The following is a 72,089-nucleotide window of genomic DNA, read 5'->3' on the forward strand; positions in this document are numbered from 1 at the left end:
AGGCTCCTCCGTCCATGGGATTTTCCAGGCAAGAGCACTGCAGTGGGGTGCCATTGCCTTCTCCAAAAGCAACTATACTCCAATAAAAATTTAAAAAAGCAAAAAAAAAAAAGACTACAAACAAAGTCTCACGGTGCTTTTTAAAAATAATTATGAATATAGATATTGTCCTTTTATTATTATTCTGCAGAATTATAGGATCAAGAAAATGGATATTTGTGTTGCTGTCACTGAAAACCAAGTTTTCAAACTGGAAGAAAGATAAATATAAGAACAATGTAGATAAAAATCTTCATGGTCTTGCAATTGAATAGAAAATATCAGTATAAGACAGTGTGGTCTCTAAATACCATTTCCTACTACAAGGAACAAACCTTTTATTATATAAAGCAGCAGCTCACTCCAGCTCTCTAGTGAGAAGTATGTAAGATGACCATGGATCAGAGCGAAGAAGCCGCCAAGGGAAACTGGTTCAAATGCAGTCAACTTGCATATGATGCCACTAGTCAAATACTGAACAACTTATGCACCAAACAGTTAATACAATCAATTCATTGAAACACACAGGTATTTCAATTCTTGATTCACAATAATTCTAAAGCACAAATAAACCTAGTTTGCTTTCTTAAAATTTATTTATTTGGACAATAATCACAATATTGTGATTGCTTTCTGCCATACATTGACATGAACCAGCCGTGGGTATGCATGTGTTCCCCTTCCCACAACCCTCCCCACCCTATCCCTCTGGGCTGTCCCAGAGTACCTGCTTCATGCATCAAACTTGTACTAGTCATCTATTTTACATATGGTAATACACATGGTTCAATGCTAGTCTCTCAAATCATCCCACCCTCACCTTCTCCCACAGAATCCAAAAGTCTGTTCTTCATACCTGTGTCTCTTTTGCTGCCCTGTAGGTAGGATCATTGTTACCGCCTTTCTAAATTAAATATATATGTGTTAACATACAATATTTGTGTTTCTCCTTCTGACTTACTTCACTCTGTATTTTTGGAGGATAACAGAGAATCAACACTATTTTGAAAACTGATCAAAGAGAAAAAGTCAAGTATTTACCTTTTTTTCCTTACAAAATCAAAAGGCATATATATACACACACATACATATACATCCCATATAGATAAATATGGAATAAGCCAACAAAACCTATTAACTATTCATTCCAAGAGTTTTTAAGTTCCACGACTATACAGTCGATCAACTCTAAAGCTACATAGTAAGAACTAGACTATGCTGCCTTCTCATATACCTCCATTAAAATACAAGTAAGGAGCTCTGTATCAAGTTTATGGACTCTCTTAGTGAGGGCAGATGTATCTAGAACCTCTTAAAGATGTTTTACAAACATGCTCTCCAAAACATGAACTTTTAAAAAATATCACTCGATAATTTATGCATAAATTAAAATGTAAATTCCTGTAGAAATATAGCATGAAAGTAAACAAAAATAAAAACAATATTATATCTATCTTGATGACTGAGTAGTGTTTACTAATAAAGCAGTAACAATTAGACTAGAATTGTAGTGGTACTTCAAAATGAAAGCTACCTGTGAGATTGAGTTTTTTACTAGATACCATATTATTAGCAGATAGAGAAATCAGTTATAATACATAATCTCTGGAAGATTTTAATAGTGTAATAATCTATTCAGGTTGCCATGACAAAATACTGTGTGGTTTAAACACAGAAATTCAATTTTCACAGCTCTGGAAGCTGGGAAATCTAAGACCAAAGTGCCAGCTGATTCAGTTCCCACTGAGAGCTCTCTTCCTGGCTTGCAGATGGCTGCCCCCTCAGTGTGTCCCCTTATGGTGAACAGAGAGAGTTCTGGCATCTCTTCTTCTTATATGGACACCAGATCTATAGGATTAGGCCCCCACCCTTATCACCTCATTTAACCTTTATCACTTCCTCACAGTCCCTATCTCCAAGCTCAGTTACATTGGTGATTAGGGTTTCAACATATGAATTTTGAGGGGACACAAATTCACTCTATAGCAAATAATGTAAGACAAAAGATATGTACATGAAAAATATAAAAACAGAGTACAAAAAGCAAGTCCACAGAAAAAGATCAAGATACCAATTATAGAGACTACAGTGACTATCACTGAGCATCAGATTGTTAGCATCCTGGCAGTTAAGGGAAAAGGGGGAATATGATTTTCGCATTAGTTGTCCTTATCAGAATAGAGAAAAACCCTATTTCCTCAAGGCTTTTCTACACTTGAATTCAATGATACCTCTAAAGTGGTACTTTACAAAAAAATAACAATAATACAGTGAAGACCATGCTTCAAAAATGTTAGCATTGCTATAACTACAGTTGACTCTAGAAAGGCATGGGTTGGGACTGTGTGAAAGTGAAAGTCACTCAGTCGTGTCCAACTCTTTGCCACCCCATGGACTATACAGTCCATGGAATTCTCCAAGCCAGAATACTGGAGGGGGTAGCCGTTCTCTGGTCCAGGAGATCTTCCCAACCCAGGAATCAAACCCAGGTCTCCCGCATTGCAAGTGGATGCTTTACCAGCTGAGCCACCAGGAAAGCCCCTGGGATTGTGTAGGCATATTTATTAATATCCATTGAACATGGATTTGTTCAACAGCAAATACTACAGGACTATATCATGTGTGGTTCTTCAAATCCATGGATGAGGAATGCTGAATACAGAGGAACTACAAATGCAGAGTGTGAACTGTAAGTTAGACATGGATTTTTGGCTGCAGGGATGGTCGTTGCTCCCAATTCCTATTCTGTATAACGGTCAATAATATGTCTTAATTTTAATTTAAATAATGCTCAAATACATGGCACACAAGCCAAAAAGAAACAAACAAACAAAAAATGCAGACAAAGTGTCTTCCTCCATCCTATGAAGAGAAGAAATATAGAAGACAAACTTTTCAGTCAGTCAGTTCAGTCCCTCAGTTGTGTCCAACTCTTTGACCCCATGGACTGCAGCACACCTGGCTTCCCTGTCTATCACCAACTCCCAGAGCTTGCTCAAACTCATGTCCATCAAGTTGGTGATACCATCTAACCATCCCATCCTCTGTTGCTCCCTTCTCCTTCCACCTTCAATCTTTCCCAGCATCAGGATCTTTTCAAATGAGTCAATATTTCACATCAGGTGGCCAAAGTATTGTCACTTTAGCTTCAGCATCAATCCTTCCAATGAACACCCAGCACTGATCTCCTTTAGAATGGACTGGTTGGATCTCCTTGCAGTCCAAGGGACCCTCAAGAGTCTTCTCCAACACCACAGTTCAAAAGCATCAATTCTTTGGCGCTCAGCTGTCTTTATAGTCCAACTCTTAGATCCATATGTAACTGCTGGAAAAACCATAGCTTTGACTAGATGGACCTTTGTTGACAAAGTAATGTATCTGCTGTCTAGGTTGGTCATAGCTTTTCTTCCAAGGAGCAAGCATCTTTTAATTTCGTGGCTGCAGACACCATCTGCAGTGATTTTGGAGCCCAAGAAAATAAAGTCTGTCACTAGTTGCCACATTTCTCGACTTGCTTTTCCTACTGTTGTTCAGTCACTAAATCATGTCTGACTCATTGTGACCCTATAAACTGCAGCACACCAGGCTCCTCTGTCCCCCAGTTCTCTCAGAGTTTGCTCAAATTCATGTCCATTGAGATGCTACCTCACCATCTCATCTTTGGTCACCCTCTTCTCCTCCTGCCTTCAAGCTTTCCCAGCATCAGAGTCTTTTCCAATGAGTTTGCTCTTTGCATCAGGCAGCCAAACTATTGAGGTTTAGCATCAGTCAGTGTTGGTTTCCTTTAGGATTGACTGGTTTGATCATCTTGCTCTACAAGGGACTTTTAAAAATCTTATTCAGCACCACAGCTTGAAAGCATCAATTCTTTGGTGCTCAGCTTTCTTTATGGTCCAACTCTCACATCCATACATGACTACTGGAAAAACCATAGCTTTGACTACAGGACCTTTGTCAGCAAAGTGATGTCTCTGCTTTTTAATATGCTGTCTAGGTTTGCCATAGCTTTTCTCCCAAGGAACAAATGTCTTTTAATTTCATGGCTTTAGTCACTGTCCACAGTGATTTCCCAACATAGTTTTCTGTGTTTTTTTTTTTTTTTTTTTTGCCCAATAACTTGATTTTAACCTGTATCTGTGCAAATGGCTTATGAATATCTTCAACTCTTGCTACAAGTTGCCTAAAAATCTCTTTGGAAGTGGGCAAGGTTATACAGGCAAATAAACAAAGACATTCCCACCATCTTATTGGAAAGACAGAAACTGACCCTTGTTTTTTAGTGACCAAGGCAAAAACTTTATTCCAGTATCCAGGCCGAGGAGGAAAAAAAAAATCCGAAAATTAATAACATGAAAATGAAATCCAAAAAGAAATGCCTGGAGCCTTAGAAACTGCAGAGAACAAAGGGACAGCAAGAGCCATGAATAGTAATGAGATTCCAACTACACTGATATCAGGAGCTATTCTTTCGTGTCTATTTAACCAAGGCCTTATGTCACCTCCTCTGCCCCATGAAAGAAACCCAATCTGTTAATTCTTCTGCAGAACTGAAACATTCAGTGACAGTGGAAGCTGTGTTACCAGCAACCTAAATTTGATTTTTGTGTGTGTCACTCTGGTAGATGTATGCCCATTTTGTACCAGGGCAGCCATAAATGCTAAGTTGAAAAATACTCCTTTGAAATGTGTAAAAATATCTTGCTAAATCACTTCATATATATATATTTGGCTTGTTCATGGGCAATGGTGTCTATTTTACAATAATAATCACTATGGTAATTATTAATTACTTTACCTTCAACAATTAGCCCAGCATTTAGAAAGAGCTCAAAAAGGGGTAATTATTTTTATGTATTTCACTTAGTACTAGAAATAAGCCTAGGGGATAAATATTATTTCCATTTTACAGATAAGTAGTACACTGATAAGTACAGATAAGTAGCTTATGGGAGTTATATGCAATTTGATAAGGTTCTGTCAGCTAGTAATTGCAGAGCTGGGGCTGAAAGAATTGAACTTACTCTGTGTGACCAGAGAGGCTGAGCTTTTAACCACGAGGTTCTCTGAGCTCTCTGAAACTCACAGGTTTTAGAAAGAGATAAATATAAACTGATTATTCCAGTATCTCAAACATCAACTGAGACTACCATGGGGAAACCCCAGTGCTTACAGAGAAAAGAACTACATTATCATTATTAATAACAACTATCATTATTAATGATAATGCTCAGGAATTTTATTAAGTTAACATTTATAACTGTGATATATATACATTATTGCCACTTATACACATTTTGAAATTAAGGACAGAGAAGAGATAATAGGTGGTACAAGTTTGCAGTGCTAGCAAGTAGCAGGGCCAGAATATTAACACACACTTAATCAAAATATCCCACATGGAAAACAGTGTCTTTGGATTAATCTCTCTCTTCTCTTAGAACTGAGCATGTGCTTTTGGTTAGTTGCTTAGAACCAATGAAATCCTGTTTCTTTGTCACATGATTTTTATAACAGTAACTGCCCTGCACTTCTCACAGAGTTCCTTTAATGATGAAATCTATCACAATTCCATTTTTTAAAATAAATTTATTTCTTTATTTTGGCCGTGCTGGGTCTTTACTGCTGTGTGGGCTTTTCTCCAGTTGTGGTGAGCAGGGCCTACTCTCATGTGGTGTCCATGTTTCTCATGTCAGTGGCTTCTCTTGTTGCAGAGCACAGGCTCTAGGGAATGGACTTTGGTAGTTATGGCTCCCAGGATCTAGAGCACGGGCTCAACAGTTGTGGTTCACGGACTTAGTTGAATGGTGGCATGTGGATCTTCCCAGTCCAGAGACTGAACCCATCCGTATCTTCTGCACTGGCAGGCAGATTCTTTATCACTGAGCCACCAGGGAAATCAACAATTTCCTTTTTTAAGGAAAAAAAAATAGAATAGAAATATACCTGAGGACTGCACAGCCAGGTAATGTGCACTGCAGGCCTGAGTCTGGAGAGTGGCAACTTTCATAAGGCTCCTTTCCCCACACTCCTGCTCTGATTTATCAGCCTCAGAGATCTATAATGGTATCAGAATTCAACTAGTCACAGGGAACTGAATGGGGCAACTATACTGTCTTGTCATGTTGGAGATGACATGACAGATAAGAAAAAACAAGTAAACTTCACTTGAGGAAAAGTTGCTAATCATGGTACAGACTTTGTCCATGTACTGTTGTTCACAGTACCTGAACATCCTTCCATTAGAATACAACCAACCATGTGGTTTTCAACAACTGTGAATCGAGTCCCTACGATGTTAGATCATGGCAAGCAAAAAAGAAACATTTCCTGTCTTTTTAGGGCTTAAAATCTTAGAGACACTTATACTTGTGACTTAATCACACCACAAAGTATGACATTATTACCAGAAAAGAGCTACATGGGATTGTATGTAATCATAAAGGAGAGATTTTCCATAAGTAAAGGTCAAGGTAGGCTTTCCTAAGCAAGTTGAGACAAGACACTTACCTAGGAGCAAATTCTATGAGACAGGTAGATTCTAAGCAGAGGGAAGCACGTGTGTGAAGAGGAGTAAATGCTTCCAGACATCTTAGTCTGAGGAAGCAAGACATTCCTGGGGGCTCCAAGAAGGTCTAGGTGACTGAACAGAGAATGGGGTGAGAGGACTGAAGAGGAGGCTACCAAGCTGCACAGGGGTCATGATTGTATCACAGGCTGGATTAAAGATTTCCATTGTGATCCTAGGACAATGCAGGCCATGAGTTTGTTTTAACCAGGCAACTGATGTATCAGCTTTGAATCTTGGAAATATCATCCTGGTTGCAAAGTGGAAAGAAGCCTGAAAGAGTGACAGCAGTGAGAACAGGCTTGGGTGTGACATCTTTTAAAAAATGGGCCAGGTTTTATGCCTGCACCCTTAGCGGCCTGCATCATGCCTGAAACACTAAAAGAATGCTAACAACTAATAACTGAAGCAATACGCCAACTCAGTGGACATAAGTTTGAGCAAACTCTGGGAGATAGTGAATGGTAGGGAAGTCTGGCATGCTACAGTCCATGAGGTCACAAAAGAGAGTTGGACACAACCGAATAACTGAACAACAGTAAATGATGGATGCAGTCATGGAGGCATGCATTTCATACAGCAGGGGGAGGTGGTGTGGGAGACATCAGCTGGGACGTAGGGCACGATAGTTAAGGACTGAGTTTCTGAGTTACACAGGTGGACCTGAATGTTCATACTGGCACTGACACCTATAATTATGTTATGACTTTGTTTAATTAACATTTGTTATGTGAAGCACAGGAAGCTGGATGATGAGCATCGGTTCAAAAACACACCATGAGGAAATTGAAATAGAGAAGTGTATAGCTCACAGAAGGGCTTCCCAAGTGCTGCAGTGGTAAAGAATTTGCCTGCAATGTAGGAAACACAAGAGATGTGGGTTCGATCCTTGGGTCAGGAAGATTCCCCTGAAGTAGGGCATGGCAACCCACTCTAGTATTCTTCCAGAAAATTCCATGGACAGAGGAGCCTGGCAGGTACAGTCCATGGGATCACAAAGAGTCAGGCATGACTGAGCCACTGAGTACATCCTGGAAGAGGTACACACACAGCAAACCTCAAGGGGCCACACAGGGAGGTCAAGGCAGAATGCAGACAGACAGTCGGGATGTGGGGCATATGCCTTTATTAGGATCCATGGGTGGAGTGATTTGGGATTCCCAGGCTAGGGCCAGTTTGGTGATTTCAAACTAGAAGAGTGGGGTTTGGCATGGGGATCTTATCTAGGGGGTCCATAAGGCATACAGGTACTGGCAGTCAGAGAAGACTGTTGATCACAAAGGCTGCTGGGGAAGTCATATCAGAAACTTGTATTTACTTCTGCCCCTGGCTGATACCTAGGGCACATGCTTACTTGAGGGGGCTAATGTCAGTGTAAGGTCCCTGCAGACCAGTTGGCCAAACGAAGTGCATACCAAGGTAGTAATACCATGGAGTAACTTCACTGAACTCTCCACGCTGCTAACTTTAGATAAATTCTTGATTTTTATAAGTAGCTTATATTTATAGATGAGAAGGTCAAGTATATAATTTATGGGTTGTTATAGAGATTAAGTGATACAACAATCTCAGCAGAGTGCTTTGCAGAGTGCGTGCATGCTCGGTCACTAAGCCATGTCTGACTCTTTGTGACACCACGGACAGTAGCCCTCTCTGTCCATGGAATTTCCCAGGCAAGAATACTGGAGTGGGTTGCCATTCCCATCTCCAGGGGAATTTCCTGATTTGGGAATCAAACCCACATATCCTGCAGTGGCAGGTGGATTCTTTACCACTGAACCAACTGGCTAGCAGAGTATCTGAGAGGTATATAACACTCAATGAATGCCAACTTTTTAGTTTCATTTCAATAATCATTACTTTTACTGTTACTTATAAAAGGGAAATAATTGATGTTGATAAATGAGGACAAATTCAACATGTGGACTGTAGGAATCCTGCGTCTACAAAAAAGAACAAATAGTAACATACACAGATGACTATTTCTTAATATCAAAGAATCAATATGCTATTATCTGGTGTATGCAAAAAGCCAAAAATCTATGAAAAGTTGACTTGTATTTGCCAATCAACTAGGAAGGTCCATATAAACTCCACAAGATTAAAAAAATAATAAGAGGACACAAAAACGTAAGTAACTGGTTGAAAATCACATCTGAATCAAGGTTTGACACCTGCTACCATGATTCAGCTACTAAAACCAGCTGCTTCTTTTTTGCCCATCTGTCTCTGACTTGTACTCCAAGAGTTTAGTGGTGATGAACGTCTAACATTTTCAGAGTTCTTCCTTCTCTCCATTCTGATTCTGCCCTTTGCCCCTTAAGCCAGCAGGACTCCAGGCAAAAATCTTCGCAGAGCAGTTTGCAATTTGACCTTCAGTGCTGTAATTCAACTTTGTCTTTCCTGGAAATCACCAGTTTACAAGGAGATAGTGCAATGATTCCAACCATCCATCCATCCACTATGGAAGTGCAATTCCCCATCCCCATGGAGCTTCCACTAGTGCCCCTGGGCTGGCACGAGCAAGCACTATGTGCAAAGGCTCTAGGTGGCCCCATAATAAGCAGGAGACAAGGAAGTGCCAGCTTTGCCTTGGGTTTGCAGCTCAAGGTCATTGCCCAACATTCCCAGTTGGAGTGCAGGGTAGGAGTGGAAGAGAACTTAACCCGCAACACCACTTGCCTAGCACCATAATTAAAATTAAAAAAAAAGAAAGAAAAAGCAAAAAAAATAAAATAAATAAAAATAAAAAGAAACAAGAGTGGTTTACCATAAGAGACAATGCTTAGTGCTAAGTTGTACTTGATGAAAATTGGTTGGAATTCTGTAACTGCACCAAAGAAACGAAATAAAGAGTAAAAAGAAAGAATCGTGTCCTTTCTCAAGGACCTAAATATTTATTGCAATCAACTCAAAATTGGAATTTGTTTCTTAATTCTACCCACATTTGCTGTAGTTAAGATTGCTGCTTTTTATTTGTAAGTGTGACTTCACTTGTCGTTTTGTCTTTTTCCCCCCCATAAAGACATCATAAAAGCTTAAGGGGCTAATATTTTTTGGTGTGTATGTGTTAAATATTAATGGCAGTTTGTTCTGAGATTCTGCTTTCCCCACAGAGTCTTTAAAAGCTGAATTATACCAAAAGTTATGACATTACACAAGAGGAGCAGCAATCTTCCTCATAATGAAGTCATTTGTTCATCAGCCTTAAAATATTCAGTGACTTGGTCTGCCTCCTTTTCTCCCTCCGCCCTCTCTCTCTGAGGCAAGAAAGCATCAGAAATGCAAAGGACACACCTGGCCATTAGTTAGCACCCATTTCACTGCAGTTTCCCGCCCACCCCCCACCCTGAAGCTTGGCTGTTCAGCATAATTATATTAAGAAAAAAAACTGTAGCCCTTTTTTTCTGAGAATTAAGTACACATTTCAATGCTCAGTAACCACTGGTGAGAAGAGGTGTTGAATACCAGAACAAGTGGATCAAGTGCTGAGCTGGGCAGGGCTTTGGATGGGCATGCTGAGGGCAGGATGTGAGAAGGGAGTGTCGGGGGTACCCACTCATGAACCCCTGGGGTGTTTAGGACAGCTTGTTCTCTGTCCTGTAGAAGTCAATAGCTGCAAGTATCACAATAAACTCATGCAGTATTGCAGGCATCTACTCAAAGTGTCTACTGTGTTTCCAGGACTGTGCAGTGTGCTGGAGCAATAGGTAATGAATAAAATGTCTATTCTCCTCAAGACTCTATTCCCCAGGGTGAAGATGGCCATATGCAAGCGCCAAGAAGACAAAAGGAACTAAACTAACTTATTCATGAAGAGAAAAGAGTTTGTCTTATATAACTTAGGACTCCAAAGCCCATCTTTGAAAGACAACCAGTCTTGCAATTACTTTGGCCAAAATCCTGGGTGGGGCTTAAGGGATGAAGTTAAACCAGGGGGCTCTTATTAGTCAGGCTTAGGACATCTGCCCAGCCTCAAAGCAAATACCTATAGCCCTGGATTGACAGTCCTACCAGGGAAACATGACATGAAGAGATAAGCAGTCATTTTTCAAAGGAAGGCTATGGATCTATGAACAAAAGAAAGAAAAATATTGGATATTTTCATTCCAAACCAGAATGCCCCCTTTTAAGAAAACCTAATCCATTCAAATCTGCACAGAAACTAAGATTTCCTTAAAGTTAAGGCAGACAAGTTGAGATAGGTTATACTATTAAATTATACATTTGAACAACACTTTAATTTTGCAAAACACACCGGTGTGCAGTATAGCAGCCAATGCTTGGAAAACTGAGATTCTTATTGAACACAGAAGGCAAGTAAGTCATATACTCAAAACTACAGAGTTAAATATTACCAGATTCCCAACCTCTAATCTATTGCTATGAGGCTGACCCAAGGAGATGTAAGAAATATGTCACTTAACTTCCCTGAGTCTCAGTTTCTTCTTCTATGAAGTGGGATAATACAATGACAGCTAATCAATTTCATGAAGTTATATACTCGTGTTTAGTCAATTCATAATATAGATGAAGTAGACATCTATATAAAATGTTATATAATCATTTATGAGATAAATAGGCTTACCTTATTCTATTGTATTATTTGCCCATTAAATCTTTGTAAAATATATCTTATAAAAGGCAGAGGAACCAGAGATCAAATTGCCAACATCTGCTGGATCATTGAAAAAGCAAGAGAGTTCCAGAAAAAACATCTATTTCTGCTTTGTTGACTATGCCAAAGACTTTGAATGTGTGGATCACCACAAACTGTGGAAAATTCTGAAAGAGATCAGAATACCAGACCACCTGACGTGCCTCCTGAGAAATCTGTATGCAGGCCAGGAAGCAACAGTTAGAACTGGACATGGAACAACAGACTGGTTCTAAATTGGGAAATGAGTACGTCAAGGCTGTGCATTGTCACTCTGCTTATTTAACTTATATGCAGATTACATCATGAGAAATGCTGGGCTGGATGAAGCAGAAGCTGGAATCAGGATTGCCTTGAGAAATATCAATAACCTCAGATATGCAGATGACGCCACCCTTATATAAGAAAGCAAAGAAGAACTAAAGAGCCTCTTGGTGAAACTGAAAGAGGAGAGTGAAAAAGTTGGCTTAAAACTCAACATTCAGAAAACTAAGATCATGGCCTCTGGTCCCATCACTTCAGGGCAAACAGACAGGGAAACAGTGGAAACAGTGTCAGACTTTATTTTGGGGGGAGCTCCAAAATCAATGCAGATGGTGACTGCAGGGATGAAATTAAAAGATGTTTGTTCCTTGGAAGAAAAGTTATGACCAAACTAGACAGCATATTAAAAAGCAGAGACATTACTTTGTCAACAAAGGTCCATCTAGTCAAAACTATGGTTTTTCCTGTATTCATGTATGGATGTGAGAGTTGGACTATAAAGAAAGCTGGGTGCCGAAGAACTGATACTTTTGAACTATGGTATTAGAGAAGACTCTTGAGAGTCACTTGGACTGCAAGGAGATCAGTCAGACTTTATTTTGGGGGGAGCTCCAAAATCAATGCAGATGGTGACTGCAGGGATGAAATTAAAAGATGTTTGTTCCTTGGAAGAAAAGTTATGACCAAACTAGACAGCATATTAAAAAGCAGAGACATTACTTTGTCAACAAAGGTCCATCTAGTCAAAACTATGGTTTTTCCTGTATTCATGTATGGATGTGAGAGTTGGACTATAAAGAAAGCTGGGTGCCGAAGAACTGATACTTTTGAACTATGGTATTAGAGAAGACTCTTGAGAGTCACTTGGACTGCAAGGAGATCAGTCAGACTTTATTTTGGGGGGAGCTCCAAAATCAATGCAGATGGTGACTGCAGGGATGAAATTAAAAGATGTTTGTTCCTTGGAAGAAAAGTTATGACCAAACTAGACAGCATATTAAAAAGCAGAGACATTACTTTGTCAACAAAGGTCCATCTAGTCAAAACTATGGTTTTTCCTGTATTCATGTATGGATGTGAGAGTTGGACTATAAAGAAAGCTGGGTGCCGAAGAACTGATACTTTTGAACTATGGTATTAGAGAAGACTCTTGAGAGTCACTTGGACTGCAAGGAGATCAGTCCTGAATATTCATTGGAAGGACTGATGCTGAAGCTGAAACTCCAATAATTTGGCCACCTGATGTGAAGAACTAACTCACTGGAAAAGACCCTGATGCTGGGAAAGATTGAAGACAGGAGGAGAAGGGGATGACAGAGGATGAGATGGTTGGATGGCATCACCGACTCGATGGACATGGGTTTGGGTAGACTCTGGCGGTTGGTGATGGATAGGGAGGCCTGGCGTGCTGTGGTAATGGGGTTGCGAAGAGTCGGACACGACTGAGCGACTGAACTGAACTGATCTGAAGATGGGTTTATACTAAAAATTCAAATTTGTTTCAGTATTCAAAAATCAGTAAGTCACCAGATTTAGAATAAAAGAGAAGTTATGTGATCATATTAAAGAGCAATTTGATGACATTCAGCACCCATTCCTTTAAAAATAAAACCTTTTGGTAAACTGGAAATAATGAAATTTTATCAACTTAATAAAGAGTTTCTATGAAAAATCTACAGACAAAAATCATAGTTAAAGAAATGCCTACTGTCTAAATTTGCAAACAAGACAAGGATGTCCACTCTTAAAACTTCTATTCAGTATTGTACTAGCCAGTGCAGTAATATAAGAAAAAGGAATGATTGGAAAATAGAAAATAAGATAATCTTCAACATAAAATATACAAAAAACTGATGGGGTTAATAAATATATAAAGATTGCATTTTATAAAGGCAACATATAATTATAATTTACGTTTCTATGGCTCAGATGCTAAAGAATCTGCCTGCAATGCCAGAGACCTGGGTTTGAACCCTGGGTCGGGAAGATTCTCTGGAGAAGGGAATGACTACCCACTCCAGTATTCTTGCCTGGAGAATTCCATGGGCAGAAGACCCTGACAGGCTACAATCCATGAGGTCACAAAGAGTTGGCACAACAGAGCCACGAACACTTTTACTTACTATAATAACAACAAATAATTGGAAAATGAACATTTTTGAATATCTACAATAAGGTACAAAAAATAGAAACTAATTAACCAAACATTTTTTTTAAAACACCTCTATGCTAAAAACTGAAGAGAAAACTAGGGCAAAAAATATTGCTGAGAGAAATTTTAAAGTTAAACTAAATTAAGAACTATCTCATGTGTAGGGATTCAAAGAATCAATACTATTAAAATGTCTATTGATCTATAGATTTGAATGAAATTCCATTGAAAACTCCAGTACATATTTTTGTAGAAACTGCCAGACTAAAAATTTTATATGAAACATACCATGGACCTAGAATAATAAAATATTTGGGGAAAAATATACCCCCTCCCTCTTGAACCTCCCTTTCCACCATCCCATCCCACACCTCTAAGTCATCACAGAGCACCAGGCTGGGTCCCCTTTGTCATTTGGCAGCTTCCCACCAGCTATTTTACACATGATCATGTATATATGTCAGTGTTACTTTCTCCATTTGTCAGATGTGTGTGTATATATACATATACACACACACACATATTTTTTAAATAAAAATTCCTACATATGTGCTGTATCTATAGTAGCATTTGTGTTTGTATCTTTGCAGTATACATTTTACATTCAAAGTAACATACATTCAGATCTCTCTCTCTCTCTCTCTCTCTCTATATATATATATATATATACATATATATACACACACCTCTTTTTAATAGCTATACAATATCCCAGAAATGTCTTGACATTTTCCCCATGATTCTCCTCAAGAAAGAAATTCCAAAGTATTCTGTTTGGAGGTGGGAGTGCTGTAAACGCTGCTGTAGATTTGTGTGCACACAACTGCATTGGTTCTATTGATTCTGTAGGATGGGCTCTTAAAAAGACAGAAACTGCTAGATGAAGAGTTATACACTGGTTGCTTTAACAAATATCACCAATGTATTATCTAATAACCTCTGTAGCCATTTGAATGTGCTCCCACAGCAATGTGTGGCTGTAAATATCCTGTACTCATGTGCCCTCTGTGATGTTCATTATTTTTGTTTAGTCACTAAGTTCTGTCTGACTCTTTGTGACTCCATTTACTGTAGCCCGCCAGGCTCCTCTGTCCATGGAATTTCCAGGTAAGAATACTGGAGTGGGTTTCCATGTTCTTCTCCAGGGGATCTTCCCAACCTAGGGATCAAACCCATGTCTTCTGCACTGACAGGCAGATCCTTTACCACTGAGCCACCTGGGAAGCCTCCTCTGTGATATTTATCCCAAATGAATACAGAAATTTGTATTTGTCATGTTCTGCCCATCCAAAGCCAGTGCTTCTTCCGTTGTCCTAGGCATGTGTGATCACGTCACAGCTGGTCTGTGATAAGCCATCCCTGAAACACAAGTCTGAGCCCTGAGCAGAGTCATTGTGCCAGGGTCCACAGTGCGAGGATATGAAAGGCAAGCTTTTTCTCCACCCAGGCAGTTCACATATTTACCCGTTTCCACATGTCTGAGCTAATGACTCTGCTGATGTGGAGCAGAGGATTACACTAAGCCACTCTTTGTAACGCTCGCTTGACTGAGGATGAACTCAGGATGAAATGATGTTTGTAATATTCTTTCAGGAATTGCAAGCCACTGAGACTCAATTCTTCAAATATTTATATTGGGCCACTGGCATCTATCTGTCAGTCTCTCTGTCTCTCTATTCATATCTATCTAGAAAACCCTGCTTTTTTGTTCCACACTATTTTCAAAGGGCTTACAGAAACACCTCATAACCAGACAGGATATAACCTCACTCAGAGGCATGGAACAGGATTCCAAATGAGGATGCTTTTGCAATGGCCTATATGGGAAAGGAATCCTAGAAAGAGTAGATATATGTATATGGATATCTGTACAGTAAAAACTAATGTCGCATTGTAAATCTACTCTACTCCAATAAATATTTAAAACAAACAAAAAAAGAAGATGCCAATATTATCTATCAGTTCCACTGGGTTTACATTCAGTCCTTTAAACATTAACCATGCTGCTGCTGCTGCTAAGTTACTTCAGTCGTGTCCGACTCTGTGTGACCCCATAGACGGCAGCCCACAAGGCTCCTCCGTCCCTGGGATTCTCCAGGACTTAACTGCCCCTTGTTCCATTTCCTCTTCTCAGTTCCTACTCTCTCTCTCTCCTTCAAAGAGACTAACTTAACTTTGAAGCTATTATTTACCACTGTAGGTAGCTATTACCTACCATTGTTAGGACTCATTCTGGCTGCATCCTAGGATGGCAATAGCTGACCTTTCATGAAGAGCATCTTCACACCTCTACCTTGTTAATAAAAATCATTCTATATAGAAATCTTAAATAGCCACTGTTCTAAAAATCTTTCTCTTTCTCAGGAACAAGGGTGGGTGGAACCAAGGGGGAAGGGGGAAATAACCTGGAACATCCCATCTGTCCATAGATAAGTCAGAGTCCCCAGTCTTGAGGAGCTCAACTTCTAGCAAGGTCAGAGGCATACATAACTAGCTCAGATGATACCTGCTAGAATGCAATGAGGTTGAAGAATTAAAAATAAGGAACACAGGGCAACTTCCTAGCACAAAAGCCCATCTTTCCTTGACTGGATGGACAGGAGAAGGCTTCATACAGAGGCTGGGCCTGCAAAGATGGACCAGAGACCAAGCAAAGGACATCAGCAAAAGCACAGATGCCATAATAAGTATGGTACTTTGAAGTCAGTATCACTTTGTAAATCTGAAATGCAATAATTAAAACAATTTCAAATTTAGAATTTTAAAGACTAATGATTAATACGCCGTTGAAAGAAATCAGATGATATTGTGTTAAGATAATCATGAGGATGTTTTTGGTTTGTCATTACCTCTTATTTCCCAGCTCAAGCCTCAGTGTATACCTGGAATCTCAGTATTTCCAAAGGTCTTTGCACACAGAAGAGAATGATGGGTGACTTACAATCAGGGAAATAAGCCACTAGGGACATACTTAGAGAGTGACAGTTCTGAGCATCGTTAATTCTGACCCTGTGGCCACAAAGCCTGAGGACACCAAGGTAGGCATAACCAGCCCTTCCAGTTTAAAACCCATAGGGGAATGTCTTCATAATGATCTGGGCCCCCGTGAGCCCTTGATTTTTTGTCCACGTGGGAAGGTGCCTGGAGGCCTGGTCTGATAAACCAGGCTCTCTCAGTTCTGAGTGAACAGAATAGAATTATGATAGGTGACAGGGCCAACTGCTGTTAATGCCAATAAAATGATACATCTCACTTGCCTTACAATTAAATCAGTAGGTCCCTCTAGTTAACATTGCATTGAGGAAAAATGAAAACGATATTAAAAGTAAAATAAATACATCTACAAATGGAGAGCAAAGTCATAGGTAAAAAGAAGACATTTGCTAACGTGACTTATTTTGGTAATGGGGTATACATAAATGGACAAATTTGCTTGCAAAAAAATCAAGTATGAACTCAGCATTTTTCCCCAAGTAATTAAAAGGACAGACAACAGGAGCCATTATTAAAAACTGCTAGTCATACAAGCTCACAGAAATTCTGGGGGAAAAAATATCAGAAAACAGCACTTTTTTTTTAGGTTCAAGCTGCAATTGCCAATATATAAAGAGTATGTACGATATAATGGGTTTTGAAAGTACAGAAAAACTATAGACAGAATTTTATCCATAGGTTTAGTCCTTGGAACCACTCCTTATGTTCACTCTTCCCATACAGAATTTGACCTTGCGCTTCTTTTCAGTTCAGTCCAGTCGCTCAGTCGTGTCTGACTCCTTGTGACCCCATGAATCGCAGCACGCCAGGCCTCCCTGTCCATCACCAACTCCTGGAGTTCACTCAAACTCACGTCCATTGAGTCAGTGATGCCATCCAGCCATCTCGTCCTCTGTCGTCCCCTTCTCCTCCTGCCCCAAATCCCTCCCAGCATCAGTCTTTTCCAATGAGTCAACTCTTCGCATGAGGTGGCCAAAGTACTGGAGTTTCAGCTTTAGCATCATTCCTTCCAAAGAAATCCCAGGGCTGATCTCCTTCAGAATGGACTGGTTGGATCTCCTTGCAGTCCAAGGGACTCTCAAGAGTCTTCTCCAACACCACAGTTCAAAAGCATCAATTCTTCGGCACTCAGCCTTCTTCACAGTCCAAATCTCACATCCATACATGACCACAGGAAAAACCACAGCCTTGACTAGACGAACCTTTGTTGGCAAAGTAATGTCTCTGCTTTTCAATATGCTATCTAGGTTGGACATAACTTTGCTTCCAAGGAGTAAGCGTCTTTTAATTTCATGGCTGCAGTCACCATCTGCAGTGATTTTGGAGCCCAGAAAAATAAAGTCTGACACTGTTTCCACTGTTTCCCCATCTATTTCCCATGAAGTGATGGGACCGGATGCCATGATCTTCATTTTCTGAATGTTGAGCTTTAAGCCAACTTTTTCACTCTCCACTTTCACTTTCATCAAGAGGGGTTTTAGTTCCTATTCACTTTCTGCCATAAGGGTGGTGTCATCTGCATATCTGAGGTTATTGATATTTTTCCCAGCAATCTTGATTCCAGCTTGTGCTTCTTCCAGTCCAGCATTTCTCATGATGTACTCTGCATATAAGTTAAATAAGCAGGGTGATAACAAACATCCTTGATGTATTCTTTTGCCTATGTGGAACCAGTCTGTTGTTCCATGTCCAGTTCTAACTGTTGCTTCCTGACCTGCATACAGATTTCTCAAGAGGCAGCTAAAAATAACCATTTTCCACATGTTTTACTCTATGGTATGTGTGTATGTGTGCATGTGTGTGTGTGTGTGTAGGTAGGTGTGTTTGAAAGTCATGAGTATATGCATTTGAACAAGTATGTGAAGATGAAGGTATTAGATAGAAAATGGAAAGAAGCATCTGATATGGGAAATGGAACATCCAAGAACATCAAGTCTTGGATCCATTAAGACAGGTTATGTCTTAACATTATTCCAATAAACCCTTGTGCTGAGATCGGCTTCTTCTTCCCTTGCATTAAGCCATCATCACATCCAACATTTCCTAACCCAGTTTCTATCTGTGCCAGGACTCAGAATTACATGGGCTCTAGAGTGGGAAGGATGTATAGTCGACCACCAACTTAACAATTTGAGTTAAACTTCACAGTGGCAAGAAAGTGATACACATTCAGTAGAAAACCATACTTTGAATTTTGATCTTTTCCTGGGTTAGTGATATCCTGTAAGACACTCTTCTGTGATGTTAGGCTGAGGCCATGCCATTGCTCCCAATCTGCCATATATATGATCACAGTTCATAATAAATCTTTTGTTGTCTCACCACAACTCTAATAGAAAAAATTTCACCAGAGATCAAAGATATTTCTAATTAAAAATAATGAGAAACATAGACATTCATCACTGAATATAAAGTTGTTTACTATCCTTTATGGGCAAAACAAAGCCATCAGAATAATTGAAATTCAAGAGACTACAGATTATTTTTTTTTGAGTCATGTGGCTGTATGGTTTTGCAACAACATTTACTATAGAACTTTGACTTGGAGGCTTGGGGCTTCTATTTTTCAGGCACAGTTTTTGTCCTGTGCAAAATAAAGGTTATAGGTTTGCTGTCTATGGTAGGCAGGGTAACAACCCCCCAAAGATGCCCACATCCTAATCCCCAGGACATGTGAATATGCTATGTTACACAGCAAAGGGGAATGAAGGTTTCAAATAAAATTGATTGCTATTATTTCAAATTAAATTAAGATTGCTAACCTTAAAAAATTAACATTGTCCTGGATTATCTGGGTAGGCCCAGTGTAATCACCCAGGTCTCCCACATTGCAGGCAGATTCTTTACCAGCTGAGCCACAAGAATACTGGAAGTGGGTAGCCTATCCCTTCTCCAGAGGATTGTCCCGACACAGGAATCAAACCGGGGTCTCCTGCATTGCAGGTGGATTCTTTAACTTCAACTGAGCTACCAGGGAAGACCAGAAGTTAATCTCATAGTCAGCAGGATTCAAACCTGTGCAGGGAGACCCGAGTGGATTTCTAAAGTCCATTGTCTTAACCAATAGGCCACGACTACACATAGCGTAATCACAAGGGTCCTCAAATGCAGATGAGGCAAGGGCCAGTGTCAGAAGGATGCAGCCTGAGACTAAACAGCCATTACTGGCTTTGACGACTGAAAGGAGCCAGGAGTCAAGGAACCTAGGTAACTTCTGGAAGAAGCTGGAAAATGTAAGGAGACAGATTCCCTCCTAGAGCCTCCTGAAGGAGTGCAGTCCCCTTGAGAACATTGACATTAAGCCACTGAGACTGATTTTAGACTTGTGACTTCCAGAACTGCGACATAAAAAACTTCTATCATCTTAAGCCATCAAGTCTATGGCACTTTGTTAAAGCAGCAATAGGAAATTCATACGATGTTCAATGATCTTTACAAGGTCAGAGTGGCCACTGCCCCCAAACACAAACTAAGGCATTCTTTCTCATTCTCATTAATATACATCCTCCCTTCTCTCTCCACGCCCTCAGAAATCATTGGAAACTCCCTATGCACTATGCATAGACCTGTTTAATTTGCCTTCTTTATTCCTTTTCTCATTTTAGGCCTCCTTTCCTTCTATTCTATATTAATTCTGTTTATATTCCATTTTTGAAAGTCAGTAACATCTGCCTTGGTTTCTCTCATTTTTCCTCTCATTCTCTTAATAAGTCCCCACATGAGAAAAAGATAAAATAGTCCTTAGTAGGAGGAAAACAAAAAAGTTGTAAACATTTAATAAGTTCTACACAGACAAAATAGATAAAATATCCATATGTTATTCATATATTTCTCTCATCACAATAAATTTTCTGAAGAGTCTAATTTAAAACATGAGATCATCATGCCTACTTCACAAGGATGATACAGGTTACTACTCGTTTATAAATTATTCCTAACAAAATAGAAAATTGTTCAAGTATTAAAAGCTAAATGAAAACAATTTCAGTTCAGGTGCAATGCCTCAAAATCCACCTTTTCAGCCCTTATCAAAATTATTTTTATTCACCACATTAAGTTGCCTATTAAAGAACAAAAAGAAAGAGAAACAATATAAAAGGATTCAGAATACTCACCCCAGTTTTGTAAATAATGCAGTTTGAGTATACTTGAATTAGCCATTCACTTGAATTTATCAAGCTGCACTATTCATTTAAGCTGAAAACTAATCCTGTTTCAGACATGGCTCAATGTGCACCGAAGGAAAAAAGAGATGACTCTGAGTATGTGGAAGCCCATCTGAATAAGCATTCAATATAAACTAATAGCAGCTGGGAAGTAAAATGCCTTTGGTGCAGATGGGCAAGTGTTCTACAGAAAACATTTTTATCTGTTTTTTTAATAAAAGGGTTTTTTTTCTTGCTTTCAATGCAAACATAATCATAAATAAAATTTCAAAGAACTCATTGCAAGGTATGCTCTTAGAAAAACCCATTACACTTTTTAATTCCCTCTCATCATGTGCATTTTCTGAAGAAGACAAATATACCCATACCAATACATAGGATGTAAAAGTTTATTCCCAAGCAGTCATTTAAGACTTAAAATAGTATTCCCCATGATTTGATTTTTTTTTAGCTCGCAAACTACAAGTATATGTAACCCATAATACACAGAAAGAGTAGATTTTATCCAAGGAAATATAAAAGAATGTTGTTGAAATTCTGGAAATAACAATTAATCAATAAACATTTTGCTTTCGGATATGTCTGTGTTTTTTTTTTTTTTTTTTAATATGGAGTATACTAGATACCTCCTATTTCAAAACATGTGAGGAACATTGCTTAGTATTCTGTACTTGGAAAGTTAGAGGTATAAGTGAAGGAAATTCCTTGCATGTTTAAAGAATGTCAGTACTTCAGTTGCATAACTTTAGGTCTTCCCACAATAATCTCTTGTCAGAACAAAGTAAAACACAATGGCCACATTCCAACAGACCCTATAAACATATCATTAATTCATTCTATTGAAAGCCAACTAAACATCAAGTACTACATGGGTTCTTACAATAGTCTTATGGATAGACTATTACCATCCCCATTTCACAGATGAGAAAGTGAGACATTTTAATCACACTGCTAACTTTCCTTAAACTTATATGACTCAGAGTTACATGTCATCTTGTTTAATCCTCACAACAGTCTTCTGATGTCAATACTTTTCTCACCCTTACTGTACTGAGGAGCAAACTAGACTTAACAGAATTTAAGGAATTGACCAGAAATTACACTGTGTTTTAGTAATGTAGCCAAGAGTCAATCCTGAATTTTGTCTGATGCCACATCCCAACCTCTTAATCTCTGTGTTGCGATGATTACTCAACAATGGGAAATGTCTAAGAAGCTGGGATTTGAATGTTTCTTACTCCAAAGCCTAAATGATTGATTTAGTGGAAAAGGTTGGAGAAGACTCTTGAGAGTCCCTTGGACTGCAAGGAGATCCCACCAGTCCAATCTAAAGGAGATCAGTCCCGGGTGGTGTTTGGAAGGAATGATGCTAAAGCTGAAACTCCAGTACTTTGGCCACCTCATTCGAAGAGGTGACTCATTGGAAAAGACTCTGATGATTGGAGGGATTGGGAACAGGAGGAGAAGGGGACGACAGAGGATGAGATGGCTGGATGGCATCACCGACTCAATGGATGTGAGTTTGAATTAACTCCGGGAGATGGTGATGGACAGGGAGGCCTGGCGTGCTGCGATTCATGGGATCGCAAAGAGTCGGACACGACTTGAGTGACTGAACTGAACTGATGAGAAGTTCCATAGAAGTTCTCACAAATAGTCAGACATGGCTTAACAACTGAACAACAAATGAGAAGTTCCATAATCAATATGTGAGAGATTAAGGCAGGGTAGGCTTTATAAATCAACTTGCTTGAGCTGAGATTTCAAGATGAATGTACATTAAACAGAAATAGAGGGAATCGCACTTCAGCAGAAAGGACAGTTCCAACAGCACAGGTACATGAAAATTGCACATGTATTCAGGAACGACAGGACTTCAGTAAAATGGAAACACAACACTCATACTGGGAAATGGTGGGAAATTAGACTGGAAATACAAGTGAAGATGAGTTTGTACTCTTCTCTTATAAACTTGGGTATATCTTGCTGTGTGGCCTTCCCTGGTAGCTCAGCTGGTAAAGAATCTGCCTGCAATGCAGGAGACCCAGTTTGATTCCTGGGTTGGGAAGGTTCCCTGGAGAAGGGATAGGCTACCTATTCCAGTATTCAAGGGCTTACCTGATGGCCCAAAGGATAAAAAATCCAACTGCAATGCAGGAGACCTGAGTTCGATCCCTGGGTTGGGAAGATCCCCTGGAGGAGGGCATGGCAACCCACTCCAGTATTATTGCCTGGAGAATCCCCAAGGACAGAGGAGCCTGGTGGGCTACAGTCCACGGGGTGGCAAAGAGTTGGACATGACTCAGTGACTAAGCACAGCACATCTTGCTGTGGAAAAAAAAAAAAGCAGCCAGTTTATCTGGCAAGAGCCAATGGTTCCTCACCTGCATTTTGAAGAACATTTTTTAACACATATACTTTAAAAAATATTTATTTGGCTTTGTTGGGTCTCAGTTGTGGCACAGAGAATTTTAGTTGTCCAACCAAGGATTGAACCTGCATCCTCTCCATTGCAAGGTGGATTCTTAACCACCAGAGCACCAAGGAAGTCCCTTGAAGAGCATTTTGAAGGATGGGGCAAATAACACCTGCGTAAGTATTAGAACCTGAACCTGAAGTGTACCTAATGAGGCAAGATGAACTTTCTCAGAAATTTGTTGGAATGTCAAAGCAAGATTTGATTGGTTCACATGAAAATTGTCAATTTAGCAAGAACACAATTTAGAGAGGGAAGATATGGCTCTGCTCACTAACGCATGTGCAAGATGAGATGCTGGCAGCAGAATTGTGTATTTATGATAATTTTGCTATTGCAGGGCAAAGGAGGCCTTCTACTAGGGAATTGCAGTAATTAGATGAGGAAAGTGATTGTTCCATAAAACTCAGCTACAATGTTACAGTGGAGCAGAGAGAAATGAAGAATAAAGAGTATTTCCCAAATCAGAAAAGATTGTTTTACTGTCTATTTTACAAGCATAGTTAGGGTGTTAAATTGGAAGCAAATCTAGCTGGAAAGCATTAACATTCCAGATTTGGCCATCAAATTAATTCTATTGTAATGAAATGTGAAATTTGACTGAAATGAAGAGGAATTGGGTTTAGGCTGCCTAGGCTGGTGGCTTTCAATTATCACACAACATAATCCACTTCCTTTTGTTAAAGATCAAAATAAATGCTGAACAAACAGAGGCAAGTCATGAAGGCGGAGCATAGAAAGGGTTGCCAATCCAGAGATTTAAAGGCTCACCTGGGACAGATCAGATCAGATCAGTCGCTCAGTCGTGTCCAACTCTTTGTGACCCCATGAATCGCAGAACACCAGGCCTCCCTGTCCATCACCAACTCCCGGAGTTCACTCAGACTCACATCCATCGAGTCAGTGATGCCATCCAGCCATCTCATCCTCTGTCGTCCCCTTCTCCTCTTGCACCCAGTCCCTCCCAGCACCAGAGTCTTTTCCAATGAGTCAACTCTTCGCATGAGGTAGCCATCGGACAAATGAAATGATCAGAACTGATCATGACCAATGTCATTACAGCTCTACTAACTGTAGCCATAAACTTAAGTCTTAGGAGGAGGTAACCTTCATGGCATGTGATAAAATATTAGTAGTTTACTTCTTTATTAGCTAACCATGTTATAGATTATTCCTATAGTGATGTCATGCTCGCTCTCCTGCTTTTGTTTATGCTTTCCTAAGATGAAAATAAACAAGTAAAGTTATAACTAGCAACCTGTGTAGCCTATGTGGTCATGGGTACTGTTGGAGAATCTAGGACTTTGATACTAACTTCATGTTTTAGCCCTTGAACATAGCAGAGGAAACCTATTACTGTTTCTAGATTTTCTCTGGACCACTGCTCACATGCATAGCAAGGGAAACAGCAGCATCACTTACAGCCTTTGCTACAACTTTTTGCACTGACAGCATGTTAAAAAGTTACAGTTGGGTAGCCGGAGTTACATAAAATGTAATTAATGCCACTTGTTTCTGTAATATTGTTAACTAAGCATTTTTCAATTATCTGTGTGCCTTGCATCATGTTTCCACTGAACAATGCTGATTAAGACAACCACACAATAGGACACTGGCCAACTATTTGGTGACACCATGCTTATTGTAACTGGGGAGCAGTCAGTGCTAAGTATTCTGGATGCCTTAGTGGAGCACATGACCTCTATAACTTGGGAGAACCTACAAAGGCTTAGGAGCTGATCACATTGGTGAAGTTCTTAGGAGGCCAGAGTTCTGGAGCACATGAGCATTACCACCTCCAAAGGAAAGGGTGCATGGTTGCACCCTGGCACCACCTGTCACTGAGAGACAAGTAGCCTTACTTGTCTTATGCTTTTTCCCTTTCCTCTAGTCTATTGAGTCATTGTTTAGTTGCTCAGCCATGTCTGACTCTTTTGAGACCCCATGGACTATATAGCTGGCAAGGTTCTTCTGTCCATGGGATTTTCCATGGAAGAATACTGGAGTGGGTTCCCATTTCTTACTCCAGGGGATCTTCCTGACACGGGGATTGAACCGATGCCTCCTGCATGCCCTGTGTTGGCAGGCAGATCCTTTACCAGTGCACTACCTGGGAAGCCCTTGAGAACTCTTAATAAATCCCTTTAGGAATTCTAATCTTTGTCTCAATAACCTTCTGTTGTTGGACAATCAAAATAATTGCTCTATTGCTCTGTTTGTACATGTACCAAATGAGATGAGATGTAAAGCATCCCACAAACTGTTGAGTCTCGCCAGGGGCTCACATTTCTCATGGGCTTGGTTTACTCCACCAGGTAAGTCACCTACCTAGACCAGCACAAGTGCCAGTCAAGGGAGGAGTAAAGCCTAGAATGGACACTGGACAGGGGGTATAATGAGTATCATTCAATCTACATGAAGTTATAACTTGTTATAATTTTAAAATAACGGATGTGAGAAAGGGGGTTCTAGTGGTACTTGTGAAGACATTTCAGGGAAGGGAATGTTAGAGTTGAGTTATACATAAGTAGAGGTTAGCCAGGAAAAAAGGAATAAAGGGAAAATAGTACAGGCAATGGGAATAGGATAGGCAAAGAGGACGCGAAAACAGGGACCCAGGCAATCTCACCTCTCTTACAGTAGCTTAGAGCAGAATTCACCATTTGTGCCATGGAAACAATATTTAAAATTAGATTTTTACAAGGAAACTTCTTAAGCAGGAGAAATATGATATATTCTCCTTAGTTCCATACAGTAAGTAATATCAGAACAGATACTGTGTTCCTCTTAATCAATGCTTTTCCCCTATTGCTTTGTAAATATTAATCCCTCTGCCATGCTGTCCTAAGTCGCTTGGGAGAGGGGTAAATTGGGAGATTGAGATTGACATATACACAGTACTATATATAAAATAGATAATTAATAAGGATCTAGTAATAGCACAGGGAACTCTAATCAATACTCTGTAATGGCCTATATGGGAAAAGAATCTAAAAAAGAGTGGAAACTAAAAAAGTATATGAACAGGCTTCAGCCACCCAGGTGGCTCAGTGGTAAAGAGTCTGCATGCCAATGCAGGAAATATGGGTTTGATTCCTGGGTTGGGAAGATGCACTGGAAAAGGAAATAGCAGTCTACTCTAGTATTCTTGCCTGGGGAACCCCGTGGACAGAGGAGCCAGTGGACTACATTCCATGGGGTCACAAAGAGTTGGACACAACTGAGTACGCATGTATAGGCATACCTGATTTCATTTTGCTATCAACAGAAACTAGTACAACATGGTAAATCAACTATACTTCAATAAAAATCTTAAAAATGATAAAATAGTTAATTGTATTTAATCCTATAGTACACATGATGATATTAGAAAACATTAAAATATACATAAAATATTAAAATACACATATTAAAATATACCTAAAACCCCAACCCCTTATCTAAGTAAAAAATAAAATGGTTCCCCATTAGGCATTCAATTAAAACAATTTCCAAGCTATTGCTTGTAACTGAAGATGGGAGAAGGCTAACAGAATCTTTCAGTGTATGTCCAAGTCTAAAGACAAAGAGAAAGCTGAGCCTAAGCTCATGTTCCATTCTTCCCTCAGGTCTACATGCTCCAGAATGGACGTTTGCTGAGTCAGTTTAGATCTCCACTCCAGACTCCCTGCACTTGAGAGGAGGCATTCCAAAACTGTCTGTGAACATATCACAGCTGTGATTTTACTTAGGAGGCTATCTTTTATACCAAATCAGAAGCAGTGAAAATGAAAAGTATGTATTTCCCCTATGGTACTTTTTAAGATTTTCCTTCCAGGGTTAGATGATCAATAAGAACAGCTATTATTTACACTGACTTGGCTGGCAAGAAACTGTTTGTGTATCTCTAAGACTTTGAGATCAGACAGTAAGAAACATCAGACCTCCAAGCCATTCTGTGTACCAGTCCTAGGAAAAAGGCTTTTGCCCTTATGAAATTTAGAGTTCATATAAGAATAATGGACATTTTTGAGCAAATGGAAATACTCACTCTATCAGAATGTCTCCTACAGTCAGAATTGACCAGGTTTTGGAGAAGGAAATGGCAACCCACTCCAGTATTCATGCCTGGAAAATTCCATGAATGGAGAAGCCTGGTGGGCTACAGTCCATGGGGTTGCAAAGAGTTGGACACGACTGAGCGACCTCACTTGCTTTAGGAAAGATTAGAGGCGCTTTTAAATATGTGTGTATTATTAGGCACTGTAGAAGAACTAAAAGTGTTGCCCAGGGAAAAAGTATGTTAAGAGCTATCAGAGCCTATTATATGGCAGGCAGGTGATTTACATAGATTACTGTCTTTAATCCACACAACTCTATAAGTAGTGTTATCAACCCTATAACATAACAGATTCTACTTGGAGAAACAGGTTACTAAATTTATTTCTATAGACATGCATTGGGCACTGACCAAGGGTCAGCACCATGATTAGTTACCTCATGTAAAAATTTTCATTAATTTTTACAATCATCCTTTCTGGTAACCCTGGTAACTTTATGAATGAAAAAACAAGCTCCAAAAGTTTAACTTTTCCAAGCTGATACAGCTTTGTAAGTAAACAAACCCTATCCTGAGCCTACACTAATCTTGCTACATCCTATAGGCCTATACATAAGCATAACAGCAGCTCACTAATATGAGATGCCCTCCTATAAGCCAGCATATCATAAAGAATAGATAGTATGCAAGTAAATGGAAAGAAGCAGGAAGGCACTCTTGATAGATGGACTGAAAATGAGACAGAAAAAGGAAAATAAAAGGTTTAACTGGAAGACTGCTTGCACTTGATGAAAGCATTCATATAAAGAGATGAAGATGAGAAGGCCGATGACTAGTAACTGGCTCCTGTATCCCACATAAAGCTCAGTAGTAATTTTTTCAGAGTGGCAAATATCTCAAATAAGACTCATTATACTCCCCCCAAATCCACCTTTCTTAGTGTTCTTTATTTCATTGAGTGTCTCCATCATTTATCCAGTTGCTCATGGCAGAAGCCAAGAGCTTACCCTTGACATTTTTTTCACTCTATAACTCAAACATACAATCAATTATTAAACTGTGTAGGTTTTGCCTCCAAAAATTTTGCAATTCTATTGCCGTATCTTTATACCCACTGATTACTTTCTCTCCTCCTGAGCTGGGAGATTTCTGATGAAATGTGTTTCCTTTTCACTTGTAGCACAAAATTCATCATAGAGCAGGCAGATGCTCAACCACTTTTGTATACGTTTACGGAATCAAGGTACAGTTCTAAACATACTTTTAAAACATTCTCACTTAGTACGTTGTTGTGAAGATTATTGTCCCTATACTCTAGACAAGGAAACTAAGACAGAGGTGAAATTATTTGTGCAACTGGTACAGATGGGATCTGTACCAGTTTCGATCTGAATTAAAACAGACAGACTCCACAACCTATGCCCTTAGCCCCAAACGATATTACCTTCACCCTGCACCTGCAGGGCTCACCTACCACAGAATCTCCTTCCCAGAGGCCACAGAAGTGCTTCCTAAGCCTTTGGACAACATCCCAAACCTAAGACTCTCTCTTTTCCTTTAGGGTTTTGATCCTAAATAGCAAACATATAGGAACAAAAAGAAATTTGGCTTTGAGAGACATCATTCAACCTGTGTAACTTAAGAAAGCAGCAGCCCAGTGGCTTACAATCATCAGCACCCTGACCACCATGACCATGTGTTGCTCAGCATTCCTGCCACAAGAGCCCAAGATGCTATCCTTCTGAAGCTGCCATATGTTTATGTAACTTCTGCCCAGAGTCAGAGGGTTAATCAGCAAAAAAAAAAAAAAATAGTCTGACTTTACCATTTAGGTCAAGGCTAGGAGGAACCAAGTTGATACAGCCAGGATTTAAGGAGGCATTCAGTTTCAGGTTGATGTAGGTGCCAACCTTGTACCGGAGGCATAAACCTGAGAATGGGTGCCTCCTTAGAAGTTCACCCTCCATACCTCCTTGCCTTACCCTCGTTCTGAGTTCTGACCCTGTCACATTCCAGAAGGAGGATCAAACATGCAGTGATGCTGCGGATCCTCTTCTTTCAGGGTTTCCGTGCTGAATCTGTCTGTGACACAAATCACATAAAATGAGCACTGTCTCTGGTTTGGGTCTTCAAGCTAATCCACCCTTTCCCTAGTTTCAGTTGAGAGTCTGTGGACCAGTGAAAGGTAATGGAAACCATCTCAGTATCGTTAGTCAGCGCTTTAAGATACCCTTTGACGTGTCAGCTTTCCCAAGTACTCTCCATCTGCTTGCTCTTTCCTCTGCCTTGCTTCTCTTTTCTACAGCTGTGATGGTGATTAATTCACACCCACTGCCTACTCCAATTCTGGCTGTGTCAAAAGTGGAATCTTTCCTTTCTTCCTTATTGTTACTGGGAATCAGAGGAGTAGATTTGTAGCAGTGAACTTTTTTCTGTTGTTGAAATAAATTACTCAAATTCATTCTTGATATTTTTAAAGTATCTGATTCAGTGGCACCCCATCATCCATGTATCCTAATTATTTCATTACATATCTGAATACATAATTATTTGTAGATTCAGTTTCTAATGCAAGAGTTCTGTAACCTTACACATTTTTTGAGTAGGTATTCCAGACTGCAATCACAAAGCTAGAGACAGAAACTAATGTCTCAACATGCTTGCTGCAGATAATAACCTTTCCTTAACCTTAACCTTTCAATATAACATGACTTGTGAAAAAAGGGCTTCCTAGGCACAATGATGTTGCATAAATCATGCTGGAAAATTTAAGGTTCGTGGAGCCACCCTTCCATTTCTTGCCCCCAGTCTAATATCAAGTTTCTTCAGTTAGATGCTTTTATTATTAAAGTCTTTTTCCACTGGAAATTGCAATTCTGAAAGGCTTACGGTACTTTCTTTATGGCCTAGCAGTTCCAACTCAATGATATAACACCCTGGCTGAATATTTAGCATAGAATATGGAAAAACACCAGAGGGGATAATTAAGCTCACCAAATGGGACACTGGATTCCTTCATGAGCCAGTGATAAAATGAAGACTGTATTATTAAACTTACATAACAAAAGTTCCAGTGCCTAACTCTACTTAATATGTTGGCTCCTTTTGGTCATTTTTTATTCTTCAAAGGAAAACAGCCATGAAGTTGGTACAACGCAGAAAAGAAAACTTTAAATAATAGAGGTACAGTAATAGCATTCATATTTGTACTTGCCTCAATCATTCATGCAACCTCAGATACACAAACGCACATTGACTATTTATATAATAAATATTCCAAAATCATTTACATTATCATAAATTTTCTTTAAGTATCTCAGAATATAATCTCCAAAGGCTGCAATCTCAATGAAATAATTGTCCATTTGGAATAACGTTGACCCCCTCGATGAGTCTATTGTTTTCCAGTTAGGAACCCAACCAAAGTTTGATTCCTTTCACACTCATATCTTGACTGTCTCTTTCTGAGTTTACTTTATTGCAAGTTTACAGGAAGAATTTGATAAAACATTTTTTACCTTTTATACCCACAATAATTTTGCCCATTTTCCACGTGCCAAACCTGAAAGTGGACACATCACATTTGCCCTTTTTACTTTCTTTTCCTCTTATTTTTAACATTAACTTTGCATCTTCATTTCCTACTTGCTCGACGGGGATTTATAAAACGCATTTACTGTGGCTACAAACCCATAGCATTGCTTTACAATTACTGTATCTTGCTGCTTTGGGATTCACAACTTTTACCTCTGTCTTAAATTTTTTTAAAATATCTTATGAGATGTAATATGTTTCCATAGAGACTCAATTGTATAAATCATTTTGTGTATATCTCAGGTCATTATGGAACTCTTTGGAAAGAGGCTATAATTTTACTAGACTTCAGTGTTTTTTATATATACGGCTTATGAGAAGGTAGAAACTGACAGTAATAATATAAGCTTCCAGAGATGTCTAGAGACTGCATAGAGGAGGTTGACAAGAACTTTGAGGGCTAGAAACTTTGTCTTACGGGGGGAAAAAAAAAAAAGCTTACATATAACCGAGAGGTTAAAGGACTGTCTCATTCTAAATAACCTAAGGGCAATAATTATATCAATTTTCCTAAGTATCTTATATACACAGTGCCTTGTATATGCATCCATTTATTCAACAAATATTTTCTGAGTAGCTACAAGTCCCAGAGAGGACAAAAAGCAAATATCTCATTTCCAAAACCTTGAAGAGACTTTTCTATGACCCTGTCATTCAGCCTTTGTCAGCACGATCCAATACACTTTTTTGTTTGTTTGTTGCCCTCAGCTTGACATTCTTTCCCGATTCTAAAGCTGTTACCCAGTAATATGAATGCTAAACTTCAGGGAAGTTGCTCACTAGGCCTAGAGCTAGTCTTCCTAGAATGTTCTTCCTTTAGTAAGAAATTCTACCATGGGAACTGAAAATGTGAACAAAAAGACTCTTCACTCTCTTCCTGGAAACACCTAGTAGACAGTCTTCTCCAATGTGGAAGGAATTAGGTCAAGAAAGAGTATTTTTTGTATGTACTGTATGTCTACCACCACCCAGGGTCTTAAAAGGAATCTAAGAGAGGAGCATTCATTCAGAATGATTTCCCTCCCAAAGAAGAATGAATTAATAACTGGGGAGTGGTGATAATTATAGTAAGGGAATAAAGGATTTAGCTGATGCTGATTGTGCCTCCTCTTAAAGGTTATAGAAGTTATTCTTTAAAGGTTATATTCAAGCCGTATTTGAAGAATGGGTAAAATCAATGGAATTGGAATATATAAAGCTGTAGGAGAGAGAGAGAGTTTGGTTTGTTTGTTTGTTTTTTAAATTTTATTTTATTTTTAAACTTTACATAATTGTATTAGTTTTGCCAAATATCAAAATGAATCCATCACAGGTACACAGGTGCTCCCCATCCTGAACCCCCCTCCCTCCTCCCTCCCCACACCATCCCTCTGGGTCGTCCCAGTGCACTAGCCCCAAGCATCCAGTATCGTGTATTGAACCTGGACTGGCATCTCATTTCATACATGGTATTTTACATGTTTCCATGCCATTCTCCCAAATCTTCCCACCCTCTCCCTCTCCCACAGAGTCCATAAGACTGTTCCATACATCAGTGTCTCTTTTGCTGTCTCGTACACAGGGTTATTGTTATCATCTTTCTAAATTCCATATATATGCGTTAGTATACTGTATTGGTGTTTTTCCTTCTGGCTTACTTCACTATGTATAATAGGCTCCAGTTTCATCCACCTCATTAGAACTGATTCAAATGAATTCTTTTTAATGGCTGAGGATGGATAAGAAAGCTGTGGTACATATACACAATGGAGAGTTTGGTTTTAATGGTGCTAAGGATGCTATAATTTAGCTATGGTTTCAGAGTTTGATTGAATTCTAGAAAGATCTAATGGTAGATGGAAACTCTATTTCTCCTTCTTAGAAAACAGCAACATTTATTCCAGATGACCCATGTTCTTCTCCAAAATTGTAAAGTAAGCTCTGCTCTGGTCATGATATTCATGGAAGGAGATAAATAGTAGAGTACAAACAAGCTCCAGGATCCAGCTTTCCAACCACAGCTGTGTTTCTAGTCTGAGGCTAGACAACATTCTTATTTTCTTTAGCTGATTCCAACATTTCAAGTACAAGTTGAGTTCTTAGTCTGGGCTTAGCATTATGCTAGGAAATGTTAAAATAAAATGATACTGACAGTTCCTACTTTTCTAGAGTTTACATCTGAATAAAGGAGATAAGATGTTTAAAAAAATAAAAGCAAACTTGAATCACACACCAAGGTGATATAGACAGATAGATGTCCCAAAGTTCTAGGGAATCTAGTCCAATAATAGACAATCAAAAGGAAAAGCACGATAAGCCAAATCTGTTGACTGAAGTCGTAATTCAGGATGATTATGTATATGTAAAAAGACCTTTCCCTTCAAAGATCAGGCTGGGTGATAAAGTTGTGAGTGTGAAGAACCATAAAGTATCACATGGATTTTCTCCCTCTCATTCTTGTATTAGTAGCTGAAATCCCTTCACTGAGCACACATTTCAACAGCTATGCAAACAAAGTTAAAGTCATGTGTCTAGTTGAATCTTCCGTGTTCAAGTCCATTTGTGAAATATCTTACAATTGTCTTTCAATTCGTATCCCAAGTTTTGTTGGCAGGTGATAATGGTGAGGACTGCTCTTGCAGAAGGCAGGCAGTTGTCACTATTTAAAAGCCCTTCATTTCTGACACAGTCTAGCACAAGGCAAAAATGAGCATGCCCTTTAAATGCTTGACCATTTTCCTCTCAAGTTGCTCTTTTATTAATACAAATGAATCACTCTCCAGTGATCACTGAAATGAGCAAAGCAAAAAATCTGCAATTTCTCAGAGATCTGAACTCATCCTAGGGACTGCTGACTGACTACTCACAGAGAATGAAGGAGCTCACATATCAGTATTAAGAGATGCTTGGCAATTAAATTTAAGAACAGAAATGGCTCTCAGATCTTCTGAAGTCTTTAAGGGAAGATTTTGGAACATTCCGTTAAACACTTTAGAATTTTACACTATCAATGATCCAGAGACTTCGTGAGACATCTACATCCTACCACAGCCTGTGGAAGAGTTATTTAGCTTAACATTTATTGACTCTGAACAAGGGTGATGGTTAGGTTTCATTCCAGGTACGAACCAGTAGTATCACCTAGTAGCTATCTGTTCTGTATTCTATTAACCGTGTCTGCCCCGGAACTGGAATTAGATAGTAAAGGGCAGAATACCTCATCCCGTGTGATAGATTCCATCATTTGCTCTGTCCAATACAAAGGTGATATAGCATATGGAGACAGGAATTTAGGTTCTGGAACCAAAATGCCTAGGTTCTTATTACTTTCTACATAATTTTTCTAAGACAGCCTTTCCTCATTTGTAAATGAGGATACTTACTTATCAGGATTGTTGCAGATTACATTAGGTAAGGCAAAATAAAGTGCTTAGAATGGCACCTTGATATACTGTAAGTGTCAAGCAGTGTAATTATAACTGTTCCTTTTCTTCACTATTAACCTCTTTCAAAAGTTACAGTTCAGCTTTTCAATGCAAATAAAGCACTGTGGCGCTCCTTCTCATCACTCTTGCCATCATTATCATCACCTAAATTTACATTTTCAAAGCATTTTACATTTATTATCTCATCAAATATTTACTGCTTGAACACCTCCAATAATAACAACAAGACTGTTTCATTCATAGATAAGCCCTTAGGTTACAAGATAGCTCTTCCTGTATTGAAGAGATTCCTGCCACCCAGTTACTTTCACTCAGTCCTTGGTCTCTCTTACTCATACTAAAGTCTGATATCTTCCTATAAAATAAGTATTTTGAAATCTAAAGGTAGTTATTATTGCTTCTCTAAGAAGTTGTACAGAATCATACACATTCTCCCATCTCCCCTGTTTAAAACTACAGATTCTCCTGGATACATGTATATGTATGGCTGAGTCCCTTCACCACTCACCTGAAACTATCACAACACTGTTAATCGGCTATACCTAAAAAAAAAAAAAGTTAAAAAATGCAGACTCTGAGCTCTGTCCCCTAGCTGCAGCAATCAAGTTTTCCCCATACTCCCAGATCTCTGACATGGGCGGTCCGAAGGTCTCACCACGGAAGGACTGCAGTTTGTTGTGTATCTACGCTTTACCTACGCATGTTTAGTCTCCTCCCCTTCTCCACCCTGCTTTGTGTCCAGGAGGCCGAATATGAAGGGTGTCAGTGCCTTTCTGGCTTCCTTTGGGGTTCATATGACTGGAAGCACCAGCTGGAGGTCATGGACTCCCTCCCGTGGGTCACACCAAAGAACAAGCACCTGTCAGGTCCAAGCTCACTCTTTCTGATTTCCAGTGATCACTTCTTTCTGCTGTGCCTTTAGATCTCTGGATGAAAAAGACACCTTGTTCTTACTATTCCCAGGGAGCTGCTTTATACTGAGTGATTTCCCTACATCCTGTCCCTTCTTTGAAAATGGAAGATTTACTAAACTCTCCTTGAAACTATCTAGTTAGATAGTGCTATTTCTTTTCTGCAGCTTTCCTGGCTGATGCACTAGTTTAGACAAAGCTATCCAAATACCCTCTTCTCTACTTGAAGTAGGCAACTTTGGGGAACTTGAGATCCCAAAATCCCAGTTCTCTTACTCTGAAATGAGGTAATAAGAATACCTACTTTGTGCAGGAGTCACTAGAATTGAGTACATATGCATGCAAACTGCTTAACTAAGACTCTAGAGCACAGTAAACATTTCATATGACTTAGCTATAACTGTTGTCATTCTTTTCCAGTTTAAATTAAAAGCAACTACTACTTAGACTTTAAACCCAGAGAGACAAGAAGTGAACTTACAAAACATAAAAAAGATAATTATAATATATCAAAGGAGGAGGAATATAATTATAAGGTAAATAAATATTTTAAAGGAGATTTCAATCAAAGAAATTAGACAAACATATTTCTCATTTTTAGCTTAAGAAATTTCTGAAGCTACAGAAATCCTTTCAAAGTAAATATCTGATGAGAATTTAAGAATACATTTCATTAAGGGGAGTTAGGATTCTAAATTAGAAATATAACAAGCTTTAGCTGATGTTTTAAAAAGTCCATTAAGATAAGAAGATCCCCAATACTAGTCATATTCATTGATTTAGTTTGATGAAAGCCAAAGATAAAAATGGAGAAAAAATAAGGATTAGACCAAATCCCATATAATCTTTCCAGTAGGATTACTTACGTCTGAGGGTTTTTTCTCATCTTAAGATAGCACCTTGAAAATTCTAGGCTTATTGGGAACAAGAAGATAACATGAATCCTTTCAAACTTATTTAATTTTTAAAAATAACCCACATTGGCTACATGGGAAAAAGGCTTAGTCTGAGAATAAACCCTGGGGCAACACAAGGATCCACATTCATTATAGTCTCTGCCAACACCGTATCATTACTTCAGGTTCAAAGCAAAATCAATAGCAAATCATTTGACTTTGTAATAGCAGAAACTCAAGGCGACACCAACTTAATCAAAGAAAGCTGTCTGGAAGGAGGTAGCTGCATGCACTAGATTTAAATACTGTGAAGGATTTCAGCATCAAGTGAAATAATTTTCTAAAATCCAGCTTTTCTATTTGTGTATTATTTAGGCAGCTAAATGCCTTGCTATAAATCTTAGTATTTCATATTTGACAAATTACCTGCTCATAAGACCATTAGGGTGTGTTTCTACTCTTAGAAGTTTGTTAAAAGCCAAGAGAACAATAACAACCACCCATCAAACACAGGGATATGTATTTCTCTAAACTGAACAAGGTACTTTTGTGTGCAGGAATCTCAAAAGTGTGAGCAGAGATGGGCCTCAGCTTCTGGCATTTTCTGCAAATTATTAGCAACATGCCTATTTCCATTTTGATACCTAGTTCAAATTATTATGTACTGAGCTAACTCATATGATTGAGTAGTCTTTCTACTGATGTTGGAAAGAAAAGGAAGGGTAGGTTAGATATCCATTGAAATTGGTATCTGCCATTTATAGTCCTTGTTTGATTTACAAATGGGCAAACCTGTTAATACTATATATAAAAAAAAAGCCCCCTGCAACAACAGATACTTGTTTTCTTATTTACTGAGATATTCCCATAGAATCTCCTCAGATCACAAAGGTAGAGTGGACCTCCCATCCTAGGCGTTAAACCTAGAGAAGAGGAGGTAGCTATTTTCATGTATGAGAAGTCATTGGAAAGGTTATATATTTCACAACATAGTCAAGTATTTTAACCTCAAAGAACTTGAGGCAACATTGAATTTAATCCTCTTTAAGACGAGGATGCTGAGGTCTGGGGTGGTGCATGGTCTATTAAAAGGTATATATTTGTTAAACTATTAAAGCACTTGATTAGTCTAATCTATTTATTTCTCTTATTATTTTATTTATTATTTATTTCCAACTGCTCTCCTACCCTCTGATTAATTTTTCCTTCTCATAACCTAAAAGCATTTGCTCTCTGTAAATATTCAGAATATACTGATTATCTTGGTGTGACCAAGTAGATTAATAAATTTGCCTTCTCTTTTTAGAAAAAAAGCAACCAACCAACCAAAGCATTGGGTTAAAATTAATGCCTGTAAAAAAGTAAAATCATAAAATTAAGCTATGGAAATTTAAGGTATTAATAGGTAGAGGGCAATTTTTTACCTACTGATCTAAGGGGTGAGGTGGTGATTATATTTGCCTGCCGGTTTCCTAGACAATACACAGGTTTTGAACATTCACTCTGTAGATACATTCGTTTATCCTTACAATCAACCACCATTGTGGGAACTGTAGTCCTCAAGACTAAGATGAAATGATTATAAAAACAAGGGCTCTGCTCAAGGAGATCTAAGTCTGTGAGGCTTTTTGATAAAATCTTCTGATAATATTTCTACTTCAGAAATGAAGAAGCAGGAAGAGGAACAACCTAGATGCAGCTTCACAAGGAGAGGTGATTTTTTTTTTTTTTGCCTGTTTTTTTATGTTTGAGAGATATTTGAAACTCTCCTTTAACTGTCACTAACTTAATGTCATGTGAAGACCGTTGTTTTATCCAGTATTTGTAAAGATTTTCATGCTCCTGGTCTTTCCTACTCTGGAAGAAACTTCCAACTCATTCCCAAAGTTCTATTAAAAGTAAGTATAGCACTAATGACTATCCCAAAGCCTTTGCTGTGTGGATCACAATAAACTGTGGAAAATTCTGAACGAGATGGGAACACCTGACCTGCCTCTTGAGAAACCTGTATGCAGGTCAGGAAGCAACAGTTAGAACTGGACATGGGACAAGAGACTGGTTCCAAATAGGAAAAGGAGTACTTCAAGGCTGTATACTGTCACCCTGATTATTTAACTTATATGCAGAGTACATCATGAGAAACACTGGGCTGGAGGAAGCACAAATTGGAATCAAGATTGCCGGGAGAAATATCAGTAACCTCAGATATGCAGATGACACCACCCTTATGGCAGAAAGTAAAGAAGAACTAAAGAGCTTCTTGATGAAACTGAAAGAGGAGAGTGAAAAAGTTGGCTTAAAGCTCAATATTCAGAAAACTAAGATCATGGCATCCGGTCCAATCACTTCATGGCAGATAGATGGGGAAACAGTGGAAACAGTGGCAGACTTTTATTTTTCTGGGCTCCAAAATCACTGCAGATGGTGACTGCAGCCATGAAATTAAAAGACGCTTACTCCTTGGAAGGACAGTTATGACCAACTTAGACAGCATATTAAAAAGCAGAGACATTACTTTGCCAACAAAGGTTCGTCTAGTCAAGGCTATGGTTTTCCAGCGGTCATGTATGGATGTGAGAATTGGACTGTAAAGAAAGCTGAGTGCCGAAGAATTGATGCTTTTGAACTGTGGTGTTGGAGAAGACTCTTGAGAGTCCCTTGGACTGCAAGGAGGTCCAACCAGTCCATCCTAAGGGAAATCACTCCTGGGTGTTTATTGGAAGGACTAATGTTGAGGCTGAAATTCCAATACTTTGGCCACCTGATGAGCTGACTCATTGGAAAAGACCCTGATGCTGTGAAATATTGAGGGCAGGAGGAGAAGGGGACGACAGAGGATGATATGGCTGGATGGCATCATCAACTCGATGGACATGGGTTTGCATGGACTCCGGGAGTTGGTGATGGACAGGGAGGCTTGGTGTGCTGCAGTTTATGCAGTCGCAGAGTTGGACACGACTGAGTGACTGAACTGAACTGAACTGATAGCACTAATATTTAAAAATTGCTACTGTGGGTGTCCCTCATGCATGTTGATGTACCTAGCCCTCACCACATCCCTAAGTGTCTGTTAAGGGCATTCAGTTCAGTCGCTCAATCATGGCTGACATTTTATGACCCCATGAACCGCAACAAGCCAGGCCTCCCTGTCCATCACCAACTCCGGGAGTTTATCCAAACTCATGTCCATTGAGTCTGTGATGTCATCCAACCATCTCATCCTCTGTCGTCCCCTTCTCCTCCTGCCCTCAATCTTTCCCAGCATCAGGGTCTTTTCAAATGAGTCAGCTCATCTTATCAGGTGGCCAAATTACTGGAGTTTCAGCTTCAACATCACTTCTTCCAAAGAACACCCAGTACTGATCTCCTTTAGGATGGACTGGTTGGATCTCCTTGCAGTCCAAGGGACTCTCAAGAGTCTTCTCCAACACCACAGTTCAAAAGCATCAATTCTTTGGTGCTCAACTTTCTTTATAGTCCAACTCTCACATCCATACATGACTACTGGAAAAAGCATAGCCTTGACTAGATGGACCTTTGTTGGCAAAGTAATGTCTCAGCATTTTAATATGCTGTCTAGGTTGGTCATAACTTTTCCTCCAAAGAGCAAGTGTCTTTTTATTTCATGGCTACAATCACCATCTGCAGTGATTCGGAGCCCAGAAATATAAAGTCTGCCACTCTTTCCACTGTTTCCCTATCTATTTTCCATGAACTGACAGGACCATTTGCCATGATCTTAGTTTTCTGAATATTGAGCTTTAAGCCAACTTTTTCACTCTCCTCTTTCACTTTCATCAAGAGGCTCTATAGTTCTTCTTTACTTTCTGCCATAAGGGTGGTGTCATCTGCATATCTGAGGTTATTGATATTTCTCCCGGCAATCTTGATTCCAGCTTGTGCTTCTTCCAGCCCAGCATTTCTCATGATGTACTCTGCATATAAGTTAAATAATCAGAGTGACAATATACAGCCTTGAAGTACTCCTTTTCCTATTTGGAACCAGTCTGTTGTCCCATGTCCAGTTCTAACTGTTGCTTCCTGACCTGCATACAGGTTTCTCAAGAGGCAGATCAGGTGGTCTGGTATTCCCATCTCTTAAAGAATTTTCCACAGTTTTTTGTGATCCACACAGTCAAAGGCTTTGGCATAGTCAATAGAGCAGAAATAGATGTTTTTCTGGAACTCTCTTGCTTTTTTGATGATCCAGCAGATGTTGGCAATTTGATCTGTGGTTCCTCTGCCTTTCTAAAACCAGCTTGAACATCTGGAAGTTCACAGTTCACGTATTGTTGAAGCCTGGCTTTGAGAATTTTGAGCATTACTTTACTAGCGTGTGCTGCTGCTGCTGCTAAGTTGCTTCAGTCGTGTCCAACTCTGTGTGACCCCATAGACAGCAGCCCACCAGGCTCCCCCAGCCCTGTGATTCTCCAGGCAAGAATACTAGCATGTGAGATCAGTGCAATTATGCAGTAGTTTGAGCATTCTTTGGAATTGGAATGAAAACTGACCTTTTCCAGTCCTGTGGCCACTGCTGAGTTTTATAAATCTGTTGACATATTGAGTGCATCATGTTCACAGCATCATCTTGTAGGACTTAAAATAGCTCAACTGGAATTCTATAACCTCCATTAGCTTTGTTTGTAGTGATGCTTCCTAAGGTCCACTTGACTTCACATTCCCGGATGTCTGGCTCTAGCTGAGTGATCACAGCATCTTGATTAGCTGGGTCGTGAAGATCTTTTTTGTACATTTCTTCTGTGTATTCTTGGCACCTCTTCTTAATATCTTCTGCTTCTGTTAGGTCCATATCATTTCTGTCCTTTATTGAGCCCACCTTTGCATGAAATGTTCCCCTGGTATCTCTAATTTTCCTGTAGAGATCTCTAGTCTTTTCCATTCTATTGTTTTCCTCTATTTCTTTGCATTGATCGCTGAGGAAGATTTTCTTAACTCTCCTTGCTATTCTTTAGAACTCTGCATTCAAATGGGTATATCTTTCCTTTTCTCCTTTGCCTTTTGCTTCTCTTCTTTTCACAGCTATTTGTAAGGCCTCTCCAGACAGCCATTTTGCTTTTCTGGATTCCTTTTTCTTGGGGACGGTCTTGATTCCTGTCTCCTGTACAATGTCATAAACCTCCATCCATAGTTTATCAGACACTCTATCTATCAGATTTAGTCCCTTAAATCTATTTCTCACTTCCACTGTATAATCATAAGGGATTTGATTTAGGTCATACCTAAATCGTCTAGTGGTTTCCCCTACTTTCTTCAATTTGTGTCTTAATATGACAATAAGGAATTCATGATCTGAGCCACAGTCAGCTCCCAGTCTTATTTTTGCTGACTGTATAGAGTTTCTCTATTTTTGGCTGCAAAGAATGTAATCAATCTGATTTCAGTGTTGACCATCTGGTGATGTCCACGTGTAGAGTCTTCTCTTGTGTTGCTGGAAGAGGGTGTTTGCTATGACCAGTGCATTCTCTTAGCAAAACTCTATTAGCCTTTGCCCTGCTTCACTCTGCACTCCAAGGCTAAATTTGCCTGTTTTCCAGGTGTTTCTTGATTTACTACTTTTGCATTGCAGTCCCCTATAATGAAAAGGACATCTTTTTTGGGTGTTAGTTCTAAAAGGTCTTGTAGGTCTTCATAGAACTGTTCAACTTAAGCTTCTTCAGCATTACTGGTAGGGCATAGACTTGGATTACCTCTGTCATTTTAAAGATGAGGATATCAAGACACAGAATGCTTATATGATTCCCTCAGTCACCTTGCTAGATTGGAGAACAACCAGGATTTGAACACAGGTGTTCTCTCCCCAAAGTCTCCTTACTTTGCCGTAAAATCACACTGCCTCTTTATGCTCCCTTTGTTTTTAAAGTGGTTAAGAGCTTGGGCACTATGTCAAGCACACAGGTTCATGTTACCTCTTAAAAGTGTACTTTCAGCACATAACTGTCACTCAGCTTGCTACTGCTGCTAAGTCACTTCAGTCATGTTCGACTCTGTGTGACCCCATAGATGGCAGCCCACGAGGCTCCCCCATCCCTGGGATTCTCCAAGCAAGAACACTTGAGTGGGTTGCCATTTCCTTCTCCAATGCATGAAAGTGAAAAGTGAAAGTGAAGTCACTCAGTCATGTCCGACTCTTAGCGACCCCATGGACTGCAGCCTACCAGGCACCTCCACCCATGGGATTTCCCAGGCAAGAGTACTGGAGTGGGGTGCCATTGCCTTCTCCATTCACTCAGCTTACCTATCTGAAAATGGTGATTCAATGAATACCTCCTTCAAGAGATTGTTAAGAAAATTAAACTGTGTATAAAGCCAGTGAAATAAAACTTTGAGGAAATGATAATGCTCTTCTTATTGCTATTATTAACTGTTTTGTGTGTTAATAGCCTAACAGCCAACAGACTTGCAACCACCCAATAAAGTGAAGTATGTAGCAATGAGGAGAACACAGAGGAAAAAAATGGCAAATTCTGATAGAAACCACTAAAGGACATGGAAGACTAAGTGAAATAGGAGAGGAAAGAACCACCTTCTACAGGAAAAAATATAGAGAGAGACCCTACCTCTCTCTTGTAAGAATTGGGAAAAAATGTTTTAAAAATCAAGTTAATATAGTTGATAAATTTGGGTCTATTAGACTGAATGTTTCCCCCTAAAATGTATATTTTGAAGCCTTACCCCCAATGTGATGATATATGGAGATGAAGCCTTTGTGGGGTAATTAGGGTTAGACTTTCTGACGGGATTAGTATCTTTAAAAAAAAAATTTTGTCCATACCACCTTATATGTGGGATTTTATTTCCCTGACCATGGATCGAACCTGCACCCCCTGATTTGGAGGTGTGGAGTCTTATCCACTGGATTGCCAGAGAAGTAGGGGATTAGTCTCTTTATAAGGAGAAAAATTAGTATGCTTTCTCTCTTAGCTGAAGGTGACAATTTGCAAGCCAGGATGAAGGCTCTCACCAGAAACTGGCCATGCTTGCACCCTCAGACTTCTAGCTTTTGGAACTGTGACAAAATTCATTTCTGTAGTTTAAACTACCCACCCTCTTGTATTTTGTTATAGCAGACAGGATCAAATATCTGGAAAACCAAGAGTAACTGAAGAGCAGGTAAGAGCACCTGAAAAGTAACCTTTCTAACACATGGCAAATATATACTTTGAACACTGTTACCATTCTAGATGTGTTAGTGTATTTTCACTTTTTTTTTTTTTAGTCAAGAGAACTGAGAAGGGAGTTAGGGAAAGATTTGTTTTTTTTACATACATATGATATAGATGGCCAGCAGTGAGGAAACTAATTCATTAACATGGTGCAACAGAACAATTTATTTAAACTGGTGCCTTCTCTTCCCCCTCCTCCCCTCTGTTTCCATCTTTTTTAGTGAGGCATCCCTTTTTCAAGTCCAAAATGTTGGAAGGGTAAAGAAGAAGCACTCTGAGGTCAATAGCCCTTGAGCCTGAGCTTTATGCTGTGATGTTCTGATAGCAGTCAGGGCCCAAGCAGCAATGACAGTACATTCAGACTGGTCCATTGAGAAGCACTTAATGAAGATGGCTTGTTAACGCACAGGCAGAATTTAGGGAAGACAGCCGTGATTCGTGCAATGCACCAAGGCCAGCAAAAGTGTGGAACTAGTACTCTACTTAGGCTTTCAGGTAGCGGAACAAAATACAGCGTAGGTGGCTGCAAGGTAGACCTTCCCAAGAGGTGCTGTGGCCTTCAGTAGAGGGATGGAGCCAAACCACAGGATTTCAGCAAGGGCAGAACTGGGGGAATAAACACCTTCATTTCATTGTCTTCCACCCCATTCTCTAATCTCCGGCTAAAACCATCCACTGATGGCAGAAAGCAAAAAGCTTATTTTTTTTTGTATGTTGGCCATGTACATCAGGCTTCTAGGACACAAGCAGAGTAGACAAAGGGTAGAAAGTGCATTTGGAGGGCAAACAGAAGATAATCCACCACAGGAAGAAAGAGCGAAGGGAGACATAACAGCCCATTGAGGGGAAAAAACAAAAGAAAAAGCGCCATAGGTTCCTCCAGCGCCCCAACAGTGGGGTAAGTGGTGCCTGCTTCCAGACTAGTAACCCCAGGGAACAGCAAGATTTCAAAGTGTAAATCTACTGGCAAGGCTTAGGAGTGGGATCTTAAACAAAGGCTTCAGAGTCACCCAAGAGTGTGGCCTGGGAGCCCAAAGCATCAGGACTTTAAGACATCTGAGGGCTTCAACAATGAGAATACCATTTCTTTTGTTATGGTGCAGAAAAGATCAGGCATTTGCTCAAGATCACACACCCATCAGTTGGATAAATTGAGCTGTATTAATTCTGAATTGTTTTTCCCCCTTGTGCCAATGTGCTTAATAGATATAACCCCTCTAGCCTTTGTTTTTGTTGTCATAAAAATATTTTTACAATAATTTATGTAACTGTATCCTGTCTGATCAGCTGAAAAGACTAGGTGAAACATCTATGGAAGTGAGAAGTGTGGATCTGGCTGTCTTTCATAGTCTCAGCCTCATCCCCTAGAAAGAGACAAGTGATTAGTGTAGATAAATTACATGACATTTTCTTCCTAGTAAAAGTATTTCTTTGGATAGTCTGAATTCTTAAATGATGCAGAAGGATTCAAAATACTTTTCAGCATTTGGATAAAGAGATAAACTCTTAGATTTATGATCTATAGATGAAACCTTAGGAGGATTAACAGATTTGGAATGGGGATGGGAATAAAATTAGAAATTTTTGCAGAAGTGAAGATATTTTCTTCAGGAAAAAGCATTGAATATTTTAAAAAGGGAAAGAAAGATTAAATATCTTTTAAGAGGACTGGGGATCCTTTGGGTATTAGCTGATTCCACAGGATAAGCACCGTCAACTGTCTTTCAATTGGCTTATTTCTACTCCTCTTTAGCGGTAGAAGTTGTATAAAACTGAATATCAAGCAAATAATTATTGTCCATAGCAGTAAAAATGAACATGGTCTAGTAAAGATAAAATTGATTTTCCAATCTGTAGAAAAGATGACTCCAAACATTACATTTTATTGCCCAACAGATGTTTAGCCAGTTTAGCACCTATTATTACATTTATCTCTGCATTCCTGATTGCCTGAGTATATCTGTCTTCCAAATTCACCTGTGAACCCAGTATTGGTATCTTTCTGGTTCCCATTAATGTTACATACACCTTTGATAGCTTTTCTTTATGTATTTGTATAGGAGTTATCATTTAACCTTATACTTTAGAATTTTATGCAATCATTCTAAAGTTGCTTAGTGGTTTCTGAGTAGCGTTTATTTTTATTCAACAAGTATTTATTGAATGTCTGCTTTGTAGTAAGTAAGTAGTAAGTAAGACACTGTGGATAGTGTCTTACTATCCAGGTAAGTAAGACACTTACCCAGGTAGTAAGACACTGTGGATTCAAACAGTGAGGAAGACAGAAAATACTCCAGCCCTAATGCATACCACAGTTTAGTGCAGACGACAGGCACTGGAGTAATTTTATTTAAATATTAAAATAAAATTCTGGTGTATGTCATGGAGGAAATAAATATTGACTTTTAAGGGAAAAGAATAGAAGAACCAGACCAGATAAGACAGTTCAAAGTGATCTTCCTATGGTTTTAAGCTGATATCTGAGGAAAACTTACTAAGTCACTGTGAGTTAAGGATGAGTTTGAGCAAGAATATTTCCACATAGAGGATTTAATCCATGTAAAGACCTAGAGATGGAAAAGACAAATCACTTTGGAGCAGAAAGTAAAGAACAATGTGGCACCAGAAGGAAAGACCCTGAAACGTCTTGCCATCCAAGATATGTACTTTAATCTTAAAAATACAAAGTATATAAATTATATATGCTTAAGACGCTAAAGTAGATTCCCATTGCTCATATTATTAAAAAAAATCTTTCTAGGAACACAGAGAGAATGGAATAGAAGGAGATTTTTAAAATGTGGAAAGTTTGCTTTTGTTTGGTTTTAATGGGAATATTGAGCTTGATTTAACATAGGATGAGTAAAAGACGCTTTGAGATTTTCTAGCAAGCATTGATGTAGGTAACTATATGCCAGGAAATTTGGAAAATTTGCTGCAGTGTGTGCCACAGTGGCCACAGGACCAGAAAACGTCAGTTTTCATTCCAATCCCAAAGAAAGGCAATGCCAAAGAATGTTCAAACTACCAAAGAATTGCACTCACCTCACACACTAGCAAAGTAATGTTCAAAATTCTCCAAGCCAGGCTTCAGTAATACATGAACTGTGAACTTCCAGACGTTCAAGCTGGTTTTAGAAAAGGCAAAGGAACCACAGATCAAATTGCCAACATCTGCTGGATCATCAAAAAAGCAAGAGAGTTCCAGAAAAACATCTATTTCTGCTTTATTGACTATGCCAAAGCCTTTGACTGTGTGGATCACAATACACTGTGGAAAATTCTGAAAGAGATGGGAATGCCAGACTACCTGACCTGCCTTTTGAGAAATCTGTATGCAAGTCAGGAAGCAACAGTTAGAACTGGACATAGAACAATGGATTTGTTCCAAAAAGGAAAAGGATTGCATCCAGGCTGTATGTTGTCACCCTGCTTATTTAACTTATATGCAGAGTACATCATGAGAAATGCTGGGCTAGAGGAAGCACAAGCTGGAATCAAAATTTCCAGGAGAAATATCAATAACCTCAGATATGCAGATGACACCACCCTTATGGCAGAAAGTGAAGAACTAAAGAGCCTCTTGATGAAAGTGAAAGAGGAGAGTGAAAAAGTTGGCTTAAAGCTCAACATTCATTAAACGAAAATCATGTCATCTGGTCCCATCACTTCATGGCAAATAGATAGGGAAAGAGTGGCAGATTTTATTTTTCTGGGCTCCAAAATCACTGCAGATGGTGACTGCAGCCATGAAATTAAAAGACGCTTACTCCTTGGCAGGAAAGTTATGACCAGCCTAGACAGCATATTAAAAAGCAGAGACATTACTTTACCAACAAAGGTCCATCTTGTCAAGGCTATGGTTTTTCCAGTAGTCATGTGTGGATGTGAGAGTTGGACCATAAAGAAAGCTGAGCACCAAAGAATTGATGCCTTGAACTGTGGTGTTGGAGAAGACTCTTGAGAGTCCTTTGGACTACAAGGAGATCCAACCAGTCCATCCTAAAAGAAATCAGTCCAGAATACTCATTGGAAGGACTGATGCTGAAGCTGAAACTCCAATACTTTGGCCATCTGATGTGAAGAACCGACTCACTTGAAAAGACCCTGAGGCTGGGAAAGATTGAGAATAGGAGGAAAAGGGTATGACAGAGAATGAGATGGTTGGATGGCATCACTGACTCAATGGACATGAGTTTGAGTAAGCTCCGGGAGTTGGTTACGGACAGGGAAGCCTGTTGTGTTGCAGTCCATGGGGTCACAAAGAGTCGGACACGACTGAGCGACTGAACTGAACTGATTCTGACTCTTGTGAGGTGATATCTCATTGTAAATTTGATTTGCATTTCTCTAATAATGAGCAATGTTGAGCATCTTTTCATGTGTTTGTTAGCCATCTGTATGTCTTCTTTGGAGAAATTTCTGTTTAGGTCTTTTTCCCACTTTTTGATTGGGTTGTTTGTTTTTCTGGCATTGAGTTGTATGAGCTGCTTGTAAATTTTGGAAATTAATCCTTTGTCCGTTGTTTCATTTGCTATTGTTTTCTCCCATTCTGAGGATTGTCTTTTCACCTTGCTTACAGTTTCCTTTGCTGTGCAAAAGCTTTCAAGTTTAATCAGGTCCCACTTGTTTACTTTAGTTTTTATTTCTGTTACTCTAGGAGGTGGGTCATAAAAGATGTTGCTTTATGTCATCGAGTGTTTTGCCTATGTTTTTCCTCAGAGTTTTATAGTTTCTGGTCTTACATTTAGGACTTGAATGCATTTTGAGTTTATCTTTCTGTATGGTGTTAGGAAGTGTTCTAATTTCACTCTTTTACATGTAGCTGTCCAGTTTTCCCAGCACCACTTATTGAAGAGGCTGTCTTTAACGCATTGTATATTCTTGCCTCCTTTGTTAAAAATAAGATACCCATAGGTGCATGGATTTATTTCTGGGCTTTCTATCTTGTTCCATTGGTCTATATTTCTGTTTTTGTCCCAGTGCCATAATGTCTTGATGACTGTAGCTTTGTAGTATAATCTGAAGTCAGGAGGGTTGATTTCTCCAGCTCCATGCTTCTTTCTCAAGACTCTTTGTATATGCAGGGTTTCTTATGTTTCCATATGACTTGTGAATGTTTTTTCTAGTTCTGTGAAAAATGCCATTGGTAATCCCATTGAATCTGTAGATTGCATTTGGTAGTATAAACATTTTCCAAATATTGATTCTTCCTACCCAGAAACATGAAATATTTCTCCGTTTATGTCATCTTTGATTTCTTTCATTAGTGTCTTATAATTTTCTGTGTACACTTCTTTTGTCTCCTTGGGTAGGTTTATTCTTTGATATTTAATTCTTTTTGTTGCAATGGTGAATGGGATTGATTCCTTAATTTCTCTTCTGATTTTTCATTGTTAGTATATAGAAATGCAAGTTATTTGTGTGTATTGATTTTGTATACTGCAACTTTGCTAAATTCACTGATTAGTTCTAGTAATTTTCTGATAGTGTCTTCAGGGTTTTCTATGTACAGTATCACATCATCTGAAAACAGTTAGAGCTTTACTTCTTTTCCAATCTGGATTCCCTTTATTTCTTTTTCTTCTCTGATTGCTGTAGCTAGGACTTCCAGAACTATGTTGAATAATAGTGGTGAAAGTGGACAGCCTTGTCTTGTTCCTGATCTTAGGGGGAATGCTTTCAGTTTTTCACCATTGAGAATAATGTTTGTTGTAGGCTTATCATATATGGCCTTTATTATGATGAAGTAGGTTCCTTCTATGCCCATTTTTTGAACAGTTTTCATCATAAATGGGTGCTGAATTATGTCAAAGGCTTTTTCTGCACCTATTGAGATAATCATATGTTTTTATCTTTTAATTTGTTAATAGGCTATATCACACTGATTGATTGTGTGATTTGTGCATATATTGAAGAATCCTTGCATTCCTGGAATAAACCCAGCTTGATTATGGTATATAGTTTTTTGATATGTTGCTGAACACTGTTTGCTAAAATTCTGTTGAGGATTTTTGCCTCTATGCTCATCAGTAATATTGGCCTGTAGTTTTCTTTTTTGGGGTTGTCTTTGTCTGGTTTTGGTATCATGGTGATGGCGGCCTCATAGAATGAGTTTGGAAGTGTTCCTTCCTCTCCAATTTTTTGAAAGAGTTTAAGAAGTATAGGCATTAGCTCTTCCCTAAATGTTTGACAGAATTCTCCTGTGAAGCCATCTGGTCCTGGGGTTTTGTTTTTGGGGAGATTTTTGATCATAGCTTCAATTTCAGTGCTTGTAATTGGGTTGTTCATAATTCCTATTTCTCCCTGGTTCAGTCTTGGAAGATTGAACTTCTCTAAGAATCTGTCCATTTCTTCCAGGTTATCCATTTCTTTGCCATATAGTTGTTCATAATGGTCTCTTACAATCTTTTGTATTTCTGCATTGTGTGTTGTAACCTCTTCTTTTTCATTTCTAATTTTGTTGATTTGTTTCTTCTGCCTTTTTTTCTTGATGAGTCTGGCTAAAGGTTTGTCAGTTTTGTTTATCTTCCCAAAGAACCAGCTTTTAGTTTCATTAATCTTTACTATTGTTTCTTTCATTTCTTTTTCATTCATGTCTGCTTGAATCTTTATTCTTTCTTTCCTTCTACTAATTTTGGGGTTTTTTGTTTTTGTTGTTGTTCTTTTTTTCCCAGTTGTTTTAGGTGTAAAGTTAGGATGTCTATTCAATGTTTTTCTTGTTTCTTTAGGTAGGATTATATTGCTATAAACTTCCCTCTTAAAACTGCTTTTGCTACATCCCATAGGTTTTGAGTTGTGTTTTCATTGTCCTTTGTTTCTAGAAATACTTTGATTTCCATTTTGATTTCTTCAGTAACCTGTTGGTTATTTAGAAATGTGTTGTTTAATCTCCATGTGTTGGTGTTTCTTACAGGTTTTTTTTTTTTTTTGAATTGATATCTAGTCTCATAGTGTTGTGGTCAGAGAAGATTACTGATATGATTTCAATTTTCTTAAAATTACTGAGGTTTCATTTGTGACCCAAGACGTCATCTATCCTGGAGAACATTCCATGTGCACTGAGAAGAAGGTGTATTCTTCTGCATTTGGATGGAATGTCATGAAGTTATCAATGAGATCCATTTCATCTAATGTATCGCTTAAGACTTGTGTGTCCTTATTAATTTTCTGTTTTGATGATCTGCCCATTGGTGTGAGTGGGGTGTTAAAGCCTCCTACTATTATTGTGTTATTGTCAATTTCTCCTTTTATGTCTATTGGTGTCTTATGTATTGAGGTGTTCCTATGTTGGGTGCATATATATTTACAATTGTTATGTGTTCCTCTTGGATTGACCCCTTGATCATTATGTAGTTTTCTTCCTTATCTCTTGTAATCTTGTTTATTTTAAGGTCTATTTTGTCTGATATGAGGATTGCTACTCCAGCTTTCTTTTGCTTACCATTTACATGGAATATATTTTTGCATCCTCTAGGCTTCAGTGTATATGTGTCTGTAGGTCTGAAGTGGATTTCTTGTAGACAGCATATATATGGGTCCTGTTTTGTATACATTCAGCTAGTCTGTGTCTTCTGGTTGGAGCATTTAGTCCATTTACATTTAAAGTAATTATTGATATATATGTTCCTACTGCCATTTTCTTTGGAGAAGGCAACGGCACCCCACTCCAGAACTCTTGCCTGGAAAATCCCATGGATGGAGGAGCCTGGTAGGCTGCAGTCCACGGGGTCGCTAAGAGTCAGACACGACTGAGCGACTTCACTTTCACTTTTCACTTTCCTGCATTGGAGAAGGAATTGGCAACCCACTCCAGTGTTCTTGCCTGGAGAATCCCAGGGATGGGGGAGCCTGGTGGGCTGCTGTCTATGGGGTCGAACAGAGTCGGACATGACTGAAGCGACTTAGCAGCAGCAGTAGCAGCATTGCCATTTTCTTAATTGTTTTCAGTTGATTTTATAGGTTTTTTTTTATTCTCTTGTACTTCTTGACTATATAAGTCCCTTTAACATTTGTTGTAAACCTGGTTTCAATTCAGTTCAGTTCAGTCACTCAGTTGTGTCCGACTCTTTGAGAACCCATGAATTGCAGCACGCCAGGCCTCCCTGTCCATCACCAACTCCCAGAGTTCACCCAAACTCATGTCCATTGAGTCCATGATGCCATCCAGCCATCTCATCCTCTGCCGTCCCCTTCTCCTCCTGCCCACAATCCCTCCCAGCATCAGAGTCTTTTCCAGTGAGTGAACTCTTTGCATGAGGTGGCCAAAGTATTGGAGTTTCAGCTTTAGCATCAGTCCTTCCAAAGAACACCCAGGACTGATCTCCTTTAGAATGGACTGATTGGATCTCCTTGCAGTCCATGGGACTCTGAAGAGTCTTCTCCAACACCACAGTTCAAAAGCATCAATTTTTCGGCACTCAGCTTTCTTCACAGCTGGTTTGGTAGTACTGAATTCTCTTAACTTTGGCTTGTCTGAAAAGCTTTTGATTTCTCCATCAATTTTGAATGAGATCCTTTCCAGGTACAATAATATTGGTTGTAGATTTTTCCCTTTTAGTACTTTAAATATACCCTGCCATCCCCTTCTGACCTGCAGAGTTTCTGCTGAAAGATCAGCTGTTAAGCATATGGGGTTTCCCTTGTATGTTACTTGTCACTTCTCCCTTGTTGCTTTTAATATTCTTTCTTTGTGTTTAGTCTTTGTTAGTTTGATTAGTATGTGCCTTGGTGTGTTTCTCCTTTGGTTTATCCTGTATGGGATACAGGATATCCTCTGTGCCTCTTGGACTTGATTGACTATTTCCTTTTGCATGCTGGGGAAATTTTAAACTATAATCTCTTCAAAATTTTTCTCATATCCTTCTTTTTCTCTTCTTCTTCTGGAACCCCTATAATTTGAATATTGGTGTGTTTGATATTGTCCCAGAGGTCTCTGGGACTATCCTCAGTTCTTTTCTCTCTTTTTACTTTATTCTGCTCTTCAGAACTTATTTCCACCATTTTCTCTTCCAACTCACTGATTCATTCTTCTGCTTTAGATATTCTGCTATTGATTCCTTTCAGAGTATTTTTAATTTCAGTAATTGTGTTGTTTATCTCTGTAAGGTTATTCTTTAATTCTTCTAGGTCTTCGTTAATTGATTCTTGTATTTTCTCCATTTGTTTTCAAGGTTTTTGATCATCTTCACTAACATTATTCTGAATTCTTTTTCAGGTAGTTTGCTTATTTCCTCTTCATTTATTTGGACTTTTGTGTTTCTAGTTTCTTCCTTCTTTGTGTAGTATTTCTCTGCCTTTTCATTATTTTTTTTTTTTAACTTATTGTGTTTGAGGTCTCCTTTGCTCAGGCTTCATGGTTGACTTCTTTCTTCCTTTTGGTTTCTGCCCTCCTAAGGTTGGTCCAGTGATTTGTGTAAGCTTCCTATAGGGTGGAATTTCTGCTGAATTTTTGTTTGTTTGTTTGTTTGTTTTTCTCTGATGGGCAAGGCTGCTGTTGCTGCTGCTGCTAAGTCACTTCAGTCGTGTCCGAATCTGTGAGACCCCATAGATGGCAGCCCACCAGGCTCCCCTGTCCCTGAGATTCTCCAGGCAAGAACACTGGAGTGGGTTGCCATTTCCTTCTCCAATGCAGAAAAGTGAAAAGTGAAAGTGAAGTTGCTCAGTCGTGTCTGACTCTCAGCGACCCCATGGACTGCAGCCTACCAGGCTCCTCCATCCATGGGATTTTCCAGGCAAGAGTACTGGAGTGGGTTCCATTGCTTTCTCCCGGGCAAGGCTGAGTGAGGTGGTAGTTCTGTCTGCTGATGACTAGGATTGTATTTTTGTTTTATTTGTTGTTTAGATGAGGCATCTTGCACAGGATGGTACTGATGGTTGGTTGATGCCAGATCTTGTATTCAAGTGGTTTCCTTGGTGTAAGTTCTCACTGTTTGATTCTCCATAGGGTTAGTTCTATGGTAGTCTAGGGTCTTGAAGTCAGTGCTCCCACTCCAAAGGCTCAGGGCTGATCTCTGGTCAGGAACAAAGATTCCATAAGTGGTTTGTTATGGCATTAGGTGAGATTAAAACAAATATCCAAAAATGAGACTCCAAAGATGAACCGCAAATGGCAGTTACAAAATCAGGCAAATAATAGTTAAAATAATGGAATACACACATATACATATACACCCTTGGGCAAAGTCAAAACAGTCCAACAAAAAGTTACAGTAGACTGACGTGGTAAATAAAAGAAATCACAATGATGTTTACCAGTTAAGAACAAAACTAACTAAATCACAAACTGGAGAAAACTAAAGCAAATTGCCAAATGGGGAATAAAGCAATGAAAACAAAACTAACAAGCATGTTGAGAGGAAAGAAAAGAAAGAAAGAATAGATATGCAAAGTTAAATAGATGTAGATGGAGAAGATTTATATACATTAAAGATTAACTGCAAGGGGAAAAGAACATTAGGAAAGGCATACAGAGGAATAAATGTATAAAAAATATAATAGGTTTTAAAAATTAAAATTATAAAAAAAAGGGGGGGAAAAAGGAAGAAGAAATCAAAAAGGAAAAAAAAAAAAAACTGGAAAACTCCACAGCACTACAAAAGCCCAGCATAGAGGCAGAAGTTTATAACAACAATAAAAAATGTTACTGAGGACATAAAAAGCTTAGATTTCATAGTGCCAATAAAATTGACAACTACAACAGGGGAGGGGGTGGGAAATGCAAAAGAATCTACAGAACAAGTCAAAACATTAGGAAAGGAAAGATTATCCTAGATTATCTTGATGAGCCTCACCTAATCACAAGGTCCTTTCTGAGTGCATAAGAGACAGAAGAGTCAGAGTCAAAGTGATACGTTACAGGAAATACACAACTGGCTAATTGTTGACTTTGAAGATGGAAGGTGGCTGCAAGCCAAGGACAGCAAGCAGTCTCTAGAAACTGGAAAATGTTAAGAAATAGTCTCCCTAGAGAATCCAGAAGGAGCCAGTCCTGCTGATGCCTTGACTGCTGCTCAGTGAGGTTAACTTGGAACTTCTGATTTCATAATTGTATGACAATGAATTTTTTTTGTGTTAAGCCACTAAGTTTGTGGTAATTTATTACACAATAAGAGACAATAGCAATAGGAAGTAGGAGACTCATACACGGACTATGGTAAAACTGTTTGAAATAAAAGATCTCTTCCCTAGGACAAAAAAGAAGGGAACAGGCTCAGCTCCCTATAGACACGCATTTGGTCCATCTTCTTCAATCCACCATCACCACCCCAACCTTGCTGAAAAATGACTAAGACAAACCCAATGGTTAGTCTTTCTGGCATCAGATAAAAACCTTCAGACACAAGTAAGGAGAGATTTTATTCACAAAGTGTTTCCCAATAAGGAAAGAGGGATTGTAGCAATGGGGAGAATGCTCTGGTCATAATATCTGCAAAAATTTCAAAGGTCAGACAGAAAAGGGGTTTTTCTTTTATAAGAAGGAATAAACAATTTTATGAATCTTATCTTTCTGCTTAATATTTTTGATGCTTTGATATCTTGAGGACTCACTGATCTTGCAGAGACTGGCTTATTCAAATCAGATCAGTTGCTCAGTCGTGTCCAACTCTTTGCGACCCCATGAATCGCAGCACGCCAGGCCTCCCTGTCCATCGCCAATTCCCTGAGTTCACTCAGACTCACGTCCATCGAGTCAGTGATGCCATCCAGATATCTCATCCTCTGTCGTCCCCTTCTCCTCCTGCCCCAAATCCCTCCCAGCATCAGAGTCTTTTCCAATGAGTCAACTCTTCACATGAGGTGGCCAAAGTACTGGAGTTTCAGCTTTAGCATCATTCCTTCCAAAGAAATCCCAGGGCTGATCTCCTTCAGAATGGACTGGTTGGATCTCCTTGCAGTCCAAGGGACTCTCAAGAGTCTTCTCCAACACCACAGTTCAAAGCATCAATTCTTCGGCGCTCAGCCTTCTTCACAGTCCAACTCTCACATCCATACATGACCACAGGAAAAACCATAGCCTTGACTAGACGGACCTTTGTTGGCAAAGTAATGTCTCTGCTTTTGAATATGCTATCTAGGTTGGTCATAACTTTCCTTCCAAGGAATAAGCGTCTTTTAATTTCATGGCTGCAGTCACCATCTGTAGTGATTTTGGGGCCCAGAAAAATAAACTCTGCCACTGTTTCCACTGTTTCCCCATCTATTTCCCATGAAGTGGTGGGACCGGATGCCATGATCTTCATTTTCTGAATGTTGAGCTTTAAGCCAACTTTTTCACTTTCCACTTTCACTTTCACCAAGAGGCTTATGAGTTCCTCTTCACTTTCTGCCATAAGGGTGGTGTCATCTACATATCTGACGTTATTGATATTTCTCCCAGCAATCTTGATTCCAGCTTGTGTTTCTTCCAGTCCAGCATTTCTCATGAGGTACTCTGCATATAAGTTAAATAAACAGGGTGACAATATACAGCCTTGACGAACTCCTTTCCCTATTTGGAACCAGTCTGTTTTTCCATGTCCAGTTCTAACTGTTGCTTCCTGACCTGCATACAAATTTCTCAAGAGGCAGATCAGGTGGTCTGGTATTTCCATCTCTTTCAGAATTTTGGAAATACTAGTTTACCCTATGAAGTCACCAGTCTCATGGTTCTAGGAAGACTTTACTTCAAATTTTTTCATTCTCTTCTCAGGAGATTGGGAATAACCACTTCTAATGTCATAAACTCCAAACTGGAAGTTGGCCAGGCAACAGCTAGGGTGTCTACTCAGGAAATACTAGGTCCTGCAATTGCAGAATGGAGACTTTATGTTGTTTTGGAGGAATCCACTGATGAAACCTTTAAATGGACAAATTCACCATTAGTGCATATGGACTTTGGTGAACATGCTTGCTATCTGTAGCTCTTGTTATCCTTTCCTCAAGGGAACAGGGCTTGACCAGAAAGAGCTATTCTGGCTATTGTCTCAGCGTGGGCTCTATAATTTGGCTGGAAGAAGCTCTGAGGCACACGAGTAGAGGGCTTTTGTGGTCTCAGTTGTTATTCCTTTTTCCTCAGGTCTGACCTCTAAGTTTAGAATAACTTCCCAGCTGCATGAAATTATGGGAGAGAGGAAAGGGAAGAACACAGTCTGTGATCTTTATAAGACAACTTAAAAGCAGGGCTTCCCCATAAGAAGATTTACATTTAGTCAGGAACATTAGGCCAAGGGCGGCGGCCGGGAGGAGCAACCCCACGCCCGAGGCTGGGGGCAGTGGCCGGGAGGACCAACCCCACATCCAAGGAGCTGTGGCTGCGTGGGCGCAGGAGGGCCTAGAGGAGCTATCCCACGTTGAAGGTCAGGAAGGGTGGCGGTGAGGAGATACCCCTCGTCCAAGGTAAGGAGCAATGGCTGTGCTTTGCTGGAGCAGCCGTGAAGAGATACCCCACGCCCAAGGTAGGAGAAACCCAAGTAAGACGGTAGGTGTTGCAAGAGGGCATCAGAGGGCAAACACACTGAAACCATACTCACAGAAAACTGTCTTATTAGGGCTAGCCAATTCCTAGAGATAGTAAACAATCTGCCTTCTAGAGAGTGAATGTCTTTGATATACAAACCAACCAAGGTATCAATAGAGCAGAGAAGATACTCAGAGGCTCTGGGTTGATGAGTAAACAAGTATGGCACCCATAATTGAGCCACTGTGCTCGCTGCTTTTCTCATCAACCATGGAATTTGAAGGTATGTCTCTCCTTGATCCGAGCTTAAACCCTCTTTACACGTGGAGTTCTCTGCTTTATTTTGGGTCTTTTGTTCTTTCTGGCTAAGGCTCTGTTCTATACCCAAGTACTCATTTGGCACATCAGTCTAGCTTTTGAGATTGGAGGGTTTTGACCAAAGCTGGCCGAGAACCTCTCAGACCATTTCATTAGCAACAGGAACTGTTTCACTCAAACTGCTAGTTTTTCAACCCTCAGTCCATTCCTTTGGAATTGGGGCAGTTCTTTGTAAACTGGTGAGAACCCAGTTCCTTTGGATCCTAGAATTATTTACAAGCAGAGGACCAGCCCAGTAACTCACAATCAGGCTCCAACAATCACTAGGTGACCTCATCAATCAATCGTAAGCCTTTTCCAAAGCCTATTGATTGCAACAAAATTCAGGCTTGTACACAAAAATCCGATAAGCTTGTTCATGACTAGGACAATTGACTTCAGAAAGTTTTTAAAGTAAATTCTGATCCTTCCTCAGATTTTCATTCCATCCAGGTAGCTTTTAACTCTATGCTTATTAATGGGCTGAACTGAGACCTTTCTCTTTTAGTAAAAAGGACCGGGATGGAATGGGAAACCATGTCCACCGCAGTTAGTTAATCTGGCAAACCAACCTTCTTACCCTTTTGATGCGCCATCTCAAAGGAAGATGGCTAAAAGTATTTACCTTGTACTTCAACTCCAGTGAACAAAGGCTCCAAAATGAAACCAAAATGCTCCTAGTCTCTGCTATTATTGCAAAGAGCCAGGACATTGGAAATGAAATTGTTACAGATTCAAGTGCCTCAGGTGCCTCAGCCCTCTAACCAGCTTTTCTAATATCCTCCCAATCCTCAACTGACAGAGCTCCAAGGAATGACAGGCTTCCCTGGTGGCTCAGACGGTAAATAATCTGCCTGCAGTGCAGGAGATCCAAGTTCAGTACTTGGGTTGGGAAGATCCCCTGGAGAAAAGAATGGCAACCCACTCCAGTATTCTTACCTAGGAAATCCTACAGACAGGGTCCATGGGGTCAAGTCCCAGGGGGTCACAAAGAGTCAGATATGACTGAATGACTGAGCATGTACCCAAGGAATGACAGGGGCTCTTCCCAACCCTCCCCCTTAATCAGCTTTGAGAAACATTTCTCCATAGAGGGGATGAAACTCTCCCAGTCCTAATGGGCCTGGAGCCATACTTTCAGTGCCTGACCCCACTTCTACAAAGAAGCCCTTGCATCAGAGTGTTAAGATAACTCAAGTAGTGCAGATCTCTAATGGACCTCGAGAGATTCCTGTCTCTGAACCTATCCCCTTTCTAGGCCCTTTGGGAGGTGCACACCATTCTCTCCTTAGATTTGATCCTCCTACCAATTAGGCTGAAACCTAAAGAATTATAAAAGGTGAAAATAACTCTGGAATTGGATAGTAGTCAAAGTAACCAGCCAGGTGAACGAAATGTCCTTTTGACATCTTTCATTTGTTTCATCTCTGACAGATGAAACTGATTCCTAAAAAACTCTCATGCCTCCCTTTTGAATCAGCTATCACATTCCTTATAGGCAAAATCTCCAACTGATACTGGCAAAATTCACAGCATGTTTCCCATCAGATTCAAATAAACCATCAAAGCCTCTTCCCCCAATTAATCAATACCCTATAAGAAGCCCTTTAACAGGCAAAGCCTGTAATTGATTACAAGACTCAAGGCCCTGTCATCCTTGCACCAGTCTCTGTAACATTCCTATTTACCAGTGGGAAAGCCTCAGGGCAAAGGATGGAGGCCCGTCAAGCTCTGGACAATAAACAACATCGTTATCCCTTGAAGCCCTGATGTTCCTCACCCTCACCAGTTCCTACCGTCCATTCCCACCAAAAGTAAGTTCTCTACTGTAACTGACTTACACAGTGCATTCTTTAGTATTTCAGTTGATGAAGCTACCCAGTATGTTTTTAGCTTTCATTAGGGAAGAAAAGTAATTCACCTGGCTAGTCATGCCTCAGGCTTTTACTCAGAGTCCTTCTTCTTTCCTGCAAATCCTGAAGGCTGATCTGGATAATATAAAGTTCCCCAGAGGTTCTACTTCACTGCAATAGGGGGATAATTTGCTTCTTTGCTCTCCTTCTCAAGCCTCCTCAGAGGAAGACAGTATCCACTTTCTAAAGCTTTTAGCCTTAAAGGGACATAAAGGTTACCAAAGAAAAGATGCAGTTTGCCCAAATCCAAATTCAATGTTTAGAACACCTCATACCAGAACAAGGGCTAATTCTAGATCCAGATAAGCTTCATAGTGTCCTAAGTTTCCCCAAACCTAAAACTAAGCACCAACTGTGGGGTTTTCTTGGGTTAACAGGTTATTGCCAAAACTGGATTCCAAGTTTCTCACAGCCAAACCTCTGCAGGTTTTACTCATCAATAAAAACCACAACCCAATTCCATGGGTAGAACTGAATGATACAGCCTTTAATTCCTTAAAGAAGGGTTTGGTGAACCCACTTGCTCTTAGGTAGACCAATGATCAGATCCCATCTTTTTCTCATCACGGTTGCAGACACAAACAGTAACTCTCTGCTGATCCCCAATAAATCCATCTTAGCTGGAGAAATAGCTGGCAGTCTATTTGGCATAGATCAACACACCCCTGCCCCAACACCTCCTTTACTGCACTCCTCTCATTAAGACTTACACTCTGGGAAATTCTTGCCAGGGCCAAGTATCAGACAACTAAAAACAGCCCACAGAGCATGCCAAAATTATTCTAACTAGCCAACCCTAAGCCTATTTACCTACCTCACCTATTCCTTCTTGAAGAAGTCACTATATAGTCCCTTGTCCACTCACTCCCTCTGCTTCCTGATTGACCCTGGGGCTTCTCTATATGGCCCTGCATGGTATATCATGCTTCTTGTTCCCTGTCTCCAAGGAGGTATAAGTATACAAAACTTCTTTTACCTTAGGTAAGTTAGAACACATCTGCAGGTCTTATCATAATTGATTAAAGCAAATGCTGAATACTCTTTTAATACAAGGAGGCTAGAAAGAACTGGATGTGAGGGAGTGATGAGGGTGTTGCTTGACTACACAATTGATCAGAGATCATTTAAGTGGGGGGACACATTCAGCTAATCATTTATGAGACCAAGGATGGGAATTTAAAGAGTCTAACAAGCAGCCTTGTTACAGATACATGAAATTTGAAGATAACTTCTTGTGTAAGTGATATGAGTAAGAATGGATCTCTGCAATAAACAATTTTCAGAAACACAAAAATGGTTTTGGGAGATTTCTTGACTGTTGTTCCTGTTTTCAAGGAGAAAAGGACTCAGGTAAAGTTCCACTAGCCTTTTTTTAGAATAGAATTTTCACTAGCCTTTTTAGAATAGAATTCTTATCATGGCAGGTCATATTGTTTAACTGTCTTTTTCACTTTTTTTCTCTACGTTGGGAGCTTTAACAGAGCTTTTGGAGCAGGATAAAAACATGGAGTGTCAATTATAAATATTGTCTGAGATTCCATTAGTCTCAAAACCAACTTTGCTGAAACAGACCTCCTAGGGTTAAAACCAAACAAACCACCTGTGCAGTATTGACTCATTCTACATGTTATCAGACTGGGCTTCAAAAAATTAAAGCAACTGAAATCATTACTGATATTCTTTCAGGAACTAATACAGATGATTTCAAAATAAAGATGCCTTTGTGTCAGTAGTCCATAAACCATTAAATTCCACCTTGGTCTGTCTCAGTTCCATAGAACACTATGCCTCAACCCCTACCTCACTGAGAAAGGGGCAGAGGGTGAGAAAAGAGGATGCACAAAGAATTAACTTTGATGTATGAATTTGCCTCCCACAGGGTCTCAATCACAGAACAGAGAGGAAATCATAACATAATAAAATTGCATTCATGCATATTCACTTAGAAGAATTTTATTTAATATTAACAATATCCTAAGTCATCGTGATTTAGCTAATAAACCAGCAAACAACAATTCATATTGGAATTGTTTGACTTCCTGTCAAATAGCAGCATTCTTGTACATGCAGAAAGAATGAGGTAAACAACTGAGAATTAATGAATTGAGAAATACCCGAAGAGCTTTGTCTAAGATCTGGGTTCTTGGAAGAACTCCAAGTAGTAGTCTTGATTTTGATTAATATTACAATTTATCCAGTTAAAGAAGTACCTCATAAATACTCATGAAGCATTTTATTAGGTGATTGTAAATACTTAAAATCTTATTTTGCAGTCCTTTTCATCACAAAGAAAGAGGAACAATCTGTGAGCTGTATATCATTTAGCCTTGCTCATTGACAGCAAAAGTCACACAGCGTTTTAAAAACAACATGTTTCAATACTCAGGCTGCCTTTGCATAAAGTCGGTGTTCTTCTGGATCTGCCCTTGGACTAATGTGATATACAGGATGTGTTCTGTGAGGACATGTGCTCTCATACACCCTAGTGGCACTTTTCTCTAAGGCCATCACAGTGATGAGCTGAGAACAGATAGGGTCTATTTGCAGCAACTTAGTGAACACGTGCTGTCCCAGTCACCTGTCTGCAGTTGGGAGAGAGAAGAACTAAAAGCAGTATTTCAAACCTATCATACAGGAAGTGAGGCTCTGCAAAACATAAAACTTTCACCCATCTGCCCTCCTCCACTTTGCAGTAACCATCTTCTCTTTGCCGTCCAACCCATACCACTACTATGACCAGTGTCCTTCTGGTTTCTCCTCTCCTTAGACACACTCTTATTATCATAACAGTACACATCATAACACAGAAAAAGCAAACAACAATTCCATTAGCCTATCATAAGGAAAGGAGTAATGAGCCAACTACAGAAGAGGTGGACCTTTAAAATGCCAGGACTTATGGATTTTCACAATCTCCATTTACAATTCCCCTTCAATTTTAAGGATGTTTTCATGCCAATGATACTTTTGTCCAACGTCCATTTATAAACGAGCATGAACCAGCTGAAATTCATCTGAACAATCTTTTTAATCAAATCTTTCAGACTCTTCCACTCATTTCCCACCATTTTTTAAACAAATATCCGTAAAATCTCTACTTGCTTAATTCAATCTGATCCACTAAACCCTATTACAAACCTGACCCTTCTATTCAATCCAGTTTGTTCACTGTCTCTATATGTTCTAGCACCAATTTGAGAAATTATCCAGAACATTCTCTGGATATTTGAAAAATTACTCATAATATTCTCTGGATATTGCCTCCCACAGGGAGCTACAAATATCCCAAATTTTCTTTATCCTAACCAGCAACTGAGAATGCGTATCCAAAATATAAATCCCAAGGACTGACATCAGCAAGATACCTTTTTTTTTTTCTTTCTTTCTCTCTCTCTCTATAACTGTCATCCTCAAATAGAACATTGAATTTAACCACCACACCTACCTTTGTAGGAATCCAGGAGTTCAGTGGAGAAGTCTCAGCACAACATTGGAGCAAACAGAAATCTGAAAATAAGTCCATTGAAAAAAGTAAGAACAGTTTCATTTTACCCATATCACCTCTCCCCCAAAGGGGCACATCTCAGTGCCAAGAGAAACACCTCCTCAGCCACCAACAGTTTCTCGGTGGGGAAGTAAGAGTACAGTGAGTGCCTTGCTCCCGTGGTCATGTGAGACACTGCCCATGAGGTTTGCTTCTTTCTTACCCAAGCCAGAATACTTGAGTAATCACCACCACTGAGACACTGAGAGAAGCTAAGAGGATCGTGAATCCTATGAGGAAGATGCCCCATAAGCCACTTGGGACACCTGGCCACAGGTCCCCCCGACTGGCCCATGGGTGCCCCAAAGCTCTGTGTGCCTCACTTACCCTAATATTCCTCCCCAACCCATCACTGGCCCTCTGAGAACACTCTGGTGAGTTGTGAATGCCAGTTTTTGCAGATGGCTTGTGAGCATATGCAGAAAGTCAACCCGACTGCAGGTAGGGAAGAAGGCACAATCAGGGCACCACCCCCACCCCACCAGGGGAAACATGAGGTTTTCCGCACCTGGCCTGGCTTTAGATAATTGAGCAGTGCACACAACCTTAGTAGGGTTTCCCAGGTGGCACAGGGTTAAAGAATCTGCCGGCCCATGCAGAAGACACAAGAGACCTGGGTTCAGTCCCTGGGTCAGGAAGATCCCCTGGAGGAAGAAATAGCAACCCACTCCAGCATTCTCACCTGGAGAATTCCATGGACAGAGGGGTCTAGCTGAAAACAGTCCATGGAGTCTCAAGAGTTGGATGTGACTGAACATGTGTGTGCATGAGTATATACATACAATCCAGTAATTTGCTCCCAAGAGGAACAGTAGATGTAGAGTGGGTGACTCCATAGAGAGCATCAGAACTCTTCTTAGCCATACTGACTGGTGAAACTATTTTTCTCCCAAAGCCACTCAGCAAAGACTAGACAAGGTGACTGCTTCAACAGAAATCATAAAAAAAAAAAGAATGAAACAAATTCTGGAGTTAAAGAATACAATGAAATAAAGGGAGGGGGGAAGGTAGAACAGAAAGCATCAGCAGCAAGCTTGATCAAGCAGAAGAGTCTGTGCACTCAAAGTGCTTGAAATTATCCAGAGAAGAAAAAAGATGAATAAAACATGGCAATTGTGTACTCTTATTATTCAATGATCCCTGCACAGTGATGACATTCTTTTGGAACTATTAGTTCATGCAAAAGTGTGATTGCTTGTTATTGTTTAAATAATGTTGGAAACACACCATACCAGACTTCCCTCTGGGATTGAGGTTTTTTATTTTTTTGGTCTCATGAAAATTCTACATTCTTAAAAATAAATGAGGACTCTAATGAGGTTTGGTTGATGTGGGTTTTACCTGTTAATATTTAATGTATTAAAAGTAAAATAGAGATTTAAAGTTTTTAATTTAATAATTCATTTAAAATAATAAATCCATTACATGTTAACATAAATAACAGTTCAATTCAGTTGCTCAGTCGTGTCTGACTCTTTGAGACCCTATGGACTGCAGCACGCCAGGCCTCCCTGTCCATCACCAACTCCCAGAGCTTGCTTAAACTCATGTCCATTGAGTCAGTAATGCCATCCAACCATCTCATCCTCTGTCATCCCTTTCTCCTCCCACCTTCAATCTTTCCCAGCACTGGGGTCTTTTCAAATGAGTCAGTTCTTCACATCAGGTGGCCAAAGTATTGGAGTTTCAGCTTCAACATCAGTCCTTTCAATGAACATTCAGGATTGATTTCCTTAGGATGGACTGGTTGGCTCTCCTTGCAGTCCAAGGGACTCTCAAGAGTATTCTCCAACACCACAGTTCAAAAGCATCAATTCTTTGGTGCTAAGCTTTCTTCACAGTCCAACTCTCACATCCATACATGACTACAGGAAAAACCACAGCCTTGACAAGATGGACCTTTGTTGGCAAAGTAATGTCTCTACTTTTGAATATGTTATCTAGTTTGGTCATAACTTCTCTTCCAAGGAGCAAGCGTCTTTTAATTTCATGGCTGCAGTCTTTATCTTCATGTGATTTTGGAGCCCAAAAACATAAAGTCTCTCACTATTTCCATTGTTTCCCCATTTATTTCCCATGAAGTGATGGGACCAGATGCCATGATCTTCGTTTTCTGAATGTTGAGTTTTAAGCCAACTTTTTCACTCTCCACTTTCACTTTCATCAAGAGGCTTTTTAATTCCTCTTCACTTTCTGCCATAAGGGTGGTGTCATCTGCATATCTGAGGTTATTGATATTTCTCCTGGCAATATTGATTTCAGCTTGTGCTTCATCCAGCCCAGCATTTCTCATGATGTACTCTGCATATAAGTTAAATAAGCAGGGTGATAACATACAGCCTTGATGTATTCTTTTGCCTATGTGGAACCAGTCTGTTGTTCCATGTCCAGTTCTAACTGTTGCTTCCTGACCTGCATACAGATTTCTCAAGAGGCAGGTCAGGTGGTCTGGTATCCCCATCTCTTTAAGAATTTTCCACAGTTTGTGGTGATCCACACAGTTAAAGGCTTTGGCATAGTCAATAAAATAGAAATAGATGTTTTTCAGGAACTCTCTTGCTTTTTCAATAATCCGGTGGATGTTGGCAATTTGATCTCTGGTTCCTCTGCCTTTTCTAAAATAACATAAATAACAACCTTTATTAAATAAAGAAGAATAAGAAACATGATATGTTTTATGTTATTTTCAAATCTCTTCAATGTCTCACTTAATGGAAGAGAGCTGGATTCTCCTATCTGCCTCTGCATTCAGTCAGTTGCACAAGTTGTTTTGGTTGAAGTAAATGAAGAACATTCAACCTCAGAGGGATGTAGTTGAAAAAAGAGGGACCTCACTGACTGCCTAAAAACGTCACAGGGAACCCTAAGCTTCCCTAGACCACTCTGTGAAAACCTCCACTCTGGAAAAAAGACATATTTCCTATTACATCTGAGAAACCCTATATTAAAAACAAATAAACAAAACATGTATAATGTTCTTTAACCAGCAATTACTAAAGTTGTTGGAATAACCAAGGTTATTAAACTGAGGACATGCTATTTTGGGTTCGAATTTCAAAATCTTAATTAAGGTTTATTTGCCTTTGTTATTGTTTCCTAAATGGCTCTCCTCCTCTAGACTTTGAGTTTGCTCCAGGGATGAGTCACTTAATTTCTCTAAATGCCATTTAGAGTGTTCCTCTCCCCATTTGACTTTCCTGTGTACAGAAGTGAAGTGAAAGTTACTCAGTCGTGTCTGACTCCTTGAGACCCCATGGACTATACAGTCCATGGAATTCTCCAGGCCAGAAGACTGAAGTGGATAGACTTTCCCTTCTCCAGGGGATCTTCCCGACCCAGGGATCAAACCCAGGTTTCCCTCATTGCAGGTGGATTCTTTACCAGCTGAGCCACAGAAGAGGAGTCTAAAAAAGAATTAGTACTGCCCCTCTATTGGTGCCACGAGTGGGATCTCCTCACCCATTTTCCTTACATCTTGTGACAGTTCTTCATTGTATCACATTCGTGCTTTTTAGTTCTCTCTTTGAGGGAACCATCTCAGCTAGAAACTAATCATAAGGTATGTATGTGTGTCTAGGCATGGACACTGTTTTGGGGACCATCTTAGGCAGATGTGACAGAAGTAAATTTTATGGTGCATACATTTTACATCCTGATAAACACAATTCACTTCCTATTTATCCTTTTCACATCAACATTCTTACACTTTCCACAACATAACTAATCTAGAAGTGATGAGTATAAATTCTGTAGATTAAAACAGGATGTCTAATTATGTATAATTACCCAAAGCATTATCTGCCACAACTACTAATATCCTTTGAAGCACAATTAGGAAAATCTACTCTAGACTATACATAGGAGAACCACTATTAACATAGTGTTGGAAGTTTCTTGTGGGTCATTGCATGCTCCTGAAATAATTTCATGTGTAAGTTCTAAACTATTTTTCTAGATTCCCCATTTCTACTTTAAAAAATTAGTGATCCATTTTATATAAACAAAATGGATAAAAAATTACACTAATATAGAAAAGCATGCAGAACATAAAACAGATCTCTGACAAATTGCTAAATCAACCAGTAGGAAGTTCTTTCCAAAACAACCACTCTTAATTTTGTTCGGATCAGATCAGTCGCTCAGTCATGTCCAACTCTTTGCGACCTCATGAATCGCAGCACACCAGGCCTCCCTGTTCATCACCAACTCCCAGTGTTCACTCAGACTCATGTCCATTGAGTCAGTGATGCCATCCAGCCATCTCATCCTCTGTCGTCCCCTTCTCTTCCTGCCCACAATCCCTCCCAGCATCAGAGTCTTTTCCAGTGAGTCAACTCTTCGCATGAGGTGGCCAAAGTACTGGAGTTTCAGCTTTAGCATCATTCCTTCCAAAGAAATCCTAGGGCTGATCTCCTTTAGAATGGACTTGTTGGATCTTCTTGCAGTCCAAGGGACTCTCAAGAGTCTTCTCCAACACCACAGTTCAAAAGCATCAATTCTTCAGCGCTCAGCCTTCTTCACAGTCCAACTCTCACATCCATACATGACCACAGGAAAAACCATAGCCTTGACTAGATGGACCTTTGTTGGCAAAGTAATGTCTCTGTTTTTGAATATGTTATCTAGGTTGGTCATAACTTTCCTTCCAAGGAGTAAGCGTCTTTTAACTTCATGGCTGCAGTCACCATCTGCAGTGATTTTGGAGCCCAGAAAAATAAACTGTTTCCACTGTTTCCCCATCTATTTCCCATGAAGTGATGGGACCAGATGCCATGATCTTGTTTTCTGAATGTTGAGCTTTAAGCCAACTTTTTCACTCTCCACTTTCACCTTCATCAAGAAGCTTTTGAGTTCCTCTTCACTTTCTGCCATAAGGGTGGTGTCATCTGCATATCTGAGGTTATTGATATTTCTCCCAGCAATCTTGATTCCAGCCTGTGTTTCTTAATTTTGTTCAGTCTCTGATACGCATTTAAAAATAAGAAAACAAAAATTAACAAAATGAGAAAAGTTGCTGAATTCTAAATAAGTATACAAGAAAAATATATTCCTGTGAAAAATTTTCTTAGATATCTACATATGAATGAATATAAAAATAAACTATGAAAGACAGGACAGCAAACTATGATTAGCTCAATTAGTATGTTGATTATTCCATACAGGACACCATTACACGTATATTGAGAGATTTAGAGAATAAACTAAGACAAACTGTGACCACTTGGATCTTATGATCTAGAGAGTAACACAAGACAATACATAACTCTAATTGCCAAATACAGATAACTACTGTTATTGCAATATTAAAATATACTGAGTGAATAAGGAGAAAAAAATAATTCCAATAAGGTCTAAAGTATAGTTTATAGAGAAAGTAGTACTTGATTAGTTTTTATAAAACAGACTGAAGTGAAAAAAAAAAGGGGGGGGACCAGAGGTACAAATGTAAGAAAATGCAGGGTATGTTTAGTTGTACTTGGGGAAGTTTCTGCTTCAAAGAATTGTTGATTATAGTCAATGTATTATAAAGTATATTTTTCCCTTATGACCTGTATTCACTCAGAATTAGATTAAGGACTTTATAGGTCAGAAGTCTTTCAAAATCAGTATGGATGAGCAGTTGGCTAAAGTTAATAACTTGCATGGATTACTTATGATCCCTGTGAAGTTTCTTTAATTAAGCCAACTTTCATAATCCCTTTCTAATGCCTTATCAACTTGATTTTTATCTATGTAAGTGCTGGCTGCCTCAGACCAGGGTATCTTTTATGAGACTCAAGATGATACAAAGGAATTTTAGACTGAAATCAACAACTGATGGCTAGCTACCCACTTGGCAGTGGTTAGGGCAAGAACTGGTCTGACGAAAGTTTTCTATCCTGAGATTTCTGTACATAATGTTCCATTCCTAAAACTGGATCAGTTGCCATAACACTGCTAGGCAATGCCTGTCCAATGCATGGATTGTTTTAGCCTCTGGACTCTATTAGATTATTTTTACATCTTTTCAGGCAGTGTATTCTCTTCCATGAGCCCAATGATGTCCTCTCTCACCAGGTTACTAGAGTTTGGCAAAGTTTTTTGTAAAAAGCCAGGTAATATATATTTAGGCTTCCCAGGTAACAAACAGCTGGTCTCTGCTGTAACTGCTCAACTCTTCATTATAGCACATAAGCAGCCATGGACAGCACATAAATATGAACTGGCATGATCAGATTTCACCTGGGGGCTGGCTATGGTTTCTGATTCCAGCACTAAGTTACTTGATTTATAAAGCGAAACCCTTAATAAAATCTCAGCAAAGCCAAATTAAGGGGGGAAAAAAACAACTGTAAGGGTACAAAGAGAAAGTACAACAAAAAATTTAGAACTTCAAGTTAAGACAACCCCTAGAAAGGAAAAAAAAGAAAACGAATAGGTGTTAGGCCACACCCCACAGGCCTGCAAACCTTATAGTTGCCCAGCTCCAAGATCAAAGAAAGAACCCAAAGACAGTGAGAGAAGTATCAGTGGTTCATGAAAAAGGGAGCTCTTACACACCCAAAGCAAGGTGCTGGAGCTGCACCCCACTGTGTGGCAGATGGCAGGAAGAACAGCAGTCAGCTTTGCTACTGGGCGGGGAGAGGTGGTGGGGAAAGGAGGCTCCCTTTTATACAGGGGATTGACATCAGATGCACTCAGTTACAAAGAATCAATTAAGCCCTGTAATTTAGAGGACTGTCAGTGAAGCAGGCACTGGTTGAGCAGGGGATGTACAAAGAGCAAGACGGAAGCCACAGGGAATGGCCTGACCATACAACAGGTAACATAAACAACAAATAAAGTCATTGTGCCTCAACAGCTTCACTTCTGTGCCTCAAAACACAGATGGCCAAGTATCCCCATCTTAGATTTACTGGGGAGTCCTTTTAGACATGTAGACCCTCAGACTTAACTCAGGCCTCTTGAATTAGGGTCTCTAAGGTGGAAACCCAGAAATTATCTTGTTTAACAAGATTCCCAGGTGATTCTCATATATACTCAAGCTTAAAAATTGTTGTATAGCTTCAAGAACTTTCTCTGCATTCTTTAGCTCCCTAATTGTTATTATTAACTCAACTCTTTAACACCGTGTGATGTCTCAGTGGAAAGGAGAACATATTGTCAGGTCCCTTTGAGTATACTGTATTTCCCTGGTGGCTCAGATGCTAAAGAATCTGCCTGTAATGCAGGAGACCAGGGTTTGACGCCTGGGTGGGGAAGATCCCCTCTGTTCATGGAATTATCCAGGCAAGAATACTGGAGTGGGTTGCCATTTCCTTCTCCAGGAAACACTTTGAAGATACCGATGCCTTGGTCTGTTAACTTTCTAAACTTACTCTCATGCTTTAGACATTAGCCTATGACTGTTCGCTGTAGGTAAGAACCACACTCAGTAGCAGACTCACCTGATACTGACTTCTCTTAATAGGTTTCCTACTCTTAAGGACAAGATGAGCATTAAGGAAAAAACTTATATTAAGATCTTAATAACACTGGTTTTCTATGGACATCTCTTCAAAGTAAGACATTTTGGATTCTGGAAATGTCCCCACTGGCCTAAAGAAAAATGATGAAAAAATAAAAATTCTAGACAAACATAAACTGTAACCATAGCAAAATAAAATCCTTAGAAGAGAATGCTTTTGATTTCTCTATGCTTGGGGCAAAACAAATGTACATCCAGTAAAGAGACAAACTAAGACTAACGTCTTAGTCTACCTTTAAGTCAACAACAAACTTGCAATTTTGGATGACTCCCGGATGTGTTATTTAAAACAAAAAAGATTCAATCACCTTGTAACTATATACTGAGAATATCAATTTAGAGACAGCAATTTTAGAAAAGTGAAATTATCCAGTGGGTGGAATCTTAAATAATATTTTTTGAAAGAACTGACAAAAGGCTCATGAATAATGGTACATTTCTCATAATCTGGTATCTTCCTACCAAAGTGAATTTATGTAGTTTTTAAAGCTGATTTATTCTGAGAAGCAAATTTCAATACAAATTGGGCTTACATTTTATTTCCTTTTGTCCTAGGAATGGATCTGAGAAGTGACTTTTGCTTTCTTTGATTTCAGAATAGCTTTGAATGTTTTCCCCTTTAAGGATTCAGAAATGGCTTTGCAGTCTTCTGTTGTGTCTTTGTTAATCCTCTAAGACTTGTGAATTCTATTATTTTAATCTCATTTTTGTTTCCTGCCCACTTTTCTCTGTTGGACTTTGGGATTTATGCAAATCTCATCAAGAGTGGACCATCCTGCTTAAGAATAACTTTTTTATTTCCTATTTCTGTTTCAGCCCCTGTTTCTTGATCCGCCACTTTTGGTCTAGAAGGTCAAGTTCATCTTGAAGAAAAATTATTTATTTCTCAGAAGATATGATTTATATCATTTTTCTCTTTCCTCACATGACCTGTTGAAACAGATTTCTGGGGACTAATTTATATTAATTCCAAAGTATGACTCTGAGGGCATGAGCATTAATTGAAAGACTATTTTTATCACCTATGCTCTCCTTTAAAAAATAAATGACATTTTTCCAAGATTTAATTTAACTTTCAGTTTTGACTAGGGTGTTAAATGTCAGAAATTATACTTCTGTGTGTATGTTTGTTTAATAATTCTATAACAAATGCAATTAATCTCAAGAGAATCAGATTATAATTCATTTCTTTTAATGCTGCAAAATAAAAAAGTCACTTTTGATGAGGCAGAAGGTGCCTGGAAGTACTTTAGCCTTAAGCAATGAGTGGTTTACTAGTACACATACCTATAAAAAGTAGACATTTTGAAGCTCATGTAAGCAAACCTTTAAATAGTTTGGATTTAAGGTATATAGCACCAATATATTTAAGAATTATGAGACAGATATATAAATATTGAGCTTCAGTAAGAGAAAAGTATAATAACTTTTGGGCTTGCCAGGTGGTGCTCCTGGTAAAGAACCTGCCTACCAATGCGGAAAACATAAGAGACATTCCCTGGGTTGAGAAGATCCCCTGGAGGAGGGCATGCAACCCATTCCAGTAGTCTTGCCTGGCGAATCCCACGGCCAGAGAAACCTGGCAGGCTACGGTCTATAGTGTTGCAGAGTTGGACATGGCTGAAGCAACTGAGCATGCACAGTAGCTGTTATGCTAACATTTGTTGAGTGATGACTAAGTGCCAAGAATGGCGCTCATTTGATTTAATAATTACAAAATCCTTATGTAGATATTATTATCCTCAATTTATATAAACTGCCCCAAGTCACATGTCTTATAAGTATTTTGAGCCAGAATTCAAATTCAAGTGTTTCAATTAAAAAACCTCTATTTTTAGTTCCACATTATACCTAGATATCTCAAGAGAAAATTTTTTGTTAAGTAAAACAGTGTGCCTCACAACTCTACCCCTGTCCAGAGCTGAATGTGTTTGTCTGTAGAAAAGAACTCTGATGATGGCATCTATC

Source organism: Bos indicus x Bos taurus, chromosome 18 (genome assembly GCF_003369695.1).
Source record: "Bos indicus x Bos taurus breed Angus x Brahman F1 hybrid chromosome 18, Bos_hybrid_MaternalHap_v2.0, whole genome shotgun sequence".
Taxonomy (NCBI): Eukaryota; Metazoa; Chordata; class Mammalia; order Artiodactyla; family Bovidae; genus Bos; species Bos indicus x Bos taurus.